This window comes from Numida meleagris, chromosome 3 (genome assembly GCF_002078875.1).
Source record: "Numida meleagris isolate 19003 breed g44 Domestic line chromosome 3, NumMel1.0, whole genome shotgun sequence".
NCBI lineage: Eukaryota > Metazoa > Chordata > Aves > Galliformes > Numididae > Numida > Numida meleagris.
Genome location: NC_034411.1, coordinates 61,428,595 through 61,500,683, shown reverse-complemented (window position 1 = coordinate 61,500,683; position 72,089 = coordinate 61,428,595). Strand labels below are relative to the sequence as shown.

The 72,089-nt window shown below is 38.1% G+C and overlaps 1 long non-coding RNA gene across 1 annotated transcript; it reads right to left on the bottom strand.

The window, feature by feature from the left end:
- Nucleotides 32,134-66,995, bottom strand: LOC110395252. The gene is made up of 3 exons (XR_002436261.1): nucleotides 66,763-66,995; nucleotides 63,920-63,988; nucleotides 32,134-32,394 (listed from the first exon to the last, which is right to left on the bottom strand). It is a non-coding gene; the product is annotated as an uncharacterized LOC110395252 (long non-coding RNA).

Genomic DNA, 72,089 nt, shown 5'->3' with positions numbered 1-72,089 from the left:
GTCCCCCAGGGGTCAGTCTTGAGACCTGTGCTCTTCAACATTTTTATCATAGACAGTGGGATCAAGTGCACCCTCAGCAAGAGCTGCAGATGACACCAAGCTGAGTGGTGTAGTTGATACAGTAGAAGGAAGGGATGTCATCCAAGGGGACAGGGTTGGGTTTGAAAAGTGGCCCTATGAGAACATAATGAGGTTCAACAAAGCCAAGTGCAAGATGTTGCAGTTGGTTCAGAGCAATCCCAGATATGCATACAGACTGGGAGAAGAACTCATTGAAAGCAGTCTTGTGTTAGACAATAGGTAGAAATTCTTTATTCAGAGGGTGCTGAGGCACTGGCACAGGCTGCCCAGAGAAGCTGTGGCTGCCCCATCCCTGAAGGCATGCAAGGCCAAGTTAGATGGGGCTCTGGGAAACCTGATCTAGTGGGCAGCAGCCCTGCTCATGGCAGGAAGTTGGAACTAGGTGATCGTTAAGGTCCCTAAGCTATTCTGTATTTCTATGATTTTATGATTCTATGATAATAATAATTATTTTGCTGTGGGAAACCAATTAAAATCCATAACTAGACGTTTTAAAGCAGGTTCTTTTACCAAAAACAAGCAGAAGTAAGATTTGAGTTGTAAAATGAGTAGGTAAACTGCTACTCACTAACTGATCCAACACTTTCAAAACAATATTCCATAATTCAGAATCAGGCCTGCGAAAAAGGCATCAAGCCTACCGGTCATCAGGAAGTACGTCAGGAAGAATTTCCAGAAAATAAAAAGGCCAAGGATAAGAAATATAGCCAACAAACAACAACTTATGTAATGTGGCATCAACTTGATAAGTATTTATCATTTTGTGCATGTGTAGAAATTCCTAATAAGCCCAGTTTTGCAAAACTGTGAATTGGTTAAAAACATCAGCTAAACTGCAGAGTTCAAATAATAGTCCATGCTGGGGCAAAAAGCTTACATAAAATGTTTCTAACCTCGCTGATTGAAGAACCAGCTTCAGAAAGTGGTTAGAGACAAGAGTGACAACACTTTTTATCAGCAAAATATCTGATGTTTAAAGGTTAAAAAATGTCAAGGAAAATGTGAATTGCTAGAAGCTAAGTTCAACTTCGGAAAGAAAAATGGAGTAACAGAAATATTTTTGACTGATACAAAGATCAAGGAAAGTAGAGGCTTCTCATTTAATGTGTGGCAGTAATTATTAAGCACAAAGCAGATAAAGTAGGCTTGGTCCCTAAAGCAAAGAAATAATTTACCTGTGAGTTTGGTGAGAAGGATGATGTTAGGCATGAAGTCTGGTGTGGAGGAGTTATTGGAAATGGAAGCCTCCCAAAAGTTGGGAGAAAAAGATGTGGAGAACTGAGGTTGTTGAAAGCCTTCCACAAAGGTCAAAGAAATGCTACAGATGAAACACAACTCCATTCTCATTACAGATACTGAATTTTAACGTCAGTACTTAAGAAACTCTGTACCAATGACTTCAGCTATGTCAGGCATTGCTGAAGCTATTACCTGCCATCTGACATTGCCTAGTGGGAGACATTTTGTGCTCACTATCCCAGTGCTCAAGAAGTACATATTTTTCCTAAGCACCTGTTCTGCTGGCACCCTCCACTGAGAGGCCAGTACCTGAGTAAACCTAAAATTCAGAATTGCTTCTGATAGATAGGTGAAACATTAAAAAAGAACATATACTTGCCTCATGTTATTATTCATATTCTTATTTCTTTAAATGAGCAGAATAGAAGACTGTGGACTGTAGAGGTATTAGCTAATTAGAACTGTGCATTTTAGAAGTTTCCTTTTTGTAAGAGAAAGCCAGTTCTTTTAGAAGAAAGTTTCTTTGTTTTGAATGCTTTAAAGCAACTATGCAAGAAAATACTGGAGAAATATTTTTAAAAGTAGCAATAACAGTGGAGTAATTTTAAAAATTAATAGAAATAATTAAGATGAAATAAATATAAGCAAAGATAAAAAGAATTACAATATATAGCACACACATGAACACTGTGATTAATGTAAAGAGGGACTGCATATTCCATTATAAATGTTTAGTGCTTTTATTTTTAACATTGTGGTTTATAATATGGATATAATGACCTTTCAGAAATGGCAGATAAATGACAATTTCAAGCTAAGAATTTTTCAACTACTTAGGGGAAGTTTGAATGCCAAGTTTTCTTATGATTTTTATTGCAGTATATTTACATTAAAAGATACATATATATAAACTACAGCAGAGAACCCTTTACTCAGAAATATCATTTGTTTGGAATTCCTATGGCTCTGCTCTTACAAAAATATGCATATATTTAAATAATCACAAGAAGTCTAAAGAGTAAAAACTCAATGTTAACAGCTTAATGAACATAATATTTCACAGAGCAGATTATTTTGAAAGTTAATTTTAAAAATCAATTGATAGGAAAAACTCATGCAATCATTTGCAAAAGCCTATCAAAAACAAATAAAAAATCACTTCTTACCAAAGTTATTAGCAATTTACAATTTTGTATATTTTTGACAGGCATGTATCTTCTGATAATTTTTTTCTTGAATTTTTACATTTTTACTGGCAAATTCATTTCATAAGGCATTTATCTTCTTTCAAGACTAGGTCAAACAATGAAGCGTTGATCTGATCTAGGTCAAACAATGAAGTGTCAATCCAATAAGGCACAAAATACACTATGTGTGATAAAAAGATGGCCATGACTTTATCTTCATAAAAAATATTTGCTAAAAAGAAAATAGGCATTTTGATAGAGTGTGTTACCACTTTTTAAGTCAAAGCCCAGTTTGGGCTCTGTCTCTGGTTCCTTAGAACCACTGGAGTGTAAAATTGATACCACTGGTAATTACAGATATTGTGAAGACCCAGGTTGAACTCAGTAGCCCCATTGTATCAGTCAGCTTCACTGAGGTCTTTATCTGGACTAGATTAATGTGATTGCTGAAATGGATTTTGCCGTGATAATATGGACCAGCTGATTTGCTCCATTATAGCAGTACTGCAGAGTGAAGGCATGAATTCAAGGCCAAGAGGTATTGGACTGAACAACCTAATGCAAGTAGAAGTAATTCCCTGCCTCCTTTTCTCCTCTCCATGTGCTGCCTGCAGTTTAAGACACTTTCCTAAATACCCTGTTTCTTCCTAGCGCTCAATCTGGACTTAGCTCCAGTTTATATGCTGGAACTCTCCTGGTGTGAATGGCATAATTCACCACCATTAAGTGAGTTCAAAGTGAAAATCAGAAGACTACTTTGCTTTTGATCACTTTGCTGTGCTGTCGAATGAGACACTACATAAAGCCTCTTGGGCAAAGTCATTGAGCTAGCCAAAGCACTGGGGTAAGGCTTGTTTGATGTAAGGCACTGCGAGATGGACACTCACTAGGTTTGTGATGATGTAATTTGTGTAACTCCATAGCTTTGTGTAAGTTAACTTGCTTTGTTCTGCAGTACATGCAGCACCACGCCTCTTGGATTGGCAGATTAGTTTGGAGGAGAATCAGGTCTTGAGTTTTCAAAGTTTTAAAACCTTTTCTTCTATTTGGAAACAGTGGAGCTTAAATTAGGGGGAGAATCTAATAAAGTGAAAAATAAGTCATAAAGACAAGAAGATAAATTTAACTACTATTCATCTACTTTTCTGAGTGTTGATAAACTACTGACCAGAGTGGCTGTCCTTCGTAGAGGCTGATGTTCCATAACTGTTTCTATAGTGATGTCCTTCAGCCTGCTTTTAATGAGCATCTGTTATGCAAATACTGGCAGTGGCATGATAACTACATTTTTATGACATTGCACTTTCAGAAGGTGGGGCTTATGTCATGTACAAGAGAATGATATTGCAAATCTTCAGCAAGAGTGTACTGTCACTCAAGTGTGCAATATATATGGTGACTGCATTTTACTTCTTCACTGGCATCAGTTTTGATGAGGGAAAAACAGCTAAGGACTCTGATATTTCTGCAGTGAATGTTGTGTTCCATGTTCAGGATGGACTATTTTAAAAATAAATAATAGTTATGCAGAAGCACAAGTTTCAGGAGAGTGCATAACTGTAATTTAAAGGCTTCTCAGAAAATTCAGACAGGATAAAAATGGACAGTTCTGAGTTCAGTTCATTTCAGAGACATCCATGCATGGCTGCTGACTTCAGTGGAAATCATTGTGCCATGGATGTTTTTCCAGTCTCCCTGTTTAGGAACATGATAAGAAGAAGTAAGCACAAGTGTTTTGCTGAATAAGAGTAATGTTTAAAGGACTGTGTTGAGTGAGTACCTCCAAAATAAAATTTGTTTCCCATGACCTTGTCCAGATTATCAAATTCTCACTTTCTTAACAATATAATGCTTAAGAATGGAGCAAAAAAATCAAAGTCCTTGAAAACAGACTTACAGACTGGTTATGTGCGTTAGGTCTTTTTTGGTTGTGTTTTCTTGTTTTATTTTTCCTTTCATGGGATTTGCAATTTTCTTTGCAATGTCATGTGATAGAAAATATTAGCAGAACTGCCCTCAGATGGTATTCTGCATTCACCACAAATTCAGTTTGAATGAAGGCTGGAGAGTAATCATAAAAGTACCTCTAAATGAGCACTGAGAAGCTTCAGCTCTTTTTGTCCCTCATTAATGGATGACCTGTTTCAGAGAGTTCAAGCAAGTCTTTTGAGTCAATAGAAAGTGTGGTAGAGATATTGAGGGACAGAATAAAGACTAAAAGCTGTGTACCAGCAGTATAGGAATAGCTTGGGTCAACAGGTTATCCTGACATCCAAAAAGACAGAATCCAGTATGTTATTAGCACTAATCCCCCCAGACTTGACACCCTCCACCTTACCTGGCACACATACATGCCAAACAGTGTACTATACTCAGAAGAGGCTCTAAGGAAAAAGATCTATAAGGAAAATATTATGGAACCAGATTATTAATATTATTTAAATCTGAAGAACAGGTGATTGAGAAGTAATAGCATGAATTCAGTTTATTTAAATGGAGATATGATGAAAATGGACATATTGAAAAACGTGAGGTGCTACTTCTAACGGAGATATAGAATTAGGCAGTCCTATGTTGGCATAGACATGGCATATGTTGGCATAGATGTTTTTAAATGGTTTTAGTTTCTGAACATTGCTCATGACCTGAGAACGTATTTAATCATTCCTCTTTAAAGGTAGAGGTGCCCTTCTAGGTTTAGCGGAGAAGGAGCCCAGGCACAAGTCAAGTGCACTTTTGTAAAAAACCGTTAGGATGGCCCCTTATAAAATCAAATGCTAAAATGTCTGGTGCCACCTGAGCCTTTTGGATGGTAGGATCTATGATTGTAACATAACGATGAAGAATAAAAATGTTGGTGCTACAGCAGCACCTTAGAATGCTCAAAGATGTGAGGGAATGCTATCTTCAGAAACACACAAGGAAAAAGAGAGTCGTTGAGTAATATCTGTGCCCTTCCCAGGTAGAAACAGTACACCTGGATTAAGTAGATATAGTTCCCCTTGAAGCCAGTAGGAACTGTTGTGATTGGTGGAGCTAAATGTGGCTTGATGTAACAAATGTCTGATAACAGAACACAAATCAAAGCTACAAGACACATGCTTTAACCACAAGAACCTCCCCTTTACCAGGAAAATGTATTCCCTTTTGTATAACCTGGCACATTTGTCTTATTCCAATGAAAATGTTTTTTTTGGGAAAAAAAATTTGGAGAAATTCAATAAGTATTACCTAATTATATTCCCTTCATCTGGGTGTTCTCAACTCATTGATATTGCACAGGCTGTGTTAGAACAAACAAATCAATCACACCATGGCACTGTTACTGGCTCAGCCTCTCTCCAGCCAAGGATAAGTTATCTAATTTTTTTAATTTTCTTTTTTAATGCATTATATCTCAGTGGGAGAAACAGCATGCAGTCTTACAAATCTCAGTGCAGGTGGAGACACTTCATAGAGCCTTCCTCCCCTCTCCACATACCCCCATAATCCCATAGACAAACAGTGCTGGGATCCTTTCTACAGAACAGTCAATCAATCAGTACAATAACAGCAGCAGAGTATAAAGATTACGTGTAGCAGGAGAAATGCAGCAAACTGCAAGATTTATTTTTAAGTCAGGAAATCAAAATCTCCACACAGTCATGTTCTACAGCAGGACCATGGATTTTGTCTATAATACTAAGTGGCTGCTGCATAACAGTGTTTTCGCTGCTAACTCAGTGGAAAGTTATATTATTTATCTATTTATTTATTTATTCATTTTTGTTTTGTGCCAGACTTCTACTATTGTTCTGTGGTGATTTGTCTGTGTAAGCACTGTGCAGTTCTTTCTTCATCTCCTTGAGTCAGAAGAACTGGTTGCATGATTCAACTAATTGAGACTGGTCTATTTTTGTCTTTTTAATTTAACAAATGAAAATACATTAAGTTCAGTAATATCTGCTCTAATACAATAGAAAACCTGCAGTACCCTGACACTCCTCTCTACTTCCCAGCTAGAGAGTAGGCCTCTACTAAGTGGTCTGAAGAACAACACATGTTCAACTTCACAACAGCACATGCAATCATACGGCCACTACCTGCAGGACGTGAGCTGCATGCATCTTGTAGCTCTGTCGAAACAGGTTACAAAATATGAAGTGGGAGTTCAGCTATGCGATGCAATTTTTGGCTGCTATATGTGATGAGCTAAAGTCTGGTCATCAAGTACTTCAGCTAATGCTTCTTTTGCTTTACCCTGTTGCCGACTAGCCTGTTTTTCTTCTGAGTCTTTCCCTGTAGTTTGCTATAATGGGAGAAAACCCCTGTATGTTCCAAATTTTTTGCAGCGTAATTGTGCTCCTGATGTACAGCTCACATCTAGCCTAAAGACTAGTTTCTATCCCAAGCAATGCTACCGGTTACATTTGGTTTCCAACCCTACATCCATTTCAGCAGCTCTGCTTACATTTCAGTCCTGCAAATCTGAAACTGACATGGCTGATTCTCAGATTCTATTTCCTTCTTCTGTTTTTCCGTTAGTATTTCTTATAGCAGTCACTCCTTGATGATCATTTTCTCAATGCAATGCAATTCACAGAAACTGAGGATCAGCATCCATCAGCTTTAATTGATTCATAGTGCTTCCCCCAGCTGACTTTGAAAGAATTCCAATTTGGAGTATGTTATAATTCAGTGTTAGCTAACCAACAGAATGCAACATAAACAAGGAGCCTAAACTGGAAAAAGGACCCAAGGTGATGTATTCCGCTTAAGATTCTGTTCTCACACATTTGTTGCCATATCTTATTTTCCACAGAAAAGGTATTCATCATAACAAGCAAAAACAGAGTTATAATCTGTGGTTGACCCTTGATGGAGATAATGATATGTTTTCTTCCAAAATCTGTGTGAGGCAGAGTTATAAATAACTTTATGAAAATGGACTGTTTAAAAACAGTGTATTGTTTTAAATGAAAAGAAAAAGATTTCAGATTTGATTATAGTTTAGAAATGGCAAAATCCTACCCTGCACACAATAGAGGAACTATGTTTATATGGAGATTGGAGTCCTTATAGAAAGAGAAACTGAAGAGGCTGAGATCAGTTTTAAGAGTTACACTTCCTTCTACTCTGTAAGACAGCTTTTTCTGTGGAAAAACTAGATATCCAAAATAACAAAAGGCAAGTTCATGATTCACAAGCTTTTAACTATAAAGCTTAGAAGTGGAGTAATCAGTAAAGTTAAGAGTGGAGCAAAGCATTACAAGGTTCTTCATTCTCTGCATTATTTGGCCCTGAATCATGTAACAGAAGATTGGTATTTTCAAAATTCTAATTGAATTTTACATAGCTTATTCTTATAGAATTGTTCTTATCATGTAAGCCACAAATGTCTGCCTTTTGAATTTTGACCAGTATTATAAATAACATCTCTGATCTGTACAATGATTCTGAAGGGCTCTGCCTTAGTTGTTCTATCCCCATTGAGCCAGTCAATATTAAAACTAATACAGAATATATTTGAAGATGTCAGCCCCAAACTGTTCCTCAGTTAATCCTGTAAAGCTTTGACATTCTTTTTATTGTATACAAAGTATTCATGCTGGAGAGGAAGTGAATCTCCTGGAAGACCAGTTTTATGGACAAACCTGGCTCTAATATTTGTTTTCTTCAGGTGTTCTGGGCCCAGACATGCTAATTTTCTTGATGACCTACAGTAACTACTGTAGTTAATGGATTTTTTTTTTTCCCAGATGGGATAAAAAAACATCAAAAAATATGAAAGAGGTCAGTTCATGGTTACAATATTTTGTACCATTTACATGCCTCTGACATTCAACAATGGTCAAACATATTTGTTAAGCACTCAATTTAAATACTAAAAGGGGTACGTAGAGAATTGAGAGTTGACCATATTTAAATTTTCACCCCAAACACAAAATTAAAATAAATCCTAAGGGGAAAGATCTATTCTTCAAATAGCTTAGGAGATTCTGCGTTACTAATGCTTCATATTTAACTTGTGCTATTATAGCAAATGCATTAAGCACCTAACTGATAAGAGATCGAGGATGGAGGAATGGGGAGCAGGCAGTTGCAAGTTTGGGAAACTGGCCAGTTTAGGAGATGGATTTTGGATTCTAGGTTAAACACAGTAGCTGAAAGTGAGTGCTAAAATAAAGAGCGCTATCAGCTGAGACAACTACAAGGAGCAATTTAAATGTCAGCACTATGGGGCAGGCTGTTCAGACCACTGAGTTGCTGGGTCTGATATTTTATTGTGCTATGATTTATAGGTATTCTAAAGTAGTGTAAACTAGATATACGATTTTACCAAATCACTTTTCTTGAAAATATGACCCCTTGCTTGAAAATTATAGAATTTATTTAGGTTCATAGAAACACATGCTCAAGTACTTTCTGAACAGGGATAGAATTGTGAATCACTGTACTGAGCAGTGACTAATTAGTTCTCTATTATACTGTGTGCAGTAAAATATAGACTTTCAGGTATACAAACCAACGCTAGAAACTGATTTATTTCCACGTACATGCCTCTGTTTCCAAGGGATTCAAACATCCAAAAATGTTTTCCATCATTGCAGGCTTACCGTGGTTTCGTTTAGACGTCAGGTTAAAAATAAAAAGTTATCAAATACTGATGAAATATCCTGTGCAAGTTTATACAGACATGCCATTGTGATGGTTCTGGAGTCTGTTTCCTACTGCTCTCCAAGACAGACCTGAGAACTTTTTGTTAAATTAAAAAATTGTGGGTTTTTTCTTCATTTTGCCAGAATGCAGCTCACAGGCAAGTACGGCATTTTTAAAAGATTTTTTCCAGACTTCAGTGCATGCTTAGAAAGAAAAAAAGACAACCCAGAGCAGATGGGAAACAATCCACCAAAATAATCATTGCATGGTGTCTTTTTATGCAAGAGAAAATGAAGGGTTTAGATTTCTAGGGCAAAGAAAGAAAACATATATTTGTGCAGTTTCTCAGCTGCTTTAAATAGATTCAGTTTCAGTCAGTAGCACAAGCAGGGCCCACATTTCATTTCATTATCCATGTTATAATAGCACTATGCAGACAGAATACAGAGGTAGAAGATGTGCATTATGGGGGAGCCTTGTCTCACAGGTTCTCACAGACCACAAAGGCAATGAATGGACAGAGAGGCAGCGTGAGGCACTTGGTGCTAAAGTTGTACAACAGTGAAAATTTACACATCACCAAGATCTGGTGAGCTCTCAGAGGTCACTGTGGAGGGGAAGGGTGAAAGCAGCAATCAACATAAACATGAAAGCATTAGGCTGATATTCTTTCAACAGCAAAATTCTGGGTGAACTTTCTTTAGACACCCCTTTCGGTGTTAAAGATCTCCTGAGCCCCTGAGGCTGTACCTCTTACATGCCGAGAACAGGCCTCCTCCGTGCATGTCCAGAGCTGCCTTCGTCCTGACAGGAGCAAGCAGCTCCAAGCCAGTGACTCCCGAGCTTTTCCTGTACTGCGGCTCAGTTTCAGTGGGGTGGTGGGGAGGGTGGAAAGTTTTATTGCTATCCCGCAGGCTGAGGTGATGGCTGATCTTCTAAGAGCAGTGGGTTTTAGCCCCTCAGGCTACAAAGGTAAATTAATTCCATTCTCTTACCATTTGGATAGTATACTTTTAAAAATAAAAATAAAACAAAACATAGTGTGGTTTTAATTTCTTCAGGGTAGCTACAAGAGCTGTCTGGTGCTCTGAAGGAGTTTTGTTTCTCACCTCCCTTAGGGCTGTTTGCAAGCTGGGCAGCAGCAGCTAGCTGAGGTGACTACCTGCAGCTTTGTGCCAGCCAAGGATTTCTGGTCAACCCTTGCCCTTAGCACTCCCTAATAAGGAGTTTTTGGCAGCTGCCTGCTGAGTGTACTGATATTAGGCAAGTCCAAGCGTAGCATGTTGGCAGTTTTGGATCTTGTTCAGGAGGACTTGGCTGTACTTTGAAGATAAAGGGGGAGTTATATGGTGATACAGATATCACTCCTGGACCTAAACAACAGGGGGCAAGTGCTTTCCAGGAGCTAGCCTTTACATGCCCTCTGGGAAAGGAGTGGGGATCTGAGCTGACACTTAAGCAGGCCTTCCTCCTTTTTTAAATATCTGTAAATTCTTGCAGGATTAAATAGGGACAGTCCATTAATTCATTCTTCTGATGTAAATCTCTCCCTCATGATGATGGTCAAAAAATGCTTCACTTGCATGCTTGTATGTGTAACACAGACAGAGGGTCGAAGTCTACACCTGAAATAATCAAAAATCAGTCCTACCAGGAGAGGTTGTTATACAAAATTCTCATCATATTCTAAAACTGCTGTATATTTTCTTCTGCATCTGGAGATCCCTTTGCTTCCATTAGTAGTTAGCATAGATTAATTAATTCATAAAAGAAAGCACCCTTTTATGATTTATCATTTACAAAGAGCACTTTTATACAACTGGTATAAACCAGCTGGTTTTGGTCAAGGCTTGTTGATTTAGGGTTACTTAAGGACTTGCGCTTAAAGTATCTAGTGTCACAGAGAGTGACACATATTGTAAAGCGTGCAGAAGGACAAGCAGTGCAATTTAAAGGTCTGAATGTAGTCCTGTTTGAAGGAAATTTCCTGAAAATTTATGCATTTTGGAAATTATAATCATATTTCCTTAGCTGAAATTCTGAGGTTTTGAGAAGCCATTGCAATAGGTTCTTTCTCATGCAAATAGTTTCCTAAAATTAAAGCAACAAGATATCTTGTTACATTATGATCTAACATTTTTCATGCAGTCTCTCTAGTTAGCTCCTCACAAAGCTTCCAGAGGACATTTTGATCTATTCTGCCCTATTTCATTTATTTATAGCTTTGTGTTGACCTTTATCAAATTTCATCTCCCAAGGTATGAAATTGTAAAGGACATTCCTGAAATCCATTTGTCTGTAATCCTGCTGGAAGAAAGCAGGCAGTGATTTTAATTAGTCAATACCAAAGCTAGTATGCGAGTCGGTCTTGTGAGAGCTGCTAAGGATCAGACGAACAGAATAACAACAAACCTTTTTTAAAGCCTTACAAGGTCCTACTTTCCTGTCCGTGCAGCAAGCTCACTTTCTTCCAAACAGTATTTCCCTGGCTGTAAAATATGTGAAAACAGGAGGATCTTCTGACCTTTACTTGCTGATATCCAACTGGAGGAATTGTTTTTCTACTGAAAAAAGTCATTTGGCATTGTTATTATTATCTCTAAGTACTAACAAAGCCCTGTAGCTCGAGAAGTGCAGGTGTTCAGACCTTGAAGACAGCAAAAGCACAGCTGTGAAGTACAGAAAGGAGCGCTGTTGGGACAGTTTTGTGATCCATGCCAGCCACAGAAATGAGGGGACCTGGGCTTTGTCAAGCCATCCTCTCCACCCTATGAGGTCCAGCAAGGACAGTGTTTCGGAGGGCTCACCATTCAGAAATTAGACACAAAGTGAAACAGGCTGGTTATAGTCCTTGGCACGGAGTGGCTTCTCAAGAACTTTGGTCACTAGGAGCAGAATAAAGAGGAGCTGTAGGCTGTTGGAGAGGCTGAAAGCTCTGAAAATCCCTACAACTATGAGAGATTGCCAAAGGAAGGGTGAACCATAATTCACTGCACATGCCAACACAACCTGACTGCCCAGGAGAAGATATACAAAATACAGCCTTATTTCAACAGTTGTTGAATCAGTTGGTATGGTATTGAAAAGTTTTGGGTTCAGTCATGTAGAGAAGGCTAGCATAAAGCTGTGGAAATGAAATGTTAAAACATCTGTATCTGCAGAGCAGAGCTGAGATCCCCCAGCTACTTTTAAACAGGCTTTGATATTGGCAGCAGTCTGGCTGTAGCAGCCCAGAGATCAGCACAGGCTGATTTATCCTTGTCAGGGGGAGTATTTGGAAGTGATTATATTGTAATCAGCGTCTACAACACACTTAAAAAGAGAAGAAATACTGCAAATCACAGGGAAAACAAAATAGGTATGATTCTGAGAGTACCAAAGTTGGAGAGACAATCTTGCAGTTTCTTCGGAGATAAAAGGGTTAAAGTTAGATGAGTATATCCCCTATTAAAATCCAGATAAAAATGAATTACACAAACAATCTTACATAGTTATTTACTGGGTGAGTATGGATCCCTGGCATTAGTAATGCAACCCTAACCACTCTTGAAGTAGCTATAAACAATTGCCTCCAGCCAGGTCCAGCCCTTGTCCTCGCCTGGTAAGCTGTACAAGATGCAGTCATAAACCAGTCTGTACAGTGCCTGTCCTCCCAAACACAAACCCCAGTTCTGCCACTGCCCTACAATAATTAGTTCTCTGAACATGGATGGTCACGAGGGTTGCTTTCCTACCTGTTTCTGCTTTTCAGTTCACTGGTTTTAATGAAAGCTTGTGTTATTGTTATATATCTCCAGCCTGCTTTGGAAAAGCATTTTGGAATCTCAAACACACATATTTCACCCAGAAATCAGCTGGCAATACCAGCTGGGGAGAACCTGTGAATGCTCAAGCCTCATCTCTCCTGTCAAACCAGTATCCTGCTGTCAGGTTCATCTGACATCAGCCAAAAGAGACAAAGTACTCCATGGATGGCACAAATAGGCAGACAGACGGATGTTGCAAGCTTTATTTCCACTGGAAATATGCCTAAGAAAATCAAAGAAACACAGTGCAGATCTAGAATTAATCTTTGAACAAGCACTTTGAATCTGTGAGCCAAAGGACTGAAGCTTATGAAGTGGAGTAGAGGTTTGACTTGTGAGGCAAGGAATCCAAGCTCGCACACAAAAAAGTCCCAGATTGAAGGGCTCTTGAGCGTCACATGTGACTGCACTGCTAGAAACTGGACAGTCTCTGGAGACTTCCAACAATCAAGGCAAAGGAAAAAGCTTGCTATGAATTGGGGTGCAAGAGCCTGCTGACACTTCACAAAAATGACCTTGGAAAGCAATGGTCGCTAGCAAAAGCGGACAGACCCATATGGATACATATTAGACAGATATGCAACTCAGCCTTCAAACTTCCTGAAAGAAGAAAAAGGACTGAGTTCACCATTTTCCTTAAGTCACTGTTAAGCGGAAAGCAGCTTCAGCAAGTTGCAAGGGTAGAGCTGCTGGACTATGTGAAAGGAGGACAAAAAGCACTAAAGCCACCTGGCAGTGGGCTGCCACGGGGCAACAAGTGCCTACTGGCATTGGGCAGAAGGGCTGCAGCTACGTGTGAGACCATGGGGCAGCTTTGAGGTAATGTGTGATGGGCATTGTATGCACTGGAAGTGCAGCAGTTGGCAGTTGTTTGGCATTGTTGATTTGCTTCTCTGGGAAGAGGATTTGTTGAGAAACTCACCCTTCAGGAGGCCCTGGGGAGAGCCAGCCACCCAGAAGAGGCTGCTGCAGCCTCCAGAGGCTCCAGTGCTTCAGTCGGGGAGGCCTGACTCTGGTGCCAGGTGAAATATTCTGCTGCCAGCATCCTTGGCATCCTCCTGAGGAACACTGGGATGCCCGTTCCCATACACATTCCGAAAAGATCATGTATATGCTTGACCTAGGACATAATACCCAGAAACTCCTTAGGGGAGGGAAACAGCACCGAAACCTCTTTTGCCTGCTCCCACAAGGGCCGTAACCCTTTAGAGATTCATGCTCATTCATGTTCCCCGTGGCTGCCACAAACCTGTGGTTTGTTCCTGTTGGGTGGAAGAGCTTCAAAGGACAGGGTGGGGAGCACTTTCACCCAGAGCAACCCCAGCCTTGTGGCCAGGGTGTGGGTTTCAATCTCCTCAGGCGCAGGAGAGCCTATAACCCACTTTTCCCACATCTAGGGTAAAAGCTCTCACCAAGGAGCTGCAGAGTTGCCTCTGCACTTCTCAGAGAGAAGTGTTTTGGGAATCTTTACCACCTCTGTCCCTTGGGCAAGATAGGTGCAGGTGCAGGAAAGCTGCCTTCCTTGGATCTGATGGTGCTTGGGCGTGAGCTAACTTGGTGCCATTGCAAGAGACATTTCTGGACATGTCAACAGCAGAATTTCAGGAGTCTGGGGAATTTTAATATGAAAAGCTGGCGCCTGTAGATGTTAGGCTTCTCCAGGGTGTGGCAATAAATGAGCAGGAATTTTGAAGACTACAGTTTTAGACTTAGGTTTCCCACTGGAAATACATGCTTTCCTTCTGTCATACTGAACCCAGTTCCTTAAACTTCCCCATATCGGTTCAGTAACTGCTCCTTCTTGAGGGGAATCAACTTTTTTTCCACAGTTCAAGGAGTAATATGACTGGAAAAAGAAGGAGACGTGGCATCAGAGATGATGCCACAATGTTCTGACTCTGTATGATTTATGCAGCCATGGGAAGCCAATCTGGATGAATCATAAATAATTACATGTAATATACTAATTTAGTTGCAGAAGGAGAGTGAGTTTAGTTTTATCCATTAATTCAAAGGACCATCCCTGGGAGGGTTTGGGAAGAGTAATTTAGTAAATTCAAGCATGAGTCAAGGCAACTAAAAATAGAAGGAAAAAAACACCTCCTATGTCAGTAAAAAGAAATTAAAAGAAGGGAAGAAAGAAAACTTGGTGTCAGAATCTAACAGCCCTTTTTACTCAAAGAAAGCACCCAAAAAAGACATGCATAACTGTTAATATATTATTGAAAAGCAGTTATTTCTAGCTTTATAATGATACTATGCATTATTTTAACACTGAGAATGAATTATACACTTATCCATATGTGCAATGTATTTATTGATAAATGTGGACGCAGTGCTAGAATCAGCCACCTTCACTATTAACTTCACTTCTCCTAGACTCCCAGCATTGCAAGAACACAATTTGACCAATTTGACCTAATGCCTAAGCTCCACACAGTCAAGTGGAAAAAAAATTCCAGCCTGTCAGGTACAAGGGTTTCAAAGGTTTGATGTTTTGTGCTAGGGCTTGATTTTATCACACTAACCTTGGCTTATGCTGGTATCCTTCTACATCATCAAAGAAGTTGTTCTGGTTGTAAATAACAACAGTATCAGGGCCTCACTGGAAAAGCTCCTGAAGATGAGAAAAACCCCTATCTTTTTCAAGTCAAATCTCTAAATTTATTCAAGCAGACAGAGAACTCCCTGGATGATGGAGATGAATAGGAGGGTTGCACTTGCAACTAGAGTCTCAGAGTTGTACTGGAAACTGCTTAGTATGGTTTGCTAGAATTGCTTCCTAAATTCTCCTAAGGTCTTATTCTTACATCTGCAGCAGCTCTTCCCACCTATGTCTACTCAGATCTAGGTGAAGAAATCACCACCCCAAGAGCTTGTCATTGCTGCCACAGAGTGGTCACCGCTTCACTGAACAGATTTTAAGAAAAAGCTACTATGCCAAAGTTATTATAATTTATATAGGCAAGACACATCAGGGATACAAAAAGGCAAAGAACTGGAAAGTAAAGCCTAACTCAGGCCAGTGACAGAGCCAAGACTAGAATATAAATCTCCTATTTTCAACTCACAGCCTGATTTTTTGGATCACTCTCCCTGTCATTCTGTTTATTCTACCAGAAAGATGCATTCATCACATGTTTTGCCCAACAGATATGGTTATATTTCCACCCTTTTCAATTTTCCCCTTTCCAGAAACAAGCTTTTAAGTAGAACTGGCTAGGAATTTTGGATGATGTCTTTTTCCACCAAATATATATACATATATTTATATATATAGTTTTTCAGGTCTGTAGTTATGGGATTTATTGTAAAAATGAAAATTAATCTGCATTATAATACATGTTACTTACCCTGAAAGTAATACAGCTGGGAGCAGGCCTTGAACCCATTCTCTTGAAAGCTCACTGACAGCATGTTCTATTGAATGTCTCTCTTTTTAAAAAAAAAAATAAAAGAAAAAAAGAAAAGAAACTCACATCCAAGTTTAGGTGTTTGTACAGCATGGTGTATTTTCTAACCTATGCTTTTCCAGTTTAAAAGCTACAAATAGGAACTTTCTCAAATATGTGTATTTTGTTAACTCTATTTTGTTATTGCTCTGAATAATTCTTGGCCATTCTACATTCTGACAATTCTAAGTTGCAATTAGTGTGTTGTGACTGTCATGTATTCAAAGACTGCATTCAAAGTTAGAGCTGTTTTGATTATGTGAGGTGGGAGAAATAGATCGTACAGAATGCTTCCATCCTGACTGGCTGGGGTCTATGCTCAGATCCATATACTGTTTTGGAACTTGCATTCTCCATGCAGTTAATGACTACCAGCCTGTAATTCAGCTTTTCTGTTTGAAAATATCTGACAGTAAAATTGTTTGCTTGAACAGAAGAGGATGTAAGCAGACTCACTTTTTTTCCTAAACATTTTCTTGATGACTTTTGCAAATTCTGTTTGCAATGATTTCTCAGACTGTTTAACATCCAACTCCTTGAACTTCTGGACGGGAACTCAGGAAATATTAAGGGAACGAATGCAGATGTAGAAATAGATTTGAAGCAATGCAAATTAGATGGAAACCAGCTTATCCAGGTTCCCTGCCCACCCCGTGGCTATCACACAGAATTTGATATTCTGGTTTTCCATCACTCTCTCCCAAGTCCTTGTCCTGCTGTGTATGTTATTCATACTATTCATGTATGCTACAGGGCTGAAACAATGTAAAGATAACCTGGGGCTACTCAAGTCTCTCTTCGGGACAACATTCATGCCTTTGGAAGTGCTTCCGTCACTGCAAAAGGACAGACATGATCAGATTCCACACCTAGTGTATGAAACCTGCTTCAGAACCACTGTGATGTTGGGAGCATAAGCCACCAGCACCCTGAAGGAGTATAGCTGTGTTTGCAGCATAGCATGTTGAACTGGCTGTCTGCTCCAGTGTTATTTATACCATATTCCCCTTTGGATTGTACAGTCCCCTATTGTCTGTAGCTTATTCAAAAGTCTGACACTCAGCCATACATGATAAATCTGTATAGAAGCTATGTAGAGTAGCCCTAGTTCTCAGGTAATATATTTTCTTGCATAGCAAGGCTTATTAGCTTAAGATGAGCATGGTGTTTACTTATGTTCATGCAAGTTGTGTGCCCATGATTGTCTGTGGCTAATCTCTTTGCTATAACAAGGTTTACTGTGAAATAGAGTGAAAAATACATGACTGCACCATAATTTTAAAAGAAAATGTCTCTTAAATGTACCAGGCACTTTCATTCCTAAATTTGAGTAAAGCTGTCAAGGAGTCCTTCTGAGATTGATTTTAACGAGAGTGAAATATCTGAGGAAAAGATTCAAACACAAGTAAACCTAATTACAGAAGCTTTTCTTCAGCTTTATTCTTGTCTGTATAGAGCATTTTATAGAGTTTAAGTAGTACCCAATTTGTTAAAGAATCATATTTTTTCACATGAAGAATATTGCTGGCTAAAAGGAAAATGCTAGGTTTAGGATTTCAGAAGTAATTTTTCCATGTACATGCCTGCAGGTGAGCAGAACTATCCTCTAAAATCCTGGGTCAGCAACAAAACTAAATATTTTTTAGTTCTGGCTGACAGAACGCATGTCAGTCTAGTCAGCCACAATCATCAAATATAGATTGACAGCAAACTATTGAGACTGGCTAAACATTATTTTTAATTCTATAATAAAATAATCAAGGTTATTTGATTTGAAACAAAGGACTTAGTCAATGTATATTATAAAAGAATGTAGTTGCATTTCTGCTTATTTATGCTGCTGGTGCCCAACAGTTTCCCTAATAACATTTGCTATAAAACATGGGTTATTGAACACAAAACATATTACAGTGCAAAAATATCTCTGAGATATTTATATGTGGTGACTGTACACTCAGAGCTGCATTTAAACCTGAAGAACTCTTGCGTATCACTTCACAAGGGCATAGCACAGGCCGTTTCATTGATTTGATTTATTTGCCAATTTACTTGATTTGCTGAACATTTACAAATGAAAAGTTCTCTGTTCTGAAATTATACCCTGTTTTGCCTCAAGCAATCCAAATTTGTTGGGAGGTCAACTAGCCATTACATTCACAAGACATTTTCTTGGAATGACCTTTACAATATACACAACATAGCAAACCATACGTGAATTGAAAGGATTGGAGCTGCACACTATGCATTTATAGCATGTCAGTGCTACAGAAGACAATGAGAAACTCTGTATTCCACATAGATGCCAAGTATCAGAATGCATTAGAGCTCAAGGATGATCATATTCTCTTCTAGCTGTCTAAGAATGCAAAATTACTTGCTTAAAGATTACTTGCCTTGGAAAGACTAGTGGAAGGCAGGCCATTCTGATGATTGAATTCTCAGGAGCAAGTACGATTCCTGAGTTGACTTAAGCAGTGAAGTAACTCTGTAAATAATGGCGGGTTTCTTAGATTATCTTTTGACTGTAGGACCATTTGGAATAATAAGCTTCATGGTATCTCCCAGATTCTGGTCTGCATCAGCTATTGCTGCCCTTTCCTAGCAGATGGAAGTACCAGGAAGATAAGTATGGTAAAGAGAATTTCTTTTGTACAAGCTGTCATTTGTGGAAGGCCATATCGTCCATGTTCTAAGCAGAGAAGTGGATACACAAGGTAAATGGCCCATGTCTTCACTAATTGGAATATTGTTAAATTTACTGCAAAAGGGGAAAAGGATAGAGGACATGCACTTACTGGAATGTGAAACTGTAGAGAACAGCCTTAATCAAGGCACCGAGAAGCATAAAGAAAAAAAATGTTTTTAATTATCAATCTATACTATGATCCAGTGCAAAAAACAAGTGAAATGAAAACTGCTCATTTTATGGGCTTAATTTGACTTGGTTTGTACTAGTGAAATTTGGAAAGATGTTCATGACTTTAGCTATAGAACTTAACCAGAAAGAAGCTGGCTGAGCAATTGGTGAAAATGAATGACATTGCATCGAAATGGTGTTATTTGTTTCTGTCTCATCAATAGCTCACAAATAAATTATTTTGAGTCTTTATGGATTCTTATTCTAAAGAACAAAATGCAATGTCTTCTGCAATGACTGAAACAAACTAGGCAGTAGGATGACCATCTTCCTAAGCATGTATCGGCACTATGCATGGGGAAAAAGCAACCCTGGTGTATTGTCAGCATCAAAACATTCTTGAAGTTTCATAAAGTTTTAGAGGAAAATTTTCCATCTCAAATATTACCAAATTTAATATCTGAAATTCTCTGCTAGGCCTTTGCTCAATGTGTGCTAGGTATTGATACCATGACTATTAATGATGTGCTACTATATATTATTTTATAATTTTAGCTATACATTACCAATTCTTTCTTTCCCATTGTGACTAAGAGCTAACAAATCCAATAGAAAAGTCTAACAACTCAATGAGCTTTAATCATGCTTTATGTATTTATACTCTCAATTTCTTGCTTAATATATTACTCACCAGACAGATCTCACTCTGGCAATATGCTTTACTCACATGAGTAGTTCCATATGGGTCTATACCAAGGCGCTTTGGGAATCACTAAGAGCTGGACAAGGGACCCTGGTTACAGAATTCCTGGCTCTGTTTTCAGTGTTGGAGTGACTAGTATGTTTATATGATGCAAAAGTTAGCCACAGGTTGTCTAATTCATACTTACAGCACTGCATGCTCCTATTACTTTGTGTAATAATATATAATTTATTTTACAAAGGCTTTTCTCATTCTATTTTATCAGTGGTTCACAGCCAAATTTAGACACACGTTGAACATCAGGACACATGTATTTTTTAAATCTCTCCTTAGAATCTTTTCCCTGTCCATGTTAATTATAAATTGCATTCATCACACTGAAGGATGTCTATTTGCTTCTTCTGTTTATCTGCCTGTCTGTAATTCTGCAGTAGTAATGGCATGCGCAATCGCAACAAAATGACCTGTGTGTTATAATCATACAGATGGATGGTTGGCACATAGGTTAAAAAGACAGGTAAAAAAAGGCAAAGCCAAAATGTTTACAATACAAATAAGTTTTGTTTTGTTTCTGTCTTTTGATTTTTCATTGTTGAATGTAATTTAAAGATCCAAACTACTACCAGCAATACTTTTGCTTCCATTTCTCAAAAAAAAAGTAATATAAGAATTCATAACTTTCTTTTGCTCCCTTGTCCAAGATATGAACAGAGTTTTTAGTTCCCACTAAGAAGGAAAATTGGACTTCAGTATCCTAAAACCTTCCTTCAGCTTAGTCTGATGGGCTTTTTTAAATGTAAACTTTCTTATTCATCCTTTTATGTTTGTCATTAATTCATGATATTTTGGTTGATAAAAAATTAATAATAATAATTTTAAACATAGCTCAATTATTAGCATATATTGATGCAGTTTATATGAAGGAACAAATAGATAAGTCTGCAAAAGGCAGAGGTGAGCTGATCTTACAAGTAACCTATTTTTAAGACTGTAATGAAGCCCCAGAAAAATACCTTGAATTTAATGAAAATACTTTGGGTTTCAGTGGGACAAGAAGGCATTTGGCCTTCAGACTTTTTTTCAGCCAGGTCGGCTGTTCAGCAAAATGCTCAAAGTATAATTGGTGTGAAAGACAGTCAAATGAGCCAGCCCTAATCTATCTACGACAGTATGCAGCTAGGCTGTGGAACACCTTATCACAGGGAGTTTCAGAGGCTCAAAGTTTACATGATTTCATGAGGCAACTAGTCAAATTCACGGAAGAAAAATTCATTGAGAATTATTGTAGGTAAGACATCTGGTTCAAGAAGTTAATAAAGCACAAATGGTTGAATGCTTGAGTAGCTTCACTTAGACCCTTCCCTAGACACTCTCTTTTGGACTTTTTTTCAGAATAGGACAGTGAGCTGCGTGGACCCAGTCAGCCCATTATCAAATTCTTATGCATAAAAATATCTGAGATAACATATCCGCATATCTTGTCTAATTAAGCGCTCTCAGAACATCTGGCTTTCTGGAACTGTATATGTCCAGAAGTACGTTTGGTCATCATTTTCCTTTAAGCTTCATTTGGGTATTATTAACACAGTATTCTTAGTTCCCCATTTACTCAGAGAGCATGTCAACATTTCTTCGTGGGTTTCAGATCACTAGTTGTAGGCACCCTCCCTGAAGAGATTGGTTGATACCCAATTTTTGTACAACAGCCTAAAGATTAAAGTATACCCAGGGGCTGGGACATCTGTATTTTTAGCTGAGCTCCACCAGGTTGGATGACATTGTTTCTACTCCCTCAAAAGAACAATAGAGTTTAGATTAAGAGATCCCTGTTGTGCAGGATATTCAGAGACTAAAGCATTTTTTGCCTTTGAGCTGAAAGCTGTGATCTTGGGTGCACAGATTGAGGCAGGTGGGAGAACCAGCAGGAGAGTGGCATTCTAGCAAAGTAGTGGGAGCACTTAAGCAACATTTGAGGGTGTTGATTTTACCCCCAACTCTTTGTTAATGAGAGTTCTTCATTAACAAGAAGGAGAGTGAATGTAACTAGAAGTCTAGGCAGCAAATTCTCATGTCTCCTAGGTCTTGGAAAATTTCTTAATTATCTTCTGTATGCCTCCTTACATTTAGCTCAAGAAAAAAAAAACAAATAGAAGCAAAACCCTTCTTTTTAAAATACTTTTTATATGATAATATTGGTTTCCTCTTTAGAGCATTTGGTTTGGAAGGCATCTCTGGTTGCTGCTCCAAGGAAGTTCAGGATGGTCTTGGTTTCCCCCAGACTGTACCATTCAAATGGAATCAACTTGAGGCAAGAGTGGGGAGGCAGAATGATAGAATCATAGAATTGCTCAGGTTGGAAAAGACCTTCAAGGTCATCGAGTCCAACTGTAACCTAACCATACGACCCTAACTCTAACAACCCACCACTAACTCATGTCCCTGAGCACCACATCCAGATGGTTTTTAAACACATTCAGGGATGATGACTCAACCACCTGTTACTGTGGTAGCAGTAACAATGCAGGACCCGACACTTGGCTCTATTGAAACTCATACAATTTACCTTGGCCCATCGATCCTGTCTATCCAAGTCCTTCTGTAGTGCCTTTCTACCCGCCAGCAGACCAATACTCTCTCCCAAATTGGTGTTGTCTGCAGAGGGAGGAGAGTTTATAATGACATGGCAATCTACGTTTGCCTGGGTAAGATAAATAAAGGTTAGCCACAACAAGCAGAAGTTTACATTCTGAACAATGTTTTCTTAGACCTAGAGTAATTTCTTGCTACAACAGCTTGATTTCTAAGCAAACAGCCTGTTGCCAAATTGGAAGTTTGTATCAAATAACTATAATGTGACAACTGTTTAGTTCCTTCTAAAGGTATTTAACACATGCATGTTTGTAATAATTGCTAAGCTTATTTTTTATGGTTAATCAAAGCTGCTTTGAAATATAAGTAATAACCTTTGTATGTTTTATTTCTGCTAAAAACATCTATTTCAACCACAGCTTTCACAAAGCTTTCCTACACTCATTAATGACGGAGATGCTGGGGCAAAATGGTGCAAACCCAGGCAGGCCTAAGCCTTCATTTGCCTGAGTTTCAAATTGCTAAAAAAACTCTTTAAACAAAAGGCATGCCTCATCATCATTCCATTCCTGTTAGTTTTCACCAAGAAAAGACTGAAACATTATATTGCTTTGAATAGATGCTAGTTTACACCATTTTGTTCTTCTCTTCAAGTCTCGACATTCATTTATCTGTACAGTCATGCACAAATGTATGACAGAGACAAATACAGGTACATGAAATTTTGCTTATATAAATTTTACCTACTTTTCATAGACATCAAAAAATGTTTCTTTATTCACTCCTTTATTTTCTAGGACATGCATGCATCTGACTTTTTTGTTTCTTTTTAAATACTTTTATATATTAGTGCATGTATGCATGTGTGTAGATAAAATCCTTGTAATTGCCTATTTATTACTGACAATTTACATACAACAAGAAAAAAAAATTAATGTCATGCCGTGATATAGTTTCAAGTTTCTACCAGAATTAGCTGAAGATGCTCACAAGTGGGTGACTGGTCACAGATGATTGGTTGCAAGAGAAGAGTATGTATCATCCCAGAACAGTTCCAAGAGGCTAAACAAATCCTCCTTGAAGGATAGCTTAGAGAACTTTGATGCAATTACAAAGCTAGTTTTTGCATCTTTCCAACAGGCAAGTAAGAAGCAATTTTCGTGGGTATTTTTGCACCTTCAGTATTCAACTGGATTGAAATATACTTGACTTTTTTCATACTTCTAACAGAATATTAAACTCATTGTATGCTTTTGGTATATATAATTCAGATTAATATAAGAGTGAAAAGAAAATTCCAGGAATTCTCTTTATTTCATCAAATGTTTCTCATAGCTGCAGGTCTGACTTGAACCCCATTTAATTTTTTATTGGGATTAATATTGCATTAGAGTATACAGGCTAGCCAAAACACAGCCTCACTCACATCTGGCAAATAAGTGAGCCAAATAATGAACTTGCAAGCAGGCTTTGTTAGAATTTCCCTTTTAAGTATGGGAAAGGTGATGGATTTTTTTGATGCAAAACAAACAAAAAAGAAGCAAAACAGCAAACTCATACTTGCATACAGAGAAATTACAAGACAAATGAATATTTATTAAGATATTTCCTTTAGATGATGACCAGTCCTCATAAATATTTGCAGGATGAAAATCATGTCTTCCTGAACAAGCATTTCAAGGACAAGTTGCAGGGCTGCCCTTGCAGTGTCTAAACATTCATATTTTCTGACCTTTTCCATTTCTAGTCTTTTGTTCATCAGTGTTTTCTTAATACTTTTGTTTTCTGAAACACCCAGTGTAGACCTTCTTTCTACAGAGCAGGTTAAAACAGTGAAGCCTACAAAGTCTTCGTAAATAGGCCACATACTTATAAACTGTGGCCATTCTGTTAAACGTGAAGGGGGTTTACATAAAAAAGAACGTTGTTCTTGTTTTCTTTACCCTAAGCAGCCCTCCAGAAACAAACCTTTCAGAATTCCTTTTCTCCATTGTTTTTAGTCTTTATTTTTCAATTCTTACCTGTTATTGAGCTAGCTGCCACTTCTGCATACTTAATTTCGTTCTTGCGTTTCACTCCCTATTATCTCCATATATCTTTGAACTCATCATTAGTTTAACTGACATAAATTTGCCCATCAGCTTCTAAGGTATCATTTTTTGACTTCTAGCCCTCTTACTGGTCCATAAAACAGGGCCAGCAATTGCACATATACCATGATGATGTGACTAAGGATAAGCAAGGGTGACTTTGTTCAAAATATATTTCCCCTTCGTAAAATAACTTCTACAATAAAGCTCGATGGGCAGAGATAATAGAAGAGATGGAACTGGGAACAGGAAAATTTGATGACATGAGGCTGTCTCACTCATAAAGCAATGGCTGCCTAAGGAATGGCTTTAGACATTGTTCCTTCTAGCAATTTCAGTAGCACTGAATTATTCTCAGAAAATGTTCAGTACTTGGTAATATAGATCTGACATCTATAGTATGTCTACATATTCCCATACATGTCTACATTTTCCCTGAATGTTGTTTGGGTAAATCTTTACGTACAGACCTGCCTCTGGCTGTGCACGGAGACTGGCATAGTTTACAGAACCAGTTTAGATTTGTGGTGAAGAATATATTCCCCATCAAAGATAACAGAGACATGTAGGAGCACTCTAAGCACATGTAGAGAGAAAAAGGAGGCAAAATATCTGTAAGGGAATGGCTTTTGCCTCAAGCTGGTCTCTGAAGACGTGATATCACTGTAGGTGGTACCCTTTGGAGCTGTTCACAGGTCAACTAAAACCTACAGAAGTCTTCTCTGAAACAAGGTTTGCCCTGCCCTGATCACAAGAGTTATACTGTTGAAAATTCAGTAGGTATGAAAGATAATTCCAAAATTTCTAGGAAGGCAGCATTCTAGTGTTGTGGATTTCATAAGCCCTATAAAAGCTGACATGCGGATTTAGGAACCCTTAATGTTTGCATAGATGTCTTTTAGCAATGAAATAATTGCCCCCTGAAGCACCCCAAAAGATCACAAAGGAAACAGAATTCACCACCTATGAAAGATTAAAACAAATTTCTAGTTTCTCAGCCAAGCCATTTTGCAGTTACCATAAGCCAAAAGAAACGTTAGGAAAATTTTCAAGAGGTGGAACCGCTTCCTTTTCTGAGCCCTCATGTGTCCCAAACATATTGCTGAATTTACCCCAGAATTTCCATTAAAATTCTACTTTGGCAGAAAAACACACTTAAGAAATTTCAAGTATATTGGTTCGGTCTGCTAAAATAGGTAAAAAGCCTGACCTGAAATGGAAATATAACTTCGAACTTACCTATAAGAGAGAGGTCTACCAAAGTGAACCAAGAGCTGTGTATACAAAACTTATTTCTGAGCAGTAATATCCAGTGCCATTTAGACTTCTGTAAGAGCATAAATCCAAAGTTTCTCTTAGATCACTTTTCAGTGTTCTATACCACCAGATGAAGCAAGCGTTCAAAAAAAAAAATGCTGTCATTCAGTTTCTTTACCACTGATGGCAGAAGTGGGTCACTATTTACCTTATATTTGTATGATTTCATGGAAGCTGATTATTTTTAAAATTTGTTGGTATGTTTTGCTCCCTAATTCAAGTAACACACCCTACTGGCTGATCCTTAGTGATCTATTGCCACCACCAACAAAAAGGTCTCACCTTAAGTAAAATGCCTGTATGACCTATACTGGAAAACTGCAGAGGTAGAAATTATTGTTGAAATGCAGCGGGCATAAGAGGCAAAAAAAGTGCAGATAAGCTTTGGGAAAAACAATATGCTGTGTTGTGGAGGTTGACTACGATTTTCAGTGGAGTTTTGCTTTTTGACACCAAGACAGTTTAACCACAACTTGTGGTTAGTTTCAAGTTTAGATTTCGACACAAGTTGAATGCATGAGCAGGAAACCATGTACTCCTTTCATTGGCATGGATATATTGTCTCCACACCAACGAAGGTGTACAACTTTTTTGAAATCTTTGGAAAAAACAGCCAATGCTCTCTTCTAAGGCAATCCAAGAGATGATACACTCTGCAGCACAAGAAGAGTTTGTGTACTGAAGCACTGTGGTTTTGAGGGCACATGCACAGACAGTGTTCAGGACACACATACGTCAAGCATGCATACTAGACAGATTGCCCTTCCTTTCACTCCGCTTCAGAGCCCTTAGTAGGTTCTCTCAAGGTTGATATAAATCTGGCTTTTACTGCTTTAACCTTACAAATGTCTGATGTCATTTACTCACACATCCCAGCAATAAATTTTGTCTGATCTCTCCCAGTTGTTCTCCCACCCTCACCTCCCCGCAGTGACATTTCTTCCAAGTGTCTATTTTGTTCTTAGTTTTCTATCTGCTTTTCCATTCCTTCCTAGGACTGCTACAACAGGAACAACCAGAAACACTGCACAAAAGACTGAAGACAGTCTGCTGCAGGAGGAGGAGGGTTTGGCATTGCAGCACAGGAATGACCTGGTGATGAGGCACTTGGCTGACAAGTCTGTGAATGGGATCAAAATACCACTGAATTCAGTGAGGGTCTTCCTATCAGTCTAAGCCAGCTTGGATCAGGCCTGTGGTACACATCTGGATGCAGTTTGTTCATATGTGCTTGTGCTATCCCACCTTTTATCCAGTATCACTTTTTGAAGTGGTTAAGGAATAAATTTTACATTTAATGCTCTGCTCTTTGATTATTCTTTGACAATAATGAGATTAGTATGTGACTTTCTCATCTGTGTAATTTATTCTTACAGTAGATTTAGGTTCAGATTTTTGATGTACTAACCCCCAAAAATGTGCAGTATTGAATGTACAAGTTGTCTTTGTTTTAAGTAGAACTCCACAGTTTTGCATGGGCTTTATATACTAGCTCACAGTACGTTTTACCACTATTGTATGAGTGGAAAAGTTGCCATTAACTGAGAAGAATAATACCTTGGTGAACTTCTCTCCATAACTGATACAGAGAATTCTAGCAGAAAAATCTAATTTGAAATGTTTCCAAATATTGTTGGAGAAGTTAGGCTGTATTTGGTGAATTCCAATGTTTCATTTCTTCATTGTATCACGTAGAAAATCAAACAATTATTTAAAAAAAAAAGCCATTATATTCAGTAGTCTATGAGAAAAATTTGTTCTCACTGTGCACTGTTGTAGGCTACAAAAGGAGCAGAAGTTATGTGCTTTAAATGACTGGAAATTCCTTAGATTTCAAAGGTGGAACGACTTAGAAGTGGCTACTCAAATGTGTCATGGAAGAGATAATAACTTCTCCCTTTTCGTTAAAAATGTGTCCATTACTAACCTTGAAACACTTTTATTTTACTGAAATATAACCTGTTTCTGTAATGTTAGCTTTACTTAGGAAACAACTGATTTACTGAAGAATTCACACAGCCCTATTTTCAGTTGTTACACAAAAGGGTTGGAGTGCATCTTAAAATAAGGTACAATTTCATCCTTATGTAAAAGATTTTAATACACTCACAGTGGTATCAAGTTATATTTTTGTATTTAAAATGCAATATTGATATGTTTTTCAAGGCAGACATTGCACATAATTATGTATTATTCTTTGATGATAGTACATACCAGTAAAGAATTTTCAAGAGTATACAGACTTGACATGCTAAGAAAGACCATTTAGACACGATTTCTTTGAGTTGGAAGCATTTCAAATCTTGAGGTTTTTATATATTTATAATAAAAAATTAGAAGTAACTCTTCACAAAACCGTTGGATTGGAGAGTAGACATGTTCTTACCTGTAATAAAACTAGATCGTTCTTGCAATATGCCAGTCATCCATCTAGAAATGTTGTGAAACAGAATTGTCCTAAGTGTTCCCACATCATTTTTTCCCTGCACTTTTGAAAGTAATTTGGCTGTGTACAGTAAATTGCAATCTTTAAAGCTATACAGAGAAAGGATTTTTGTAATTGAAAAAGCTTTTATTTATTGTAAATCAAGGCAGCCCTCTTTGGTACATTAAATAATTGTCTAATACATGACATTTTCAATCTTTAATATTTTTTGTACGGTAAGAATGTAAGTGCAATAGTAATTTCTTTGCAGCATCAGACTTGTTCCTTGATTTTATATCTCTTGCTTACAAATAGATTACAGCAGATGTTGTTCACGTTATTACTATTTCTTTACTGCGAGTGGAGATAGTTGAAGATGGATGTGTGGATGGAGGACCACGAAATCAGTCACAAACTGTTTCACTTTCATGTGATTAAGGGTATTTAGTGTCCCCCAGCACTCCACATGAGACTCTCTTACAACCTTCCACCCATCCATCCCTAAAGTTATTGCCCCAGAGGCTGGTAGTCCAACAAGTGAAGAGCTCGGAGGTCCATCACTAAAAATGCAGGGGGAGAGGAAGATGCCTGGGAAATAATGAAAACAATTGCTTCAACAATGGTTGGAGAAGGACTTTTCTTGGGGACTAATTTCTGTATGGGGATGATCACATGCTTCACATGCAACTGAAGCCAAAAACAAAGATCTCAGTGCTTTCAGTGGGGAGTTGGGCACTGTCTTATGGGCAGGGGTTTGCCCTGCAGGAATAATTCAAGAACTGTTTGCAGAAACTGCAACAAATGACGTAGGTGAGATCTTTGTACAGCATTTTATACGCTGATTGAGTCAGCTATTCTGGACAATTACTTTTAAAGAGAGTTAAAGGCACTGAGTCACATTTGTGCAGCTGAATTTGTTGCAGAACAAGTTGCTTTAGGCACTCTTTATGCATTGTCAGCCTTTTTGCTTCAAATCAAAGAACAGACAGATCAGTGTTTGCAGAGATTGAAGTTAATGTGTTAAACACACTAAGGACCTATATCTTGTTCATAAATAAATTAAGGATCTTAAAAAGCAACAAAAGAACTTCTGTTCAGCAAGGCAACTACTTCAGCAGCTCAATGCTAATATTATGAATGCTATCAAGAAGCTCGTAATGAAAACTTAACAACTGTTACTTCAGATACTTTACCAACTAAAATCTTGATCTCAAATAATTTCTGATACTTCTAAAAATCTTAATTAAAACTGCTATGCAGGTCTGATATGTAAGAGAAAGTTACATAACTTCATTTGGTTGATATGGAAAAGTTAACCAATTGGCAATCTTGGTACAATGGGATACAGCTGTGAAAGCAAGATACAATAAAGATAACGTTCAACCTTCAAAATCTAGAACTGAATTTCCCAAACTGCAGCTTGCACCTGCAGATCATCCTCACACTTGTAAGAACATGCCACTGCTTTGATGGTCCTGTATGTACAATTTTCAAGTAATTGATCTTATTAATCCAGAAATACTCCCTCAGGCAAAGCAGATAGAGGTAACAACTAATGCAATGGTGATTGCTCACAAAAAAAGCAAAGATTTTTAAAAAATCCAAACAATTTAACATTCATTAGGAAATACAGTAAGGAGAATGGCAAAATGGGACTTAAATGCACAGCAAAATTTCAGGATCAGGAAGGTTCATCATTTGTCTGCCATCTGTTGGGAAACAGCTGCATCCACAAGCTTTCTTGTCTCTATAAGCAGGAAGGAAGAGTCCCTCAGAGATTTGGCCGGATGTAGAAAAAGAAGTAAGAAAAGATAGAGGAAGGCAGCTGCTCACCATTTAACAGCTGAGGTGAGAAACCCATGGCATGAGGAGAAAATGAGGGCTCTTCTGGGAGATGACATTCAAATGTCCAGCCAGGACACTCTTGCTTCTCTGCCAGCATATTTATGTCTGCTATGCGGGGAAGAAAACAGTGCAACAGGAAGACCCCAGACAGACAAATCTTAGTTGAAATGGATTACTAGCTGCTCATCGTACAGAGTGCCCCAGCAGAGGCATGGAGCCCTTCTCTGCTCAGTAAATATGCACTTGGCTATGCTACCCTGACACCAAAAGTCCTTGAGGGAGGATAGCTGTAAACCTGCTAAGACTATTTTGGTGCCTATGTTGAGATGACAGTAATAGTAAAAACTTGGCCAAAATTACCTTTTCAGAAAATACTTTCCTGTAACATAATGCCTTCTACCAGTCTCAGCAGAAGCCTATTTTTTTCCTGAGTCTGCATAGAAACGTCCTCAATAAAAAATGTTCATGCTTGGTTTTATGAACTGTTGGTATTATTTGGATATCTGACAGCCTTTCAAAATATTTACAATATGGCAAGAGGCCTGATGGTGAGATACCTGTGAGAATATACTTGGGGGAGTCCAGCTACAAATAGAAATGAAGATGCAGGAGGTTGTAGCTCCAGATAGGTTAGAGGTAAGCACACAGTTCTGTGGGGCTGACAGAATGACTCCCAGTAACTCAGCAAGGTAGTGGTGGGCCAACCGTAAAGGTAACTCAGATCTGCTTTCATGTGATGCAGTCATAGTCTGCAGTGAAGACGTGCCTTCGTAGTGACTGCTTCCTACTCCTCACACTAAAAGCAGAAGAGTGGCGTCTACAAGTCTGCGTGTGGGAAGAAGAGAGAGAGAGAGAGAGGGACTCATTAAGTGTTATTATCTTGTGAATAGACTTGGTTAGACAAAACAATAGGATAGCTGAAGCTTAGAGGAAAGCTCCTCTGTGACGCATTGGGGTCTACATCATTAACATTTCTTCAGAGACAGAGCTGAAGAAAAGAGTGCTTGGCAGATCCTTTTGAAAACAGTAAGGCTGAAGAGGTGAATGCAAGGACATGTGGGCCCAGGAAATATGGACATGAGATAGGAAGACGAAATGGTTTTTCCCTTTTCCACCAGGAAAATACTTCTATCAAATTCTTTGTGATTGAAGAACCAGGCAAAGAATCAGGTATTTGGACAGCCACAATAAGGACAGATAACGGAGTGGCGTGGAAAGTGAAGGATGTCTCCTGGCAGCTCAAAAGTTTAAGAAAGCCAAAACAAAAAATATGTATAATTTTGTTTGGAACAGTATAATTCTCATGTTAATTAAAATAAAGGAATCCTTAGGAAATCCCTCCATTTACATATTTTCAAATATTTCACGGACTTACAGAGCGATGGAAAATGTAGCATGCCAAAAACGCTGGAATTGTGGGTTGAGATGCAGTGGAAAGTCAAAGGTGTGTCAGCCTATGTGTGTTGTTGGACTGAGATTAACCTCTTTGCTTTAGTTTGCAAGATGAATAAGAGAGAGGGAAAACTTTCTGTTAAAGAGTTCAAAGGTAATATTTGTTGCTTATACCAAGGGTTTCTGAAGATCATCACACTGATACTACTGGAGATCTTTGGGATACAAAAGACACTGTTTCATCAGAGTTCAGTTGTAGGAGATCTCTGAAAGCACTATGAAACCTGAATAATAATAATACTATTAAAATCTACCTGTAAAAAAAAAAAGTAACAAAAACATTATTTACAGTGAACCACAAAAAGAAAACAACACCAAAAAATCATCAACATACAAATGTTCACAACAAAATTCAAAATACAAAACTAGAATTACAAAACATAGAAAACACAGGTACTTTAGTTACCTATTGTTAGCATTTAATCTATACTTGTTGTTTTTGACAGCCTAGCATTTCTTGTAGGAGAAAATAGGTAAGATGCTAAAATGAAAGCACCCTATCTAATTTCAGAAGTGAAGGTATAATAATAAGACAAAAGCAAGTGTCGGTGTATTAATTTATTACATTGAGGCTATCCTCTTTTCTCTCCCAGTTATGACACAGTCTTGTGAACTTACAGCTAAGAAACTGAGGCTTTCTGGAAAAAATCTTCAGTGCTGTCATCCTCGTCATCAGATCTTCCATCTCCCAGGGTATTTACCATAAGTATTGCTGAAGGATATTGCACCAGATCAGATAAAAATAAAGAATTTGTTATAAAATGGCAGAAAACTGGGAAAATCAGATGCCCTTCTAATATATCAAAGAGGAAGGAGGAATGAAAAAGAAAAAAACATGCTAATAAAAAGTACTGATGAGGAACATGGTTCTTCAGCCCCAAGTGAGATAGAGGGCAGAGATCTCTCATCGCACTGTCAGTGCACAATGTCTGTGCCGCCTTTGGAAGATAGGAGTCTACCTTCCAGTCAGCTGAAGTGGACAGAGGAACCCTATTCACTCCATCCCAAAGCTGCTGAGGGTGATGTGCGCCATGCTACAGCAGAGCAAGGGGAATAGGCACATATCGAGTATTCAGTTTCATTATCAGCAAGACTTGTAGTGCTATGGTCCAACAGGTGGTTTTACTACAGGAAGAAGTGGAATAGCTTTGGCTGCTCCACTTTCACAGTAGAGCAAGGACTCCTAAAATAGCAGTAATTCCAAGGACTTTATACAAACATGCCATTTGTCAAACTCCTGTTTGTTTCACAGAAATGATTGATGAATGTGGTATTTTTGTGCTAAATGTGACAACTTTCTGGAACATTCCTTGTTGGTGATGTTAAACTTCACTCCTTGCAAGGCCAGCTGAGGCTGCATGAATGTGAAGAACATGTTCATAGATGGTAGTTTACATCTGCTTCTAGATTCACCTGTGCTTCTGGATAAAAAACTGCTTTTTCAAATGGGCAAAAGGGACATCGGTGTGCTTAGAGTAGTTTGGAAAACTGATTATATGAAAGCCAACTATTGTTTCAGGTAACTCTAGTTTACATGCAAGAAATCTTTACCTGTGTCTTAGACACTTGCTTATACATTTTAAAGCATAGAAAACATCTCCTGAATATTTGTTTCCACATCACAGATCCTTTATCAGTATCCTGAAATAGTAGCTGAAATAACATTGGAAAGCAAAATTTTTCTTGTGCTGCTGAATCCACAGCTTGGCTGGGGACAGCTGACAACAGCATTGTGCATAAATCCAGAAGACCTTCTGTTAGATTTATTTGTGAGTTAAGAAAAGTATTTTGTGTCCTTCAGAACATGGCTTTATCTTTCACATCGCAGTTGCCGCTCGTGAAACACACCACCCACTGCCTCACTGTGCTCACATCCACTGTTTGGTCTCCACAAATGTTCAGCAAGCATTGATGAATGTCAATGGGTGCTAGTTTTTCTGCATGGAGGTATTCAGTGGCACACCTTTGCTCCATATACACTTCTGGACAGACGCCATTCTGTCAGACTGCCCATCTGTTGCCATCTGACACATGGCAACAAAATGTAATGGAATATTGGTGGGAAGGTTCAGCCTCTATTGACATACCACCCACATCCACCTCAGATGTCGTGGGCCAAAAGAATAAAATAGGAGGCATTACTTTTGGAGCATCCCTTGTGTGTTGTAGCGCTGAACTAGCAGTGAAGCATTGCAGGTGAGTTTTCCCAACAGGAGAAGCAGGAAAAGGCAAGTGAAGTAGAATGGATGCACTCATTTTGCTGGCTCTAGTTCCTGCTTGCTTAAAATATTTTCATGCAAATAATTTATTATCTGTCATTTCCTCACGAACTTTCATGGGTTAAAAACCTTTGAATAGGCTGAAGAATTACATGCCCCATTTGCACAAAACACGTGGTTCACAATGCCTCATGCATTTGTTTTTTGACAAAACTCCAGTGACATAGGTCTTTATTGTGGGTTGCAGTGTAATTAGAATGATGCAATGACTTTAATGTCATTGAAATGAGTTTTCTTGGGAATATCATTACTGGTAATCTCAAAGTCTTCTCTTGGTACAAAGAACATTCAAAAATGAGAAAAAAAAATTCAAAATGGATGGAAAATCTACATACTTGATGAAGTTAACTTTGCTAGTTGTCCTTAATGGCAAGTACTGTGGTAATCTTTGTTTTCATGTTATTAATAATGATCAATTTCTGTAAGGCCAAGAGTGTTACATCTAATCTGCTATACACAACACTGAAAAATGATCCATATATCAGTTTAAATTTCTGATTCTGCTTGTTTCTAATGAACAAAAGAAAGCAAAATAGCATCACAGGAAATAGTGCTCTCGTTAATCCAATTTTCATTCTGGCCTAAAAATCACTTGTGACATTGAACAAAGCTCTTTTCACCATGTCCTTTTTATCTGCTATCCTCAAATGCATACAATTTTCTTATTATTTCTTATGAAGCATATGCTTAAATCTAAATTTGTGTACAGGCAATTTTCTAGGCAAGTATTTCCTAAAATGGAAGGATGTAAGTGAAAAGACAACTCCTCTCAAACCTTTACTTCTAAATCCAAATGGAACAAAAAGAGAAAATATGCTTAGTAGAAAAAAATAGTCAATGCTAAGTCTTCAGCCCAAACAAAGTAATATTCCAAACATAGAATTGGACAGTAATGTGAGAGAAAAAGAACTGTGATTGGCCAGGTACCATCTGCCTGTTGTATATCCCTTCAACATTATATTACACCTGGGCCATTAAAAAATGACCACACCAACATGAGAGATTTAGCAGCGACTACTCTGGCTGTGTTCCCGCATTTCTTTATAGCCTCTCTGGATCATATTTTTCTTCCCAGAATGGAAATGATGGAGAAGAAAATGTTGCAGTGACTTAGTTCATGGTTCATGTAGAGCTTGGAGTTAATCCCATGCACCACAGCTAAAGGGATCAGAGAACCTTTCTGCCCATTGTTGGCCAACAGAAGTTGTTAGCAATTTGCTCAAAGTAAGCTTTGTGCTCTTATTTGGCTGTGTCTAGACAGTCGAATCCTTTGCTGCTATCCAAGGAATGTGCAGCTAATGTCAGCGATGTATTCACAAGAAAGCATTGGTTCTTGAGCATAAGCTTAATACAAGCACTGCAAAGAAATAAGGCAGGAGATCGTCCCTGAGCAAGGTACCTGTTCACTACATACTCCTCTTAATCTGCTTCAGGAGAATATAAAAAGAATAAAATTATTTAAATTCCCATTAATGAAAAAAAAGACCACTTAATTTTCTCTATGAGAGCCACAGGAGGGATTTAGTAAAGGTGCATTTCAGGCATAAAAACACATATGAAGCTTATGTAACCTCCTAACGTTACAAGTAGAAGCAGCAGAGCCATTTTCTGTTCTCCATTAACAAACAAATTGTCTTCTGATGAAGATTTATAAGGTGTCTTGAGTAACAATTAGCAGTTTGTTGGCGCTTAGAATAAGCAAAAATGGCAACTCAAAAGGTCAATATGAGAAAAAAAATAGCATTAGCATATTTGAGAAAGGAAAATAGCCAGACAATATTTCAGTTGTGAATCTCACTGGAGTTATGGCCACTTATAGAAATGACCAGTCATTTAATGACATATCTTTGATCGCATCTGAGGGAGAAAAGTCTGTTGTTAGTATAGGATGTAAGACCAGACAACTTTCTTATAAAGAGTTGAACAGATGCAAAATAATTTGAGCCAGATAATAAACATTACTACTATTTATCACTTGTGCAAGCAGAAACACAGAAAGGATAATTGAGTTTCCCACAGTCACACAAGGAAGCTTAAATATGGCTGTTCTTTTCCAGGTGAATGGTGGAGGCAGCAAACCAGACAACAGGGTACTTGATGTTAGATAGAATCCCAACTTTGCAGTAGCTTTCCTTTTAACTCAGCAATACATTTGGCATATTGTCTCTCCTATACATCAAGGACAGGAAGACAATATGAACAGTTTCTGACTCTACCTCATAAACTTCTCTGAACAGGCACTGGAGTTACAATAACATCTTTGTTGGCAAACATTTCCAGGCACTGTAAATCTGTCTGACTCTACAGGAGAGATGGCTGATGTGCAGCTCTCTAAGTCAGTGTTGTTAAAAAACAGAGCCCCTGTTCATCCAACTTGGGCCTTATTTTATAGCATGCTATATAAATGAGAACTTAAAATAGTTCTTTATCCTTTCAAAGTGCACAGTCACTGGAAAGGATAACACAACAAGCTTGCCCTTGGGAACCTGAATCAGCTGAGAAAAGAGCAATTGAGGGACACATCTATGCTTGCCTTTGCTTTCCTTTGTCCAGAGCTAGCCCCTGCAGTCCATTTTTATGTCAGTGATCGTTTACTCACTTAAGAAGTTGAATCTACTCACACAAATGTTCACCAGACCGAGTCAAGGAGTTACAATCCTTATCATTTAGCATTAGGGGAAGCAGTGCAGTATTGTACAGGAATGTTCCCAAGGAATGCAATAACATGAGCTGGAATGATCTGGCTCCTTTACCACATGAGGCTGTGGAGAGAAAAACAGCTATTCTTCCCTGCCTATAAGCATTCAGGAGGAAGTGTGTTGATCCTTTGTTATCTGTGCTGTAAGCATTCATTTATTAATAATAATACAAAGACTTTTTTATTCACTATTTTGACAGCTGCTTTGACACTAGGGCTCGATTGAGAGGACTTCTACTTAATGAAGAGCTTTAAGGTTTTGTAAGATTTTCTGAAATACAAGCAAACAAAGGTTGTTGTAGCTAGTGACCTGGAAACTGAAAGAAAAATACCAGAAACTTAGGACTATTGGCTGCCACAGAGCTTTTTGATTCTCCCCTCTCCAGTAATATTATTCTGAATCAGAAGAATTTTCCAGGTGAGACATTCAGCGCCGTCTAGATATTTACATACAGCCTGATGAGTTGAACAAAATGCCATTTTTCAGTGAAAAAAAAAAAACCAAACAGCAACTCATATTTTTCTTTCATTATTATTCCCAGCAGCTCTACTGCAGTGCCATATTTAGAAATGCTCAATCTAAGGTGTTTGGATTTGGCAGGGAATGGCTATGATGCACTTTCCCCAGGGCCTGGGAAAGAGAAGCACGCTGCAAAGACAGCTTTCTCAAGTGGCTTTGAAAGGCGTTGTATAATTATAGAGGCTGGCAATGAAAGACAGAGCAGCCTCCAGGGATACCCCTTTTCCATTCTGCCTCTTGCAGTGCTTCTTGATTCTACAGTCAAGTTCTGTCATGTCCTGAGCAAGAAGCTCGGTCAGCAGTGGGTGAGAAAGCTTGCATCATCTTTCTCCAAGTGCAGCTAAACTGTTAAAGGAGGCAGGTCTAAGCTTTTGTTTTTCTTGACAGATACGTGACTCATGAATGTCACAGAAAGGAGAAACCAATAAAAACCAATTTCTACACTTTAGCTTTTGAGCTTCCCTTTTAAGGATCTATGTTTTGATCACATAAGGTAGTGAGTTCACAGCTTCTGTTAATAATGCTATAATAATTATTATTATAATAACCTTGTATTTAGGGCACCTTACACTCTATCAACAGTCTTAAGTATACGGCAAATCTTTGTGACAATGTCTAAAGCTTTGTGCTTCTAAAACTTCAGCACTAGGGCCACCTGCAGTTTCCTGAGAAATGTACTCTGCTTCCAAAGATTGCTTTCAAAACCATTATTGGCTTCCCACAGTCAGGACCTGTTCTGCTAAATGCAAAAAACTGCTTGTACAAGTGTCTCGTTTCCCACTGTGCTGTGCAGTCTTGCAGTATTTCTGATTACAGAGCAGGGGGCGAAGTGCTACAGAGCTTTCAGAGACTGCATTATTGTCTATCAGAAGTACCTAAACTTTAAATCAGATCTAATTCCAGGTTTGTAGCCTCACTCCAAATCTGCACTGGAATTGCAAACAAAGTAAAAAAAAATAAAATCGGATCCTCCTCACTTCCCTCTCCTCTGTGCTATCTACTTTAGAGACAGATAATATGTATTACGTTCTCTCTAAAACAATAAGAAAAAAATGACTTGTCTATAGATTGGAAGTAGCATGAGAAATGAGGAAAGAAATGGTCCAGGAAATGACAACAAGAAGAAGAATACATTGCAGCTTAAAAAGGCTTTTCTATTTGTTATTTTTATTGCCATTTCCAAATTAAACCTGAAACTGTTCATCTTAAATGTTGATATTTGGCCATCAGTTTTGTATATGTTACTAGTTCTGAACTCTGTAAGGGCCATTTACACTAATATTATAATAAACAGCACTAGCTGGAAATAGAGAGTGCTCCCAAATCCATTCCTCCTGGCTCTTCTTTCAGGAGTGCAGAATTTAAGTGGATTACATATGGAAATAATACAGCTAAATGAAAGTGGAATTTCTGCCCCACTTATTCATTCCAGTACTTATTTACTTTACAGGTTGAGACAAGCGGTTGAAACACATTGTAGAACAGAAATTATAGTTATTCATTCAGAAATAGTAAGCTAATTTTCCCTAGTTTTCTGAATTAGAAGAATTTTGATACTCTACTAACTAGTTGAATTTACTTGATGCAAAATCCAGAGAGCAGCTACAATCCGTGTATTAATTATATCTTAAACATTGCAAAAAATGTAATAGATGTTTTTAATTCTATGATTTGTACATAAAATTAGTTGAATGTGGGCCTAACAGTGCTATATCCTTTTAAGACACCACCCAGTTTTCATACCTGCAGTTTGTCACGTTCAGGAGTTGTAAATTTGTATGTTAGTCATCATGCTTTCTATAAATTATCTCACTCCTGTGGTGTTGAAGTAAGTGGTTCAACATAAAGTGTCCTTACAATTGTCCTTACCATAGCAGGAGAGGTGTCTCTAAACACACAATGAAGAAAAGACACTTAATTTCAAGTAACCATTCAGAACAAAAGCTGATGCTAAAAAGATTATTTTTTTCTCTTTGGTTCTACAGCTTGTGAATGATTCATGTAGTTTAAATGGTGTAATAAGTATATTCCATCATGTGAGTAAGAGCTAATATTATGCTGTTTTAGATTAATTCAATTGACTTGATTCTGATATACCTGAAAGAAATTGCAAATGTTTCTTTGGAATCAACTGTTTAATATGTAAAGGATGGTGGGACATTTTACTGTGTAAAATGATATGTAAAAAGTAAGTAATTTAGATGTATTTAAAACACTTAGGAAAATACTTGCAAGCTAGAATGGAATTTCAATATTCAATAGCCTTCCTTAGTAGAAACAGTGATTTTATTTGGAAGAATGATAATGTTATAAGAATAGAGACATGGTTAGCCTAGATGAAAATAGAACTGATGTGCATGGAGGATTAAAATGAGAATAAAATGCCATAAAATACCAGACATCTAAATTTAGGGTAGTTTTGAATGTTCCATGCTTTATTTTCATTGGCTTTTCAGTGGTGTTTCATAGAGTTGTTTCAATGGAGCTAAGGGCCTATAGTAAGAACAGTCTGACTTCACACACAAGTATTGTGGAAATCATATTTTTTCCCCTAAAGAGTAAAAATAGGGATTCTCATAAGTTCCATTGCACTTAGACAAGGCTGTCATAAAAGCCTAGGCTGTGGAAGTGGCATGTGAGTTTACAGCTAACAATTTAATTCAAAAGGAAAATTATTCTCACATAATTTGACCTTTTTCTGCTTTGTGAACTGTTTGAGAATTTAATGCAGAGCTGGTATTTCCCACAGAATTGCCTGATGATCATTTCTTTTTTTCTGCAGCCTGTTACTTAAAAATTTGCTCCATAGAGTTTGTGATGGAAATTCATAGCTTTCCAATTGTACAAAGGATGCAGAATGCATTTCTCTTCCTCACTGATATATGCCTTGATTCCCTACGCATCCAAAAGGGTCTTGTTGCTCAGAAAAAGTGCAGTGAAAATAGCTTAGAAGAAGGAAGAATGGATGAAGTTGTATTCTGCTCTGCCATTCCTTATTTTGGGTTCTCTCCTACATATGGACACTGGCCTGACATCAGTCACATGAAGGCTAATCATCTGATTAGTCTGAACAATTCACATAAGCTCCCTCCACTGTCAGTGGAGGAAGATGGGCAAGTCTGGAGGACTCATCTTCCCTCTCTAAAACAAATATTTGATTGACTCACAGGAGAGGCCTTTCTTAAAACAGTCCATAATGAAAGACTTAAGGATTAGCTCAGACTAGAGGCCTCTACTTCCTATGGGTAAAGTTAGGTGAGAGAAATCTTGCTTTCTGTGAAATAATACCATATTAGTACAACAAAGCATTTTTTAGATTCATACCAGGAAAGCTGATGATCCCAAACTAGTTTTCCTAATGAGCCATCTATTACTGTGCACCAAGTGGAGCATGTTTGCAGGAATTGTTTTCCCCTGCTCATCACAACATAAACTTTTTTTGTTTCCTTTGTTCACCCCATCCCCTACTATTTGCTGAAGACTCTTTGCAAAGTTGATTCAGTAGGATATGAAAGACGAATACACAAGTCTACCTGGCAAGAAGTATTAGAGGGAAGAACAATATTTACAGTTGTTTCTTGGCACAGTGTTCTGCCTCGATCCTTATAAAAAGCTCAGTTCAGCTCTAGGGTTTGATATTCGTTAAGAGTAACTCTTGTGTGAAGAGTAGGGAGGGGTCTGAATTATCTGGCACAATCCTCTCTCTTGGCTGTTTTTTTTTCTTTTTTTTTCAAAAATTTTTAAAAATCCTAGTGCCTGATACATGATCACCAAAGAGAGAACTTTTGAAGACTGATCATAAAGTGTTGGATGTTGCCTGAATATCAGCCTACCACAATAGAGATTTCTTGTTGAAAAGATCTTAATAAACTCAATATCTTCATATTATTTCCAGGAATTTGTCAATTTGCTGTGTGTAGTTATGATCCAAATGATGGTTAATTGCTTCCTATGGTGGAAATGGAAGGGAGAACATCATCTTAGAAGGATCTTCTTGCTGCTGTTTTCTGGGAAGATGGTGAGGGTTATGCACTGAAAGATCACAAGATGGGTAAATGTAATGTAGAGGCAAAAGTAGGAAACGAAGACATGAAAGGAGTCACCAGCACCTTCAAGTTTTGTTTTTTATTTGGATACTTGAGTTGTGATAGCAAAGAGATGGAGTCATATGTAGTGTAAAAGCATATTTCCACAATTATATGATAGCTACAGAGAATTCTAGAATTATTTCTTCTTTTCTTTGTGCAATTTTTTTAAATTAACTTTATTATTTGATAGAAGTGACAAAAAATCTTCAAACAGTTCTGTTTTATACTCTGTATCTGCACGTACACATGCATAGATGTGTCACTATATTTAACGATGCTGGTAGGTGATCAGAGATTTTTAAAAACATGTTCTAGTTCTGTATTAATAGTTGTGTATTTCCAGATTCTTGAAACAAAGGATCAGAAACTACAGCACTTTTGTGAGTATCCAACATGATCTCAGCTAAGACAGCTTTTGCTTCATGAAGGCAATTAAAAAGATTGGTTTTAGGAACTCTGCTGCTTGCAGTAGTAGGACTTTTTGCTCTCTTTATTAAATAAAATTTAATGATGAGTTTCTCTTTGAATTCTCTCATTAAAAAGTGATTCTGGCTGTTTCTTCAGCCTATGTTTATCTCAGCTGGCCTATAGAACTGTGTAATTATCAAAGTCCCTGGATCTGGTTCCTTGTGGTTCCCTATCCTTTCACAGACTCTTCGCAGCTGGTGGAGCTTCAGCAGTTGCCGCTTGCCCTTCTGGAATGCTAAGACCATGTACAGCTGCAGAGTGCATAGGGAGCTATATAGTCTCCAAGAAATACCTGTCTTCAGAAAAGTAGGAATTTCCACTTTCTTAAGTGTACTGTAATCATGTTTTAAATTTCTTTATCCACTAGATTTTAAAGCTGTTTCATATTAATACCACTTCAGATCTCACTTTCCTTTTTTTTAAGCTGACAGGGCTCTGAAACTGTAATCATTATCAGAAGGAAAATTGTCCTTACATTGCCTTCTATCTTACAAATAACAGAAATAAAATCTTCTGACCTGATTCATTCATTGACTAGATGGCAGCAATACTGCTCAGGGAACAGTTTGGTTGTGCCAGCCCATAGGGAAATGAAAGAATTCATACTAATTGCTCTCTACAGTCTCTTCCTTGGAGGCCCTCGACAACCTCCCTATTCCTGTGGGGTGGAAGTGATACTCACATTCCTATCGGGAACTGACTCATACCCAAAACAAGGAGAGCCCCAGTGAGTCTGAGTGGAATCCTGGCCCCATTGCATCAGTGTGCACTGTGTGTCAGCATGTTCTAGCAGCAAAGCAGTGAATGCTGTAACATTTGAAAGTATTTAGAAAAACTTGAAGGATTATTATTTTTTCTGGATATTTTCTAGCTCCCTTCTGTTTTCCTTTTGAACTCCCTTTCAGGCTTATAACAACAATTGACAATATGAGGGCAGTGTCTAACCTGCCTGCACTGGATTATCCCATTCAATATAGGTGGACAAAGACATCTTCCAATATGAGAAACCACAGGCAAAATAAAGGAGAGAGCTTTTAGAAATACTAGTGCTCTGAAGCTATCAAGCAGTTTTCTACATCAAAGCCCACTGAACCCTGATTCAGAGCCCTCTTCAGAAAAATTTCCTTTTACTTTCTGTTATTCTTGTTTGAATTTTGCTTCTTAAATTGAGGACAGTGAGAAAGTTCCCCACCTGCTTACTACTTTAATTCTCCAGCTGTAGGGATAGGCAACACTTGTAACCACAAAGCCCTTGTAACAACATGAAATGATTTACACACATTATTGCCAAATGGAAAGCACAGCAATTATGTCAAGGTTTACCATTTGCCCAACAAAGCGGGAGGTGAGTTGGGAAGGCTAAGCAATCCATCCAGTTTCAAAGCTGACAGCAGCTTTTCCAGTTTTTAGGATCTTGCAGCAAATGCTATGACTGAGTACCAAGCAGGTTTAGCCATGTAATTTCAATTAATTTAATTGCAATATTGTAGCTAGATACCCCATATGGCCCTGAATAGCTCAGCTTCCATTACCAAAAACCAGATAAAAATCATTGTCCTGAAAGCTTAGAATACTGAGAATTTCTTTTATGTAAAATAAATGAAATTTGTACAGGACCATAATAGAAGGCACCTTCTTCTTTACTTTGAAATATACTTTTTTTCTGTTACAGGAGGAAAAAGTTGTCTTTCTCTGACTATCATTATGCAATATCATTGTCCCTTGCTGCAGTGAATTATATTTAAAAATGCCTAGTTAGAACATGAGAGAATAATATACAGTATAAACTGAATAAAAAGAAACGTTATGACTTTAAGAGACAAACAAAAAGAATAGCTTGCCATTTTTCCAAAGGTGACAGTTCTACTGGAAATAATGTTTTTGTATTTTCAGCCATTGTAACATTTCAAGCAGGTGAATGTGCCTCTGTGCCTTTGAATTTCAGTAATTTGCAGCATAGTTCCATGGAACCAAATAATTGCACTGAGAAAATGATGTCAAACTTCTGAAAGACAGAATAGTTGAGCCAGAGAGGGCTATAATTTCAGCGAGGACAGTAGCAGTTGCAGACATGTTTAAGGATTGCTTAAAATCAATTAACATCAGTAACTAAAGCATATTTTTGTTGTACTGAGTCTCTCAAGACGTTGTTACATGTGAGCTTTATTTATTTATGTAATTTTGTCCTCAGAAGTGTGCATTGGAGTGGAAAATAGGGAGTCAGAGATGTGTAATGAAAGCACTTGAAACTGTTGCAGAGGAAAAGCTTTAATGGTAGCATTAAAAAAGCTTAAAGTCTTTGGTAAAAGGCTGTGAAGTCATCTGAGTATAATCAGCCATAGAAACTGCATGTGACAGTGTGATCCCATGATCTGAACACTGGGTGGGAGCGATTTCTACTTCTGAAAAAACTCAGATGAGTTGCAGTGTTTTTCCATTTTTTAAAATTTAAGTTATTGTATGTTGAGTATGTATTTGTGTCCGTGTGTGTGTTAAAGTGAGTGTAGGGGCAAGGGAGGAATATTACCATGTCAAATATTGCTGATAACCTAGTCAGAGTTTGTGCTCAGAAGATACACAATAGAGCCTTCTGCTTTTATCTGCTTTAATATAAAAAATAAAAAATGTATAAATTAAAAGGAAAAAATATCAGAAAGCTTCAAAGAGCTAGAAATTTTGATGCACGTGCACTCAAATATATGCTCAGAGAAAATTAAATTTATGTACTGTATAGGTATTTCATATGGACACAAATCCAGCGGTACTTATGTTTATACACTTGTATATAGAGTAGATTTTTAGTGAACTGAAACAGCAACAATTTTTTAGTCTTTTGGTATCATTACCCCCCTTTCCAAGCAACTTTCTTCCTTTCTTAAATATATATTTATGTAACATGAAAGGTAAGAAAATCTTGATTTCTATTCATTCAGACCCCTGATTTGAACTGTTTTAAACTTGCATTGGACCAAGGAATATGTTAGGAATATAATCACATCACTCATGCTTTCCTTCCAGATTCTGAGTGTGCTTTCATGAGCCCATTTAATTAGTTACCATACCTAGCATGGAGTGGATAATTGCCATCATGAATCAGGCAATATACGGAATCTGGAAATATCCTGGGATGCATCAAGATTTCTCAGATTTTCAATATTTGATGCTACATGACCATTACGGGGTCTGTAAGTATTTGTAATTTTCTCTAGAAGTGAAATGAGGTGAAATATATCTCAGCTACTCATAACAGAGTAAAGACTTGAGAGCCCCAGCTCCAACTCCTAAGATACCTCTTAGTTTTCCTCTCTCTTCTCTCCACATTTTTTCCAATTATGTTAATTTCTTTCTACTTTCTCTGTTGTAGGGACATTTTTATGCTGGTAGTACATGAAAAGTTCTTTCTTATTTCACACATACCAGTAAAGTTTTAGCCCTGCTAGATAGCATGAATGGTTAAATCAGTGTATTTTGGGGAGTAGACAAACCCTGCCACCGTCTGCTGTCATTTCTTGCCCTTTCCAGAGAGATCATTGCTAAGTCCTGGTGATTCTTTCTCTGTAGTGTATTCAGATTAATTTGGTTTCTTTAAGTCACCATTCTACTCCAATACTTGTACATCTGGCTAAAGGCATCGTTTGCATAGACTCATTTTCACCCCTAGATCAAGGAGTTCAAAGTCATTCAACCTCAAACTTGTCAGAGCTAGTTCCACCTACTGTGGATTGAACTCATTCACAGAACACAAAAGTTGAAGTGTCATCCGGACTCCATGGATTCCATATGGAAATATAACTAGAATTTGCATGACATGCTTGTTGCAGGTATTTTGAAATATGTCTTGGAGGTTTGAGGGGGTATTGTACCAAACAGTGCTCATGAGAGTAGTGATTGAAAATGAAGGACAGAAGGTGGCAAACTTAAATGGAGTATTATCTATATTTCATATGAGCAACAGTCTCTTGACAAACTACACCAGGATTTTGTCTTGAGAAGAATTAGTTCCCTGGTCAGCTCTCTCATTTCCATATCCTCATTATCCATACACTATGTAGGCTAGTTTGCCTGTGGATTTTTAATTTTTTTTTTTAACTAAGCTTTTTTCATCTGTGATCTCAAGGTCACTTCTCGAAAACCACCCAAATTTAACTGTAAAAAATGTTCTCTTTTTTTTGCATATGATCATGTAGGATCTTGAGTTCCCTCTCAGTGAGATTTCAGTAGACACTGAGTATGGTAATGCCCCACTCTCTGGCTCCTTCCTGTCTTCATCGCTGACCTACCACTGTTCAGTCTACACTTCATTCAGCTGGAGCAACCCAATCCGATATCACCTCCTTGTCTTACAGCCATCATTGCACAACTGTCTTTCATCCCTGGAGCACTATCTATCCTCTGAATTGAATGATTTTATTAAAAAAGAGTGTTATTTGAAAATATCTGTAAAGCTTTCTTATGAAATATAAATGCAGTAAGTGTAAATTTACATTGGAAGAATGACCTTAGCGTGATTACTTTTTAACTTTTCAGGGTTTTATTTTGTTCCAAATTTAATTAAACATAAAAATATCTACGCATTGACTAAGTTACCTCTGAAAAATCTTATAATGCTTTTTATTTTTCCATTCTTCACTTTTTCACATTATGCAAATACTCTTTACTACAGGCCACTGGCCTGATAGACAGTATGTCCTCAAAGACACAGAAACTGCTTGACACTGAAAGTTGATGTTGCAATAAAGCTGCAGTGCCACATAGTTTGCACATTTAACAAAGTGTAAACATGCAGACAACTAATTTTACCAGATAGTATGACTTATGAACTACCATCAGAGGAAATTCTTATGATGTTTGCTTGGGTTTAAATATTTGTGGTATGCAACTCTCTATCACAATTTAACAATATTTTCTAAGTACCCAGGTACTTTGGAAAATCAAGGTAATTACTTTTGAAAAGTACTAAAGACAAGTTTTAATTTTTACAGAACGGACCTTTTATGAATTTACATAAACATGAGATTGAGTCACATTTTGGCACGCATTCTTTGGATATATCTAAAAAAAATCAGTAGAAGAAAAAATACATAATCTTTCTCTAGTCCCAAATATCTCCTGTTCTGATATGAGGAGAAGTTGTACTTTAGCAGTCTGAAATACCAATGTACTGTCCTGCCCTTTATATGTGTCGTAGTGTCCTAGTACTTCATTCTTTCATTTTGGATAATTCCCAAAGCTATTGAATTCAGCAGAAAACCACCCACTGACTTCAGTGGGGAGTAGATCAATCTCAAAAAATATGTAATTGGACAGAGTATAACAACTAATTTTTTGCCATGTGTTATATGTTATACATCTTTCTTCCTCAACAGAAATCACAGCTTTGTCTCAATACCACTGAAATACAGTAAGAAAGGAAGAGGGAACTTAACTGTTAGCTGGGAAGATTCTGGGTTCTTAACTCTCACCACAGAGGTAGCTTTTTTTTTTGGCATAGGATCCAGTCTCCACAGTATAGAATTATGACTGGAATGGATTAGCCTGAGACATGAAAAGGTCACACTATAAAATGAGCCGGTTGAAAGTTAGAGAACTGAAATCCAAATATACTTTTCATGTCTTTGGGGAGAAATTTCACTGCTGGGTGTTTTATTTCGTTGTTGTTGCAGAGTTGAATCATATCTGTTTAGGATATTTGAAATTAGTATAGCCTGGTTAACCACCTTAGGTATCCGTCAGCTTAGTCATATCTTCCACTGGGGGTAAAATGTTAAACAATGAAAAAAAGTCAAATTCCAGGTTTCTTTTTCGTAGAGAGTCCGTGTCAAAAGTCTAAATCAAATTGAGAGAAAGTAAATGAATAATATAAGCAGAAACTGGAAGTTCTCCCTCAATGGGCTAAGCACTTTTTGTAAAAGATATATCTGTCACAGGTTCTGAGTCTGGAAATGAATGGAGTAAAAAAATAGTTAAGAATTCACATTTTAATATTGTCAATAACATGAGGAATTAAAAAAGCTTTCTTCTTAGTAACTTGGATGCATATAACTCCCACAAATTTTGGTGAGATTTTCATTCATAGACCCAGAAGTCATTAAAAACTCAATGCAGTCTTCCCACTTTTGGGATGCATTTATCTCTGGCATATGAGATTAAGGTGTGGAAGTTAATTTAAACATCTGTCTCCAGTTCTAAATTTTGAATTTATTTACCTTATTTTTTCATTACTTTCTAGTTACTCAGGAAGAACAGACATCTAAGAAGGAAAGTTTGAAATGAATATCATTCTTTTGGACAAGGTTAGTCTTCTGTTGAGATTGCTCTGAGCAAGGAAGAAGTGAGATTGCCTGAGACTGACTGTAATACTGAAGTTTGGAGACCTAATGGATGGTGTTCTTCACAGCATGAGCCCTTCATGGATGACTACGTTCTATGTAAGCAAACTCAAACTGCAGATGAAACAGAGAAATCACATGCATTCATACTATCTGAGTGTTCTTCTTGACTTCCCAATTCCATGTCCTATTCTTAAATAAACTAAAATGAGATCTCTTCCTGATAGCTCTAGAGTGCTTCTCATTGTCCCATATTACAAAATAAATTGTCAGGGAAGCTAAACTGGGTGCATTCCTCTACTCTGCTATGCTTTGTCAGAGCACCAACATAGCTGCCACTTACTCCCACCTGATCATCCTCTGGATTAGTCTGCCTGGTGTTTGCTTGCATGGCAGGAAAGGTAAGGGGAAGATTTTTGATTCATCAGCTCTGTGGGTACAGACTCTGGTCTTCAGGCAACCCCTATGACAAATGCCCCACTAAGGGTCCTTCACCTTGGGAGGTGGTGTAAAGGAATTTTTATAATACATGTACCACAGTCCTCAGCTTGACTTGCCTTGGGAACAGAAAGAAAAAGAATGAACAAATTACCAAAGAGATTTCATTGACAAGTAGCAGGGACAATAGGTTGTCAGTAGGATATAACTTACCCAGTAAAACAAAAGGCTTATAAACACTGCATACATTTAGAGAGGAACTGAGAAGCTGCTGAATATCACAAATAAAAACAGATCTTTCCCTCCATTACCTAGAGTCTGCAATAATGCAGTCTCCTAAAAAGGTTAAAATGTTAAATGCTAAATGTGAAAATGTTAAATGCAGGCCCCACTAGTATCTATGGAGAAGAGAATTTATATAAAAAGCAGAGTAGATAATAGTAGTTTTTCTATTGTCAGAAAAGCAGGAATAGTTTCTGGAAATGTATTGCCACTTCTGTGGTGTGGAATGGGAGAAAGTACTGTGCTAGAAGACACAAGTCGACATTCAGATAAGAGCAGGGTTACCTACATACTAGTGAGTGTTGGTTCTTAGATACATAGATATTTTGTCTTGGATGTACAGAACTTTCAACAGAACGCTCTGTTAAATACTGTAGAGCAGCATATTACTGTGGCAAATGTAGCAGTCAGAAAGCTTACAGATAGTCTCAAACAGAAGAAATTGCTTAGCAGAGAGAGAGGAAGTATTGACCAGGATGTTGGCATATATTTCCATATTCTTTAAATAAAAATGACACATAGACAAATAACAGAGATGTGCAGACATGACCTCAATTTAACAGCTATTCCCCAAGGATGACACCTCTTCCAGAGGCAGTGTTTAATTAGTGTTGCAGAGCAAAGTTAGAACCGGGCATACGCCTTTTTCCTGGTATGGAGCTTGAGCTGTCAGCTGAAAGGGAAAAGGGTGGGTAGAGACCTCCATAAATTCATTTCTACTTTTTTTGTTATTGTTATTGTTGTTTTGTTTTGTTTTGTTTTGTTGAAGGTCCTCAATACAATATTTGTTACTGAACATTGTTTCATTTTGCAGCATTTATTTTTTCCATCTAGTGAATACTGTTAATACAAATAAACATGCCTGTGGCCTGTGCTAACTGGATTCCTGAAGTCCTTGGATAATTCAAACTCAAATAATCATAGTTTTACAGCTGATGTTAAATTCACCTGCTGAAGTGTTTGTAGCTTCAAGGAGGGAGTCATGCAATGGAAGTCAATAGGAAGACCAGTGACCATAATGCACTGTACAGACTAGAGCATGACTAAACACAGCTACATTTATTTACAACCTTACATCCATGTTCATCTAGTGAAATTATCGGGGTTCTTATTAACTTTTAGTTAGGGATTGTATACATTCCCTTTTGGCTTGACTGAAAATTAAAGCAGTGGCTGAAGCTTGGAAATAATTGCTGTCTATGGCTATGACAATGTTTAAGGCTTTGAAGTAACCTGATGGCTCACAAGACAAAGAGGATCATGGAGATGTGCAGACCAGCAGTTAGAGCAGGTATACTTCAGAAGACAGTATGTGAGATGTCAGGTGACAAACGTGAAGCAATCTGCCCTAAACTAGAGGCTGACCAATACCCCTAAGTGTAAGGCTGTAGATCTCTTCCAAGCTTTCATTTCTGGGAGGAGCAAGCGCTGTGAATGCCAGTCTGCATCCCTTTGTAAACTTGCAAGTAGCTGTGCCATCCTAGAGCCACAAGAGCAAAGGCTCTTCTGAGAGCTCATGCCAGCAAGATCCACAGAATAAGTAAAAATTTGGATGGAGGAAGAAATATGATAATGAGATTTAGAAAGGGAAAGGAAGGTCGCGGTGGCTCAGAAAGCATCTGTGCTACTACAGAGTGAAACTAGTATATTTTGAAATGGAAGGAAGGAAGAAAGAAGTGTGAAGGTTATTGAGACGGCTAAGTTTATCTTGGCCCTGTGCAAATTTACTCAGGGTCAGACCCTTTTGTTGACTCAATGACACTCACACAATAGCCATAGGATGCTGTTGGGCTGGACTTTTCCTGAATTACCTGGGGGACTCAGTCACAGCAAAATTCACAGGGAACTTGAGTAACCTTTGTTGTTGTTAATGCAATCTGGCAACAAGATAGCACCATCCAACTAAAAGAAATCACCAATTTCATAGCAGCCCCACAGAAATAAATGTATATAACTCAGTCACACAGTTTGTCAAATACGTCCCTGTGAGACAAAATACTCAGCTGGTGTCTAAAATTCCCTCCAAGCGAAAATAAAGCTTCCCATGCAAGATCACTGTAGCAAACTGAGCCTTACTGTGCCAGCGGTAATATCAAAAACCCAGTGTCAACAAAGCAACATGACACTAAATCTACTGCTTGATAATGTGCCAGCAATCCAGTAAAGGAGTAAGAAAAGTTCTTAAGAATGAGGTTTACATTTCTGGTCCTACAAACATACTGCATACATACAGAAAGACAGACATGAAAGATGCATTAAAATTCCAAGACATGTGCCAGGTAACTGCATTGCCCCTTCGGGTTTCTTTTTGTTTGAGTTTACATGTACATGTTCAGGTGTGGAAATAATTTTTCATTGAGAAGGCCAGTATGTATGTGTATTCCAGACAGGGGCAAAATTAAGAAGTTTGTAGAGTTAATGAATTTTAGCAACAGCTCATTGCTTTCCCCAAAGCCCTATTTCATACAAACTCTGTACCTGTTGCCTATTTTTGAGAGTGTGCATAGGAAGAAAGATCTGTTTACTATTTGCCTGTATTAATGATTTTACTTGGGGAATAAGGCAATTAATTTTTCCATAACTTACAGTTCATTTTCAGCTGTATTAATTTTATTGTAAATTGAACAACAATTTACTCTCCTTTATCATCAGATTTGTGTTTTGTACCAATTCAATCTTCTTTGAAGAATTTTACCTTCAGATCTTTTGTATTTGAAAACGTCTTTTCTTCTTTGGAGTGTGAATCTTCGAAATTTAGAGCAATTATTTTTGTTTAGTTCTACCTTCTATTAAATCACTTCATATGTTGGAAAGAATTTCTAGACTATACGTTTTATCTAGGGGCATGCAAATTATAGTCTTTCTGTTATTGATATGGTGTGTGTGGTTGAGGCTGCTGCTATTTTGTCTTAAAGAGCAATGGAAAGGTTGTGAGCGATCTAAAATCCCAAATGTTTGGAAAGCCTTATTAGGACATACTGTTTAAACAAGAGCAATTCCAAACATCATGCCATTTTATCTCTGTAAGGCAAAGTTAGATTTGTACACTAAGGCCAAGTCCTGTTTATGTAGCTTTTTTCTCCCCACACTGCATGTGTCACAAACAGAAATGCCAGCATGCCAGCAATGTGCCACACTCTGGACAGGTAGCAGAACCACAGGGTGATGTGAGAGGTGTGGTCTTCTTCCCACCAAAAGCAGGTGCAAGCGTGGGTTTGGGTTCAGATGCTACCATACTTCTGAAAATAAGAGCATTCTCAGCTTTAGTTTTATTTATTCTGTTGACCCAAAGACAGCCCTTAGAAGGCAAGGGTTATTACCCGCAGTACCAGGGAGCTCAATTTTTATTTTTTTGTTATTTTCCTTTCTAGGGAGGATTTTGCTCTTCATGTTCTAATTCATCATTGCCTGCTGTCTCTCTCCTGAGCTCTGTCAACTGACTGCTGAGGACAACAGGCATGCTTTGTAGGGCAGAGGGCAGAGAAAGAAACGGGAAAGACAAAACCTTTATCTGGACTCCTCTTCGAAGGGAGCTGGAGACTGGAATGTTTTCTCCTTGAGGAGGCTGCAGCGCTGGCAGGAGCCAGACAGTGCACATACCTTGGCTGTAACCACAGGGAGACAGCCGGGAAGATAAGCTTTGCGACTGCCAGGTTCATTCAGTGCTGAGCCACACTACCGTCCCGGATCAGGCCGTGCTCTGGAGGCTACGCAACATTCAGCCTCAAATCAAAAGGTTTTCTCCACATAGGAAGTGTACTATCTGCCATGACACACTGCGAACTCAATATATGGCAGGAACAAAGGGCAAATATTTTGTTGATATTGTTTCCTTGTCAGGAAAGCCCAGTGGCCTGGAGGCCTCAGCAGTCTGACACATCCAGAAGGTGATGACCGATTGTTAACAATCCTGTGAGAGCCTTCTCTCGGCAGTTCTCAGAAGAAGAAGGGTTATGATGACGGAAAGGCACAGGATGTTACGGGATCCGTGTATAGCTTTGGACATGTGGGAAGTAGAGCGCGCGCAGCTTTCAGAGGATGCGTGGCTGTAAACAGGAAGTTTGGCAGGGCACGGCTGAGTCCTTGGGCTCCGTGTAGGACAGGAGAAAAGCCTGTTGGGATAGGTAGCTGTGGCCAGCATGGCACTGCTGTGGCACTGGCAGCACGCTCAGATTTCCTCAACATCCATCACTTCGCCTTGTCATTGCTAGTCTGTCAAGCCAGCTCATACACTGTTGCATTTTTAAGCCTTTGGAAAAGAGCAAGACATTCTGAAATCCAGGGCATGTTGGAGGCACTGTAATAGCAAATACAGACTTCCTTCAGATTTTCCACTCAGGAAAACACCCAAGTTACCAGTAAGTTGTTAAAACAGCATTATGCAGAATTACTGCCAGTATTTCATTGAACTACTTTTACTATTAGTGGAGTTAATTAGAGACCAAATCACTTCAGCCAGTCCCCAGTATAAAAAGTTTGACCAGCTGCAGGAAAATTGCATAAGGAAGGGGAAGGAAAGAGGTCCCTGGAGTGCTCTAGCAGGCCTGCTCAGAAACTGCTGGCAGTCCGCAAAACCAAAAAAAATCACTTGTCAAATAACTCTTGCATTTTAGCTGCACAGAGAAGAACAGATAGTACTCTCACCCAGGGCAGATTGAATCTTCTCAGTCCTGCTCCTCCCTCTTCCCGAAGAATCATGTTGCAAAAGCTTTTCCTCAAATTACTACAGTTCTGCTGGCATTAAGTTATATGAGTTTAACAGCTCAACAGAGGATCACGGGAACAGATAAGTGCTCCAGCACGTCCGCTATTGTATTTTCGGCACTCACTGTTGCCAAATGACCACTGAACAAAAGGCAGACTCCGAAAACAATGCTTATGCCACAATAGAGATGTGTAGAGGAAAACACATAAATTTAGGACTTTGCATTTTGATCATTTTTACCACAAAGACAACGCAAGTGCATGCTTCCCTAGGACTTAGCTAGCAGCACTCAAAAAGGAAATGTAAAGCTAGGTTTAGCATTTATCATCATAAAAATAATTTAAATTCAATGCATTCACTGTTATGCTGTGCATTTTAGCCCTTGAAGGAAAGCAGATAAAAGGGATCATTGTCCCCCAGCTGGACACTTATTTGTTACCACATCTGTCCTTTCATCTGCAGCTCCCATACTGCTGTCTGCCACAGAGCCTCCAAGGCAGAAGCTTGTACCCAGAGCCACTTCTGCCATTCAAACTTCTTATGCTTGATGTCCTGCAGTAGGATTGTCAAGAGACAATTCTGCAGTCTTATTTCACGCTTGTACTCCAAAAAAAGAGATAATATTTTTGTTTAGGAAAGGAAATAACATCCAAATTCAAAAGTGTATTTTTTTTTCAAGTAAAAAAAATTAGTTATTCACTATGATTTATGCACCTCTTACTATAGATTATGATTTTGCAAATAGGAAGACAGAGACAGGGAGCAGCAGACAACCTAGCAACCGGGAATAAGGACTAATAATATCCAGCTTGCTCTAAGAAGAAGCTGAGAAATGCATTGTCTTTTTCAGGGAAGAAGAATTTTGCAAAAGTAGAAGTCAGCAGGCAGTCTGTTTGGCCAGCTCTATTTTCTAAAAATTACCAGACAGAGAGGGGCATTCATCAGATTCTTTAAAAATTAAAATCCTCAAAAGGTTAACAAGGCAGGTAGGGGCACGTCCTGCAACACCAGTAACCCTCTCTACTGAACATTAAATCAGAATCCTTGTTACTGTCTTAAGCAAAGAGCCAGTAACCTTCATGCTAACTTTTTGGTATCATCTCCACCTCAGCATGTAGCTGGTTTAGGCCCTACCAGTATCTCATTACCTACAGATGGAAGAAGAAAGCAGCTTTTTGTCTACTGAGAAAGCCTATAAATCTCCCCTCTTTGATAGCTTCAAACACCTGGCACTGCTTACTACCCCTACGACTAGCCCAGAACTGCCTCTTGCTTGTTCTCTCCTACACTATAAAACTTTCCTGCTTTATCTCTCACCCCTCTCATAACCACTCCTTAATTGGTACCAGGCAGCTCCACCAGCATTTGAGGCTGACTCTTTCTGTCACAGGCTTTAATTCCTTCCTTGGTTTCCTTGACATTAATGTGCTATGGGTTTGAATATAACATTCCACAAGAACAAAAATGGGATGGAGGAATTTGGAAAAGACTTATGACACCCTCAAACAAAATGTTACCATCCCCTTTCTTTCTACTTCATTCCAGAATAATTTCTGTCCAGATAATGCAATGTAGCAGACAGAGTGGATTCAGAGTAAAGAGGCCTGCACCTTGTTCTTTGTTCTGCTGCTGGGCTGTATACAGCTGCCATTAAGTGAGAACAGAAGAGCTATTCAATATTTTACTCTGGCTTTACAGGAAAATCTGAGCAAAAATGCTGAAGAACTTATTGTAGGTATTACCTATAGCAGCAGTCTAGGAGCCGATTCCTACTAAGATCTGTGCTGCCTTAAAAAATTTGTGATATGAAGAACCAAAACAAAACCTGCAGGAGAACAGAGACCCCATGGTGCTGGGGCATGTTCCTTCCTGATACTAGTCACTTAAAAGTCAAACCTTCAGCTCAAAAATCTGGTGCCCTTGTCCACAGCCAATACAACTATGGAGAAGCAATGCCAAGTCCCCAGGAAAATGCTGCTATTCTAAAGTGGAAAATTAAGCTAAGAGAGCTGGAAAAAAATAGATAAGAAATTGTAGTGAAGTTTATTCTTTTAAGAGTTAGAAAGATTGGATGATAACAATTTATGCTGTTGGAGAAAAAAAACCAAGCCTTTTCTAGCAAAAGAAGTACCATTTAACTATTCAGTTTAAGAGTTTTGCATTGTGTCGCTGAGCTTATCACTGCAAATATCTATGGTAGAATTCACCTGAGCAAACATGGACGCATGTGAGCTGACCTGATCTAGGTTCCTTTTTTTAGGGAAGGATTCTAGAGCATAATTCAGCTCACTCAAAGTTGATGCCTGAAACTACTGAGATAAGTCTTCTACAGTCAGGTGAGTTTGATCTCATCCCCATTGTCAGGTGACACTGTCCTCTTTGGAACTTTCTTTTTCATATTTGAATCAAATGAACTGTGATTTTTATCTGTTCCCAATATAGATCACATTTCATATAATATTTTGGAGGAGCAGAGCATGTCCATAAAAAGTTAGCTTGTGACTTTCAGAACTCTTCCTATCACTTCTGTTATTGTTGACACCAATGTTAACATGAAGCAGACCTCATCAAAGAAGGCATACATCATATTCTCTTCTCTGCTTTTTGCTTCCATTTAACTGCTTCTTCTAGGGGAAAAAAAAAAGGGGAAACTTTGATCAACCAAAGCACTTATAAATAAAAGAATATTTTCATGTGAAGGGAATAAAAATCAGTAAAAACCAGTGGTCTTAGAACAATAAAATATTCTGAATTTAAATATCTTCATGAACAATGACAAAAAAGCCTAGGTTAAGAGGGGAAAGGATTAGTTGGATTGCCAAAACACAAAGGATTTATTTTGGATTTATAATGGGATCCAAATTAAATGGAGATATGATTTCTCATTAAAAAAAAAAAAAATTTTCAAATTCCACTTATATTTAAATCTATACATAGGTGCTTGAACTTTTCAGAAAAGTGTTTTTGGACTCCAGGCTTGTGGGTAAATGTACGCAGTCACAGGCTTTGTTCCTCCCTTTCAGCTTCCCTTTCCGTGTGAACTGAGTCAAATTCATTTTTGTGATCCACAGCTGATATGTTCAGGACAGAAGTTATTTCATTCACACCTATGCTGACCTTTCTCAGGTTCAACCTAACCACAAGTCCATTGGCATCCTTTTCCTGCTGTGTTCCACCTTGATTTGTTTTTATGGTGTTACAGTTAATTTTGGCCTTCTGAGACTAAAACGCTGCTCTCGTTGTGGTGGCTTTGACCTTGTTCAACAGTTATGAGAATGAACTCTTGAGTACAAGGTCTAGAAGATAAACATTATTATATGATATTTAAACCAATGTATATTTTAAAATCTTCAAAGAAAATGGTAAGAAAGACTGTTCCCAAGCAGTAAAACAAATAAACAATAACTTGGCTTCAAATCTTGGCTAAAGTGAGTGAAATACAAATATAATGGCAAATCTTCCTGTGGGCATGGAGAGGGCTGGCAGTGAGGTTGCCATAGTCCCCAACTGCTGCCAACTCATCAGCTGAGCACGCTATGATCTGCAGGCAGCACCGTGCTTTCCTTTCCATGCCAGACTCTCATTTCCTCCGGATGTGAGCAAGACTATAGAGTTACAATGTCCCTGAACCATGGGATTAAAAGCCACTGGTCGGCTGTTTTGTGGGGGAGATTTTTGGCTTTGGCTGAGTGGCATGGAACCATCTGCTGGAGAGACCACCTCTTTCTTTCCCACTGTGAATCTGTCATCGCAGCAATTAGATGAGACTCACAGGCTGGAACCTGCTCAGCATAGAAATATCGGGCTGCTGGGAAGTCACTAGCTAGCGCGGATGCTTGTTCTTGCAATGTATTTTGTCTTTGGTCTTAAGGCAACCACATCTGTCGTCCCTCTTAGGCATACTGCAAAACTGGATTTTCCCTTGGATTTAGTGGGAACAGGGTGGGAGATGTGTGGTGAGGCAGTGGTGATTTTTAGCTTTTTTAAAAACTTGATTATATTTTGCAAGAAGTTGTGGAAATTCTTTGGGTAGGTTTTTTTTGTTTGTTTCTTTTTTTCTTATATTTTTTTTAACTAATGCTTTCAAATCCTTGAACTTTGTTATTTTGTATAAAATCAGATAAAGACAAAAATAATATAGTGGTTCACCTCACATGCCATTTTCCAGGATGAGAAACAGACCCATGCTAAAAAAAAAAAAAGTGCAGATTTAAAGGAGGAACAAAGAAAAATAATAATAATAACAATAAAAACAGAAAAAATTGATTTAAAACAGGTAACCTGATGCTGAAGAAATAATGTTCTTCAGGTATATTTTGGCAAAATTTATGTCTTTATGTCTTTGTGTCTTTCTGTGTATTTAGCCAACACCCTTAGCAAGAATTTCATTGGGTAGCCTTGATGATCACCAAATGTGTTAAGAGACCTTTTGCGTCTGGGCTGGAGCACAGTTTCAGTGCACTGTAGCACCTTGCATATGCCTCCGTCTCCTGGCTGACTGTGCTAAGAGGGATGAAGCCAAGGATCTCCAAATTTGCTGGCAGGACATCTCCTACATGTTTTACTTACTGTCACACTCTGCTCCAGCCACCTAGATATCTTACATAGCAGTGCAAAAGGAGGGATGGAGGGAATCCTACTCTCCTGGCCAGTTGGCTCACAGGTTGTATGGTTCAAGTTGCGCATTACTTTAGAGGTGGCTAAAGAAGGAGTCCAGTGGTTTCTATTAAAGCCTGAGGTTATAACTACAGTCAGTCTTCAGGGTTAATTGATTCCATAGAAAGTTCTGGGCCTCCTCACTGATCAGAGACCAAATGGCACAACATGAAAAAAAATGGCATCATGCATCTTAAATTATAATTCATTCTGAAATGACAATTGCTATTTAACAAAACCATTTCCCTCTGTATGCAGTTAAAGGAAGCTGGATTTATGTGTTCTTACATAACCTTCATTAATGAATCCCAGACATTTCTACCAAAAAGCCTGATGTTTCAAAAAGAAGCAAAATATAAAGGGAATTTTGCTCACCAGTGATATAGCAGCTGCTCACCTAGATTGCAGAGCATCACTGATCTCTAAACTAAAGCTTGCCTAGTATTTAAGCATGCTGATAAGCATACAGCAACATTTCCTTATAATTGCTTACAATACAGATATATTTTAAATACATTTCCAAAGATGTTCTGTGTCATATATAATGTTTACATTGTTGTTAATAAAGGGTTCCCAGAAGACATAATTTGTAGAGGAAAAAAAGACAAGGATGTGAACATTGCCTTTTCTGTGATTAAATATTTTATATTTTTGTTAAAAAGCAAACCCTGATAATAGAATTTTCTGCCTTAGTATGTACTGCATAGTTTAGCATGAACAAATGTTGGAAAATCCCTAATTAAAATTTCAAACAATGGACTTTTTCCAGGTGCTTGTAACTGAAGTTGGGGAAAACTCCCCCCAGTACCAGCAAGGAGGAGAGGGCATCACTGCTTACAGTTAAAGAATCTGTATTGCTGAGAAATTCATTCATCCTAGAATGTAACCAGCTGTACAACTGTTCTGTCCTACAGAAAGAACAGTCTCTTCTGTTCTGGGATCTTTTCATACGTGTACATAAAGGAGAACTTTATCATTAAAAACACGCAGCTTAAAAGATATATTTGTTTTTCATAAACACAGAAAAAAATATGTAAATAGCCTTATTATTTAGAACACTATAAGTAATGTGAAGTATTAAAACAACAGCCTACAGCATCATAAATAACAGTTTGTTTTCTTTCTGAAATAAAGGAATTTGGACTTTAAGCCAAATTTCATGAGCATAAATAACATTAATGCTTCATCAGGGTAATTCATCAGTATATACTTAATAGACTGAGTGAAATGAAAAAACATGGAAAACAAGAAATATTTTAAAAACTTGACAGTATTATAAGGTACATTTTAAAAAGGGAGTCACCTGTTTTGCAGACCAAACTAAAATGAGCACCTAAATCTCATCTACTTAGTCCTGCTACTGAGAAATAAACGCACAGGAAAAAATTGTTATCTGCAGTAATTGAGGAGGACAAGCAAAAAGTGAAGGCATCTGACCTCAGATGAACTGGAAATACAAAAACTGTGTAGTCTTATGAAATGCTGAGCACTTCCAGGGTCCAACAAAACCCTGCCTTTCATTTTATGCATGTGACTAGCCTCTATCAATGAAGGACAGGCATATTAACTGCTCTGTGTAGCATGCAGTTCCCCACTCTGCAGTGCACTGCTTATTTGCTGATTAAGTGGCTGCTTCTTTCCTTGATCCTCTGCTGCAGCTGTGGGAGAGAGCAAATGAAAGAAAATCTCATTGCCTTTCACTCTGGTATGGTTGGTCCTGGTAATTCATGCCTTTTGAGGAGTATGTCCCAGGGTCACAGGCTGTCCTTTAGTAAGCTTTTGTTCCCTGCATTCACAATATTTACTTGAAGTTGACAAGTATGTCCTTCCAGCAGAATGTTAGTGATGTGGGAGTCACACAGTATAAAGTGTGCTCAGTAATTTAAGCCAGCCCTGTTCAAGGTTTTGAAAAGATGTATGAAGACTTGCATTCGACCCATTTGTCAGTGGGGCACAAGGGAAGAGAAAGAATGCAGACTTGTGTGCTCCTTGTGGTTTGCATCATTGGTTAGATGGGCCACTGTGATTTGAAACAGCTGAAAAAGTGATCTGAGTACTGCAGAAGTCCTTGATTGGAGTGCTTCAGTCTTCAGATGACTTTTGTCAGCAGTCCTATATCAAAGCTAGGTGGTGCAGGGCAGAGAAGGAAGCCCAGGATACAGCAAACACAGAAGTAGGGCTCCAAACTTCAGCTGACCACACTGATAGGTATCTTGAGATTTTTAGTCTTCTCATGTGGGCAGTTTTCAAAAATTGATACAGAGAAATAGGTACTTTTCTGCCTGTGGAAATTCTTCATGCTGAGTTGTAAGAAGTTCCGTGAACCATTTAGCTATTAAAGGTAAGCCTGAAATGAAGAGTTTTCCTGGATCAGGGAAAATAATGAGATGTTAGCTAAGCTAGTGTCGGCTTTGTGGCATTTCTATTTAAAGTGTAGCACAGTACGGAGTACTGGCTCTGCCAGCTTAAACAGAAGGACTGGAAAAAATGAAGCAGGTTTCCATCCATTCCTTAGCTTTCTTTGTCCTTTGCAGCACATGTGCAACCCTCTGCATCTAAACTGCAGATCCAGGAAATCCCAGAGCAGTCATCAAATGCGAGGGATCCATATTTCCCTCATAGCTAGCTGTGGGAAATGATGTGATGTAGGTCTTAATGCTTATAACAAAGGGATTCAGACAAACCAATCTGAAGTGATAATAAAAATGGAAGCTACATCTGCAGAGCAAATGCATGGAACTCTTCAAGAAGCATATGGCTTGCTATGATGAATAAAGTCTCAGAGAAACTCACAGAAAGGCAACTGTTTGTGTAGCATGAAGTCTACCTTCTTTTCTAAGTAGAAAAGTGAATATCTTTGCTTTCCTAACCCATCGCTTTGTTGTAATAACTAGTCTCAATAAAATGTGTATCTGAAAGCTGTCATTTTCCTGTGTTTGGCAGTGAGGAATTCAGCTGTGACTTAGATATGGCTGCAGTTATTTCTTTTCTCTCAAACTGTATTTGTTTTAGCCAAATGGAAAACCACTCTCTGTCTGGTTTGCCGAGGCAGCTGCTCCCTCATGATTGATGGTGCTCAGCTTTCATGTTTGCATACCTGTGGCTGATGCCTCACATCTTGCTTGACATCAAAGGGAGGCAGCCTTGTACCGGCATCTCAATTCAAGGATTATGTTTTCCGTGCTTGGCTGGGCCAGGCACGCTGCACTTGCAGAATTCCTTTCCTGTAGCTGTGTGCGTGCTGAGCTGGTGACCCCATCTTGCCACTCACATCACTCCACATGGAGAAGGTTGCCTAATGTTGGGTGGTATCTTCTGCTTTCAACTGCTGATGTCCACAAGATAAGGTCTGGCGCATGACAGTTTGTTATTTTCACTAAGCCTATAATCATGTGTAATTTGTTTTTAAGAGGTGAGAAGATATGAGAGTGAAGACCTGAGGTCTGTTGAAAGATATAGGCCACGCTGCAGTAACAGAGCTTGTCAAAACCTGTGCAATCAGACTGTACTTTTATATGAAGTGAATTGTGCATTAGTTGTGCAGCCAGATGCTGAGGAGAGATTTCCAGGAAATTTCAAGATTTTTCTATTTAAATTATGGTAACATCTCAGGCCCCAGCCATGGTTGAAGCCTCATAATGAAATGATGAAAACATGCATAGAGTCTCTGCAATGAAAAAAGCCTAACAACTAAGTGCCACAAAGAAAATATGGAAGAAAGGAGATGTTGCTCCCATGCTCACTTGCTATTTTAGGAAAATAGGATTGGAAGGGGCCAGCTCAGTTGCTAAGCTCAGTGCACCATAGCCATGGGCAGCCAGGTATCTAGACGCCTACAGACCATCTGCTTCACAGAAGTAAAACATTGTGGTTCAGCACAAGACTTGTGTGCCCTTGTCTTTAGTGTGAGACCTCTGATCCAGCAAAGAGATTTAGGATAATCTTGCCTTAAATTTCAGGGGAAAAAAATCTCTACCTAATGTTCTGCCTACTGAACAGATCAGTAACTCCCTTCTCTTTTCTAGGCTGACTGCCCATGTGGCTACCTCCACTCAGAGATGGTAGTGATCAGGATGGTACCCTGTGAATGAAGAATGCCTCCAGCACCTTGCCTCCCTGATCTCTGCGTGCTTCTTAGACTTAAGAGGTTTGAGTCCCTAGTATGAGATACTAAGGGAGTGACTGTAGGAAAAGACAATGAGACTTTCTGTGTGAAATTAGTGCTTGTATCTCCAAGACAAGTCAGATCAACGTGAAACCAGACAAGCAGTATTTCTCAGCTCAGGACATTCAGAGAGGAAAGGGAGATTCTGCTCTGCAGAATAGATTTGATTTTTTCAGCAACGGTCTGATGCATGATACACAATCTGGAAAGAAAACTGTAGTGGAGAAAGATAAACCAAAGACTTTCCGTTCTTCAGATGATAAATCCTTATAAATTCTGCTTTACTACAGCACTGAAACATGCATCCAACTCCATCAGGAGGTGAAATTTCGATTCTATATCTCTCTTGGCTCCTACTGGCTCTCTGAAACATCTCAGTTCCCAGATATGGCTGTTGAGTATTCTAGTGCAAAAAACTAATTCCTTCCAGTAAAAAAGATGTCACATAGCCACCTAACAGAGAAATATTTTTTTCAGTGTAATTAATTCCACTCCTGGAGCCGAGAGTCTGCCTAATAGGTTTTGCTATACTGTTACTGTGCCCTAACTCCGTTTATGAAAGGCTTGTCTCTGCAATTCAGTGATTTGACCAGAAGATATTATTAGGAGAAAGCAGGAATTTTGTGAGGGAATACCAGCCTAGTGCTTTAATCACAGTATCACTTTTCCTTGAAAAAACATCCTGAAATCCTGATCAAATTAAGACCTACTTCATTTTAAAATCTCCAGAAACTTTTCAGCATATAATTTATACAGGCAATATAAAAAACTTGCTGTGTTTCTATATAGGAGTTCTAATATGTATTTATGGCATACATTTGATAGTACATTCACAACCAAAGAAGCTTGGATAGCATTGCTGTGTCTCATAATCTATGATAATATAATTAGGAAATCAGTGATCCGTGGATAAATGCGTGACCTTTCTATTTCCTCTGCTACTAGAGATTCACAATATCAGGTTTTGGCTAGGAAATCAATGAGGTTTGCATAGTTGTAAGTGGGAAGATTTTGGCCTAGATTATATTTTTTTCTGTAATCTGATATTTTTGGTTGAAACTTTCAGGATGCAAAAAATACATCCTTTGAGAATGGAAGCCTCTCTACTCTTGTTCATGTCTTCAAATCTAGCCCAGGCTACCACTGATTAAAAATCATGAATATCTTTTGATATCTGTTGAACTTTATGAGAAGGAAACAGATTACATCAACAGAATTCCAGGTGGAGAGAGCTCTCAAAGCTGAATATTGCAGCAACCTCGAGGTCAACTGCCACAAAAGTCAGATCTGCCCACTCTCTCGTGAGTGTGTGATCCTAAAGGGTTATGCTCATAACAATGTTCACTTGCCCTCTTGATGCCCTTACTGGACTTCTGAGAGAAATATTTCTGGTTTCCAAGCCTCTTTTCATAAACATAAACTCCACTTTACATTTTGTAAAAATACAGAAAAAAAACATATTCTGAGAAACCACAAAGAGAAACCCAGAGAGCATGATACCAGAAGAGAAAACATAGCATCTCCACATGAATATTGGTCTTGGCAGTGCAGCACAGTATCACTGATCTTGTTAAAATATCTACATTTACTACTCCTTCAGTATAGTTACCTGCAGGGGAGGAGAGAGACAGGATAAGAAGTTCCTGGCATGGTTCACAAGGACAACCTGTCATCAGTACTGTAATAGAGAAGGGCAAAAGTCTTAAAATTTGGAACATCTGATGTATTTTATCTCTCTATAAGCTAGGAAAGAAGTCCAAGCAAATCATGACATCTGCCTTCCTGTACAATGGAGGGAAAGCAAGCATTTGCAGATTGTGGTTCATTCTGTTCATTATAATATGAATTATTGTTATCTATCGTTATCTATCTCTTTAGCCTAGATGGCTAATGCAGCCTGATTGGCCAGTTTTTAAATAACTGAAGTCTGACAAGAGGAATTCTACTGTGAATGACTGTAGAGTTCACATTTCTTCACATCAGTGGCACTTAGCAATCAAACTAACTTGATAAAGTAGGTGCAATTGTACAATAAGCAGTTTAGCATAGCAAAATGCGTGTTCATTCATCCACGAACAGCATATATAGCCATATTTATAAAAAAAGGGGATTACATTCTGGAAAGCAGTGATGCTGACATGGATTTCATGTTCCTTGGTATGTAATGTTAAACATAGTTCCTGGAGAGACAGCAACACTTAGAAGATAAACATCAATCTTGGATGTATAAACAAATGAATACATTGAAAAAGTTGCCAATAAAACTCTCTTAATAAAGTATTACTGAGACCGCTATTGCAATCTGTTTCCAACGCTTACTGAAAAACAGTAAAAAATTAGTTACTCTTACTTCAAAAAAGAAGTTCAAAATAGAGAAAGGAAAGAGGGATGCTTATAGAGAAACAAATGTAGTTCTGTAAGACTGTCATTATTTTAAGTTACCCAGAAGAAAAGATTACTTCCTCAGCTTCACTGAGAAACAAGGTGGAAGATTAAACAGTGGGAGAATGCAAAATTAAACTCAGCAACAGCATAACATTTTTGTCAGATTAATTAGCCACTGTTTATTTTTGAATATTATTGGAGATGTGGCAGACTCCTTGTTTCTTGTTTTCCTTAGGAGAGAGCTCTTAATGTGGCTGAAATGTTATGAAGCACGAAGATCAGGTCACTTTAAAATAGTGGGGAGATATTTCCATTTTGTACTCAGTATGTATTAAGAAACGAGATTTACATCAAACTGGACCTAAATTTCTGAAAAACTTCAATGGTTAAAGGCTTATTTCAGGCTGCCCAAAGTCTTCTCATCCGTACACACTGAGTTCTGAAATTCCAGCAGAAACATACTCATTGGAGATTTTTACTGTTTGCAAAGTGTGCTTTAGTGCCACGGCATTCAGAAATCCTGTTGCTCAGCTGCAGAGCAAGCAGGTGCCAAACAGCATTCCTCCTATTCCCATTCTGCAACATCATCTAGACTTGTGTCTTGAAAAGAGTGCACATCTGGAGGAAGTGTCCTTTCCTGCAGAACTGAAACATCTTGTTTTAACATCAAGGAACAAATAATTCCATGTATGACATGTATATATACATCTATATATACACATAGATGTGTGCATGTCTGTGTACGTGTTAGTAGTTCCTTCCAGCAAAGATAAGGGAGTATGCATTACTTTCCGTCCTTGCATATTCTTCAATAAACTGAAGTAATGGCACTGTAGAGTATATGTAGTTTCACTACAGTAATCTATTCACAATGGCTTGGAGTAAAGGTTAAAAAACAGAGAAAGGGAACAAGCATTTAATTCAGTTACTATGCTCCTTTTTCGTTCAACTTTTCTAAGATCCTTTTCAACAAGATAGCTTTATTAGGTCCCTCCTTTTGTAAATCTGTGCAGGAATTGGCTGTCTGAATTCCTATCATACAATCATATTTTGTATAGTGTTTCTTAATAATTCCTTGAAGTTTAAAAAAGATCATTAGTTTTTTTTCTTTTTCTGCCAAAATCCATCACCTACATAAAATACTGTCTTCTAAATAAAACACATATCTGCTCCTACCCTTGAACTAAGTAAGTGAGGAGTAAGGAGAAGATATTTAGAACAACCCAGATGAAATATAAATGCTGAATTCACTTGCAAGAAAAAAAGAAAAAGAGAAGAGTTGTTTTAAGGGCATGGTTCAATTCTCACAGGTACCAGTCAAATTTGTTTTTAAGACTTCGAGATACAGTCCACAGATAAAAATTCCATGAAGTTTATGAGGTATTTTTTCTCCCTCATGGTAATAAGTTCCTTTCTGGTTTATATCCAAAATTAACCCCTCCAACAAGAATAGTTCAACATGAGAACTGTGAAGGTTGCTGACATAAATCCTCTCTGTTAGGAAGGCACACACACTCAATGGACATCTGAAGCAGACACACGGGCAGTTATCATGCATCTCAGCTTTCCATGCACTGTGTCAGCTTTTGTTACAAACATGATTAGCTAACAAAATGATTTATCCAGTAAAACAAGTAGAACATGCTGAGTGATTGGAGTGATACGAAATGGGAGAAGTGCCTTTTTTTACTTTTTTAATTTTTTTCCTGCTAGCAGTAATTTCAGGTGTAAAATGCTCTCTTTAATTGTTTTCTTTAATCTGACAAAAAAAAAAAAGTTACAGCGTGTATTTTTCCCCATAGCTACTATTCTGCTTGCTAGTTATCAGTTCCTTTATTAACAACCAAGGACACCTAAGGCAAACACATCACACCCACAGTGTCACTGGCACTCACTTGGACAAACAGTATATTTGAAGCACAATGCATAGTTCCTTCTATTAATCTGAACAAAAATCCATCCCATCCTGAAGTAGACTTTTGTGCACTTAGAAGTGAGGAGATTAATTTTCTGGACATTTACTTACAGTTTCAGGATGATGGCAAGCATTATAGTTCATGTACTTACATGTTAAAGAAATCATTAAACAAGGAGCTCTCAGCCAGTTTCTCCAACTGAGGAAAGCTGATAGAAGTCCTTTGCTGTCAAAGCATTGTCACAGACAGGAACGTAATCTTTGATTTCTAAAAAGTATTTTTGATGAAAATACCTTTGGAGTTACAGTTGTTCTTTGTCAGGAAAGCAAAAAATGAGTATGGTAAAATGTATCTGAATTTAATAAGAATTTCCCAGTACTTGTGCCAGTGACTTTAACTTGCTTGCAAGATTTTGTAAAGCTTAAGAACCTAAACATAGTTATTGTTATGATTCTTACTGTTTCCTGTTTAAGGACAAGACAAGAAGTGGAAATTGTTCAAAAATAACTTCTTGGAAGTTGTTTCCATACCAGACTGAATGTGTTTTTACAATATTTTCAGCCCTATTTTCCATATCAACATGTTCTCATAAACAGTGCTTGAGCAGTATGCTGCTGATTAGAATCACACCAATCTTGTAAATCTTAGGTCCACCCACAAATGCTAAGTTATTGTTGAACTCAAAAGTGGTACTTGCAAGTTAAAAGCAAGTGATGAGCTCTAGTATTGCATGGTGTTATGGTATGTCTATGGTGGCAACACTTCAGTGCTACCCATGTGCCAGCCTTAGTCCTACAGTTTTCTGCATGTGATGGTGCACAATACTTCTGCGGACCTGACCAAGGCTAACTTTATCACAGTTTTCTCTGTCCTTAAATGTTCTTCCTTTCTTCACTTTATTCTCAGTCATTTTCCTGCCTCCCCCACACACATTTGGGTTTTGTGTTTCATGGCTGTTGTTTCATGGTCTTTGTGGCAAAACCCAAGTCTGGCAGCTGTCTTAATATTCAACCAGCTTGTTTTCTTTATAGAGCTCGGAGTGGGGGTGGAATCCTAACACAACCTAGATGTCTGAAATTAAATCTTTTGGCAGACTGACTTTATTCAACGTTTGTTTGTTCAGTTCTGATGCTCAACCAGGCATAATAATCACTAAGGTGACTTTGGAGGATTAAAGTCTTAAGGGCCAGTGGATTAGTATGTTCAATCCTATATCTTTCAACTGTCAGAAAGAAAAGGCGTTGCTTCAGGAGTAGAATTTATTTTGTATGTATCTGCATTCATAGAGCCCAATTTGTCAAAGAAGTGAGCAACTCCCAAGAATTAGCAAATTTATCTTCCAAACTGCCTGGAGAAGCAGAGAGGGATTACCTCCATTTTACAGATGTGGAAGCAAAGCACAGATGGATTAAATGACTTGCTTCAGGTCATTTACAGGGCACTTCAGGCTGCAGGAGCACTTGCTTATTCGGGTCAGGGGCAAAAAGAAAGTGGTTCTGTGAGCTTCTTTGCTTCTTTTTCCCTGATGCGGAAAACATCTTAATTGGGCTTTTGCCTGCAGAAAGTTTTGGGAAGGTTTTGGTGAACTGCAGAGACCCCAGTGTCTCCCGCAAGTTCTTTGCCACAAGGTGTTGATGTCAGCCATTAAAAGCACCAGAGAAAGACCTTGGCTCGATGCCTGGAATGTAAAGGAGTACATTTTGGCTGAGTGAGGTGAACTGGGCAATCCACCAAAAGGTTTTGATTACTAGTCTGGCCTACAAGTCTTCTTCAGATAGACCTGTTAAGAGAAGAAATGCCATGTAGTTACTATACACCAAAGTCATGGGAAAAATTAAGTGAGAGGAGTATGTCTCAGCTTTTGTGTCTGTGATATGTGCATCATACCAAATATTTTAATGCTGGGAATAGAGGGGCCATACTGAAGTGCTGGTTTAAAATGCAGCTTATTCATCCAACTATTCTTATTTTCAATGACAGTCAAAATGATTTCCTTCCCACTTCAGTAAATGTTGAGAAAACTAACGGGACTGGTGGAGCCTTCAGAGTTCAGGAATCTGTTTTCTATCTTGTCATTGGCTTGCTGTTCTTGGAGGTGGTTTAGATTATTACCCCAAATATTTGGCAGATCTGGAATCTTCTTCTGGAAGTGAAAAGTGGGAGATGTACCAAATATACCTGCTGCAGATAGTTGCAAATGCTTTCTCTGTATACTCAGTGCCCACTATAAATGAGATACTCTGTATTACAAGGAAAAAAAAAAAAAAGGAAAGGAAAAAAAAAGAAAAAAAAAACAGAAGAAAAGAGTGCTATTGGCTATTTCATGACATTTTTTCACCAGAGACTCCTTTGCAGATAGACATATCCAGTCCAGCTAATGTAGCATTTCTTCTGTTTTTCTATGTGACTGCCAAAAAGGAAACCATATCATCTTCATCTGGAAGCCAAAGTCTTGGGAAAGTCTCACTGTAGTATTCAGTTAGAGCTTGCAAATATGTAACATGTTGCTGATGTTGTTCTTTTCCAAGGGTATCCTGGTAACTTCAATGGAAGACAAAAGTTCCATTTCAGTTCCTACAAGCAATAAAATATGTAGCTATGAACAACCTTCATCGTTTGAATTTGAGAAATGATTCCTACATCACTTTTCCTCATTCCTTCAATTCCTTTCTTCTGATTTAATTTGGTCTCACAAACATGAAGACTCAAATCCAGATGTGTGGTTTTCCTCCTAAAACAAACTCACGTCTATCTTTTCCTGACTACCAAGACAGTAGAGGGAAGTAAAAAAAAACCACTCCTTTTCTTCTGTCACAATGACTGTTAATTCTTCTTTAGAAACATCTCTAGTCTGTATGTAAAAAACCCTGTCTCGCATCTGATGAGATACACACAGACAAAAGCATAATTTTAGTATAATTTTAGCAGCACCCTTCTCTGATATCTTAATCTCAGGAAAAGCAAAAACTCACATTCCCATCCTCATTTGTTTGGGTCAGAACAACTGTTATGGTTGCTGAGTTTGTGTCTGAAGTTAAAGAGTCTGAGATTAATTGGTTGAAAGTAGCAGCGCTGTACCATTTTTCCTTTGCACATGCAGGCAAAAGACATTTCTTAAGAATATGGAAGGGGATAGGTAATTTGAAAAAAATCTTGTAACAATGTGTCTGCCACACAGGCATTTGAATACATTAAGACAGCATTGGTTTATGTTTAAGGATTTCCATTTGCTTTGGTTGGCATACCTATCTGCCGTTTATGTGAAAATGCTTTTGGAAAGTGGTAGTAAAATTTTTACAGGAGCTGGAGAAAAAATGGAGAGTTCTTAGCTGCTGTGTAGGTCCTCATATACCTAGCCTGCCTGCTCTTGACTTTACAGGTGCCCTTAAAGTCCATTTGCCCTGCATGAATGCATGCAATCATCTTGCATGGGTAATCTGGATAGCAACCCTGGAGCACCCAGGACTCCCCTCTTTAAGCTTACCCCTTTATGCTGATAGCCTTTTGGCTGTCTATGCATCAGGTGTGCAACAGAAAGGCAGGCAGATAACAGAGCCCTGTGCCTCTCTCTCCATTTCCATCAGTCATTGTCTAGATGTAGCCACAAGTTTATCCCATAAACTGCAGGGTTCTTTGAGCAGTGCTAGTGAATGGGATGTATCTCTCAAAACCAACTTAACAGCAAATGCATCAGTTTCATTTTTCATCTCCATATAAATCTATAAGTATGGAAGGAAAAATAGGAAAAAAACAGGTTTCCACCTCCCCCATAATTTATTCATCACCAAGATGACACTATGAGACTAGTCTGGTATATATTATATATTATTTTGTGGTACATAGATCATTTTTCAAGGAGAAAAGCAATCCGCATAACCATTTATTCACATCTGGATATAAGTTTTTAGTCTGACTAAAAATCACCTAAGCATATTTATGCACTTAGGAATCATTCCAATGCATATGTAAAGGGATGCTGCTTCGCTTTGGTGTTTTTCAAAAGACTCTGGAATACCATTCATTCTTTCCATTAGAAGAGTGAAATCAATTTACCTCTGAATGTGCCCCCTTGGCGATGTTGTATTTTTGCCAGTATTAAGAATATATGAGCATGTCTGGAACTTACTAGTATGTTTCCCTGACAAACCGTAAAATATTCATGAGAAAGATAAGTAGAATCATAGAATCATAGAATGAGCTAGGTTGGAAAAGACCTACAAGATCGCTTAGTCCAACCATCCACCTACCACCAACAACCCCACTAAACTATGTCTCCCAACGCTATATCTAAACGTTTCTTGAACACCTTGGTGGGCATGGAACAGGCTCCCCAGGGCAATGGTCACAGAACCAAGCCTGCTGGAGTTGAATAAGCATTTGGACAAAACAGTTAGAAATTCATTTTGAATTTTGGGTGGTCCTCTCAGGATCCTGTGTGCAGCCTTTCAAGTAACTGCAAACAATTGCTTCTTCTTTGTTCTTTTGGAATAACATGTTGTTCCAAATAAGTATATATATGCTTAGCATATTTCAAAATCTCTAGATTTTGAAAATGTTTCATGTTTCCAATGGGAACTGCATACACAGTGATGTTGCCTAAACCTACTGTAATAAGATGGCAGGGTCTGGAAGTACATGCAATTGTCAAGTCAGTTACAAAATGACATATTTTAAATGAAATATATTTTCAGGGTGAGGTTCCAGGTTGAATTGCACCATATATCACTTAAGCATAAATTTTAATTCATGTGTTACCAGACTCCAGCTATGAGGTGGTGTTGAACTCACAATTCTTTCTGTCAATCCACAGAAGTTACTTCAGCATACATAGATCAGAATGTTGTTACTTACATAAGGAACCAATAATATTTTGATAATCACAAAGGGCTGTTTGGAAATGTGTACTTTATGTTTCTCTATTTTGGATTGTAGCCTATTTTATCATTCCAAGAGTCTCCAGAAGGCTTAAGAACAATGTCTAGGGATGGTAGAAAACAAACAGGTAGATCCTTGTGCTGAAAATTCATGGACTGTAAAAGTAGAGGGCTGGAGGATAGAGTAGTATGATATAGGAATATATTTTCTCTGCGGATCTTACCTTTCCCATTGCTGTAATTCATTTTTTCAGCAGAAGAGTGAAATGTGTGGCTCTATAGCTGTCCGGCCACTAAGAACTATCAGAACAATTCATTTATCAAAGCACCTAAAGGGAAATAGAAACATAAACCATAAACTATTTCTAGAGAAATCAGATCCTTTAAGAGACCTTTTCAATAGTTCAGAAGCTTATCTGAAGGAAAGGTTTCAGATCAGCTCTCACGTCCAAGCTTTTCAGGTTTGACAGGAGTCTGCAGAAGTTGTTTTGGTTTGGGCATGCTTTTATGATGAAGAATTATTTAATTAAATTCATCACACCCATCTCTCTTAATTTCTCAATGAGTACAGATATCCACATATCATGAGGGATCCCAGCTAGGT